We start from the raw sequence: 70,402 nt of genomic DNA on the forward strand, positions 1-70,402 counted from the left end.
TGTAAATTTAAATACTCCATATTCTCATAAAGGCATTAATTTTTACAAACTTAATGCACAAAATAAATATAAGATAACAATATTATAATAACAGAGACTATTTTAAAAATATTTGTTTTCAAGAATTTATTTGTGTGTAAAAAAACAAATAAATTAAAGCAGGTTTCATAGAAAGATTAAAATAATATTTAAACCCTTAACTAATTGTCCAGGCCATTTCAATTTAAAAATATAACTTATATACAAACAAATAGATGAGGCCCAATTAAGATAAAGGCCTAGTGGAATATCCCGTAAATGGACCAGCCCAAATGGGAAAAGGCTTTACCCGTGGCCCAAACAAAAGAAGAGAAGACTTATTAGGACTTGAGCTTATTCATTTTTCGCAGTGCGTATTATCACGGGTTTTACGTTTCGCTCGCAGCTGAAATGAACTCATTCTGCCACTCTCGATTTCTAAACATCGATTAGTCGCAGCTATTATTCCTTTGCATTCGTTTTTCGTTAGCATCCACGAAAATCTGGTTCCATTTTTTTTTTTGGCAAAATAAAAATGTATTACTATCAATATTATTATTTATCGTTCTGTCTTCTGATTCATTTGTGTTTTCAATTGTCTACTTTGGCTGTTTAGAGTCAGTTGGGAAGTTGAATTATCTCTATTATCATGATTCTGGTTTTAATGGTGAAATATATTTATTATTTAAAGTGAATTAGGAGTTTGGGTGGTTCAGTTTAGGTGGGTCTGTTAGCAAATGTAATTATGCCTGAATTGTTAAATTATAGATAAGAACAGTACTTTTTTACTGTTTATTAATAGGGGAAACTTTGCAAACATGTTCTTGTACTATGGTATACTTCATCTTTATGATTGTGCTGTGTTAATGGTTAACCAAACACTCTGTATTTAGATAAGCAGAAGTAAATGCATATTTTGTGTGGCAAACTTTGGCATTTTTATTTTGTTGTACGAGTATGTTGCTAGTGTTTCCATGTAATAGATACAGTGGTGTGGTGGTGTTGTTCCTCCAAGCTCCTCTTTTGATTGTGCGTAATTGTAAAGAAATTTCTATTGCAATACTTTACTAACTCATAGCTTAATATCATGTACTTCTGGTAGGCACTTCATCCTGAGAAATTTGGAATGAATGGAGATGAGGATCTCTGCAACAACCAATTCCGGCATGATTAGATTCAGCGGTGTTCTCCACACAGCATTTGTATCACCATCGCCCAGGAGGAGAAAGTATGCAAAAGGAATTCTAAGAGATCTTACCATATGTGCCTCACCATTGATTTCTTTGACTGATCCTATCATTGTTCGGTCCCCCTCATTTCAAGTACTTGCTTCCAACCTTTCGCTGGCTGATGTCCCACAACGGTCAGATGAGTGGTTTGCCCTTCGCAAGGACAAGCTAACTACAAGCACATTCAGCACTGCATTGGGCTTTTGGAAAGGGAGCCGTCGGCTTGAATTGTGGCATGAGAAAGTGTTTGCATCAGAGGCACAAATAGTGGAAGCTTCTAAAAAGAATGCCATGGCGTGGGGAGTACTCAATGAATCTGCAGCAATAGAACAGTACAAAAAGATCACAGGACATGAGGTGAACACAATGGGGTTTGCAGTTCATTCAAAGCAGTCTTATGATTGGCTTGGTGCTTCTCCTGATGGTGTTCTTGGGTGCTTCCCAGAAGTTGGGGTATTGGAAGTCAAGTGTCCTTATAATAGGGGCAAGCCTGAGGCGGGCTTGCCATGGTCGACCATGCCTTTCTATTACATGCCTCAGGTGCAGGGTCAAATGGAGATAATGAATTGTGAGTGGGTTGATTTGTATTGCTGGACTCCAAATGGAAGCACCATATTTCGTGTGCTCCGGGAACGTGGGTATTGGAATTTGATACATGAGATTCTGCGAGAGTTTTGGTGGGAAAATGTGGTTCCAGCTAGGGAAGCTCTGCTGTTGGGTTGTGAAGAACAGGTGAAGTCATATAAGCCTGCATCTACCCACAAAAAGACAGGATTAGCAATTGCTAAAAGCATTAAGTTGGCTAGTGAAACAAAGCTACTATGTAGAGAACTTGCAGGTCATGTTGAATTTTATAGCTGATTGAAGTTCACAAGTAGTAGGTTAGGCAACTGATTCATTTTTTATAACATTTTCTTGTCCAATTGTATGTGTTAGTTGCTTTTTAAGATGAGTTTGCTGCTTAAGCTGGAGAGAAATTCTAAGTACTGCCTTTGATGCCCTATTTATTTCTTCAAAGCAAACAGCATTTGTGTAACACTGCAGTGCTCTTTAAATGTGCTAGCATGAAATTTTCATGATGTTGTTGTTTTTCAGATATTTGTTTGTTTATTTATTGTTTTTATCTTTTCGGAAAAACAAACAGTTGGTTTTTAGATTTTTTTTTTTAATAAAATTTGTTTTTTTTTTTTTTTTTGGAAACGAAAAGGCACAAAGGGAGATCTCTTGAGACGCAAGGAAGGAACGAATCCCCATCATTCGTTCAACCAATATCTTGCAAAAAGACTTGGTCAAGTAGGTATTATTAGCCACACAAGACAAACGGGTTTGACCAGAAAAAAAGTCAGACAAACGAGGGAAAAGATTAATTTGCCTTGCATGTCTTCTACTAGAAAACGGAAACATAAGAAACAAATAATCCATCTACGAGGAAATGACTAAAAAAAATAAGGGCAAATCTATTCGAAGCATCATTTGGTTTAATTTTTAGCACCAAATGATACTGTCTTACTTGACTTACCATTTTAACCAAAACGCTCGTTGACTCAGGTGAAAGAAAAAGATCCGCACCCTACAAAATTAAAAGAACCAAAAATAAAGGTAATTGATAGGTAAGAAATAGTTATACAGGTCCAAATTTTCTCTGAAAGAAACTACGATATCCGGAGGGATAACCTAGGCTGGTCAATGGGATAGCAACCTTGATCTTGAGTATCAAAGACAAGGGAAGAATGAATCTTCCAAGAGCTAGTTAGGAAAGGTTGTTCTTAGCTTCAAATGAATACAAGACATCCACTAGAAAACCCATAACTGATGAGCATAATCTGTGTATTAACCATTTGACACATGCTGACCAAAATTCTAAGAATACTGGTTCAAGAATTAAAAATAAATAAATTTTTTATTAAAAAGAGTAACATATTCTTACCATAATTTCCAATGTACCTTTAGTGTGATTTCTATTAAAAAATTTATTTATTAATTTTTTAGCCAATATTCTTAGAATGCTTGGTTAACAAGGATCTAACTATTAAAAAATTGTCTGGGTCTTAGAGAATAAGAATGCAATGTCATTATAGCTCGTTGAATGACCTCAATCTCACCCTCACTTTCATTAGTTTGTTCCCAAGATTTACTACAACCCTATGTATTCCTTGATTTATAGATTTTTTACTCATTCAAGTATTAAACAAAGACTCATACCATTAATCAAAATTTCATAATAAGTTTTGTGAATTTCAGTCATTGTTTCTTTTAACAAGCTAAGGCAATGGATTTTACAAAATTGAGTTTGAACGAACTTGATTTTGGTTGAATATTTTTATCTCAAAGTGATTTTAGCAAAATAAACAGTCTTTCAATTATATAAATAAAAAATAGTGTTATATATCTTTTTGCAAATTTTATTATTTATTATTTATTTTATAAAATAATAAAATAAAAGTCAAAACTAGATTTGAGACTAAAATTGATCTTGCCAAAAGGTGTACCAAATATGATTGCATTAAGTTCGTGGTCATTTCTTAATGCAAAGGATAATTTAGATTATTTCATTGCGAAACCAAGCATCCTCTGGTAATCCTCCAAAAAGCTTAAAACCATTGAAGGCAAGGAAAACGTAACCTATAGTATTTGAATGACTTTGATCACACCTTTTCATTTCCCCGAGCAACAGAAAGCAATTGGCTCTCTAGAGCGTAATCTCGTGTTCTACAAGTTTACATATGCTTGAAGCATAGTAAAATTTTCCTATATTTAACCGAGCGGCGAAGAATAACTTTCTTAGGAGGCAAGTGTACGCTAAATGGCCAACATGGGTGGCCACCAAGACATCCATGTTTTGGTGTAACATAGACTGTGGTAGCAGAAATGTCTATGGAATAGCTGAAACCCTTCGTTGCGACAGTACACCAAACTCCACAATGCTCATTTTTTTAACAATTGTTGAATGCACTCGGCTTGTTGGCAGAGTAGAGACAAGCGGAGTCTTCTATAATTAGAAATGACCCATAATTGGATGAGGAGCCTCTGATATTACGAGGTAATCATGCTAAGATAAAGATAATGAAATTAAGGTATCCTACATAAGTAATAATAATGTAAAAGTGTTCTGTCTTTCTCTTCTATAAAGGATCAAAACTAACATGAACGGATCAAAATTCTATTTTAATTTGTCGTGGACGGAGTCTGTACTAGAGTTACTCGATTTTTGAATATGTCAAACACTGCCACACCCAAGATGCTAAACTTCTAATTCGTTTGATTTAAAAAATCGACCGACGAGATCGTTATCGGCCCATGGAACGTTTTGGACGACAGCGAAGAATTCTGTGTGTTGATCAAGCGAGTTCCACACTTGTACAGAAAAGAATGTAATCAAAATATAAAATCATTCAATGATTTTTCTTTGTGAGACAAGAGGCCCAACGTAACAAGGCACCTCTTTCAATGGGCAAGGGAAAAACAAATAAACGCAGATTTCCGCCAAAATACTCAAGCACATCATAAATAGTATTTCATTCTAAGCTCCAAGTCCACCATAAATTTCACTTGACACAAAAGTTAAAAGTGACACAAGCATGGATTTAAAGACATCGTAAACCGTAATACCCCACTTTTTTTTTTATTTTTCTCCTCCAAGTATGGCAAAAAATATAGACAGGGTACATATACCACAACCTGGCAAGAGTGAATACAAAACAGCTAATGATGAAGTAACTAGAAATCTAAGATCGGAAAGTTCAATCTGGTTATGAATCAGACCTATCGCAAATATTGTCTGAATGTCGCAAAGCATAACGCTCCAACTGCAGCCCTGATAATGCCACATAACTGAAAATCCATCGTAGCTATGCAGTAGGTGATCAATAACCATGGTAATCAATTTGGTTTCTGCATGTCACTCCAGCAGTTGCAGAAACACAAAAATGAAGTCGTGTTCCACTCGCTCTACAACGGGAAAAAATCCCAACTGAATGCATCCCACTTCCAAGACCAAATACGAAGACCAACACGCAACCGCAACAGCACCCAACATTTCATATGACTTCATACGGGACTTTATCCTCATAAAGATTTCTGCAGGATACTCTATGATGACACAAGCCCTAACTTTGTTCATGAAGAACAACTGACTTGGCTGGCCCAACCTTTCTATTGTCTGTCCTTTCTGAACATTTGACTAGCTGCTTAGAACAAGAAGAGCAAAGCAACTCCAGACAAAATGTTTCCTCATACTCACTGTCATTTATGCAGCGACCACACTGACTACACCGGGGTATGCATAGAGTGCATGCCCTGCAGGCCTGAGCAGCGTGCCCCACCCCTTGACAACCCTCAGCTGGACAATCATATACAAGCCTTAAATTCTGGCATCGTGGACAGACTTCAACATCTATGGCCCGATCATCATCGCAGGACAGATATAGGTTTCCCCTGCGATAATAGTGTGGCTTGTGAGAGTGCTTCAGCAGCTGGCTATCAGCACCCAACAAAAGCTTCAGCTCCTCAAAATGCTTTTGCGTAACACCATAAAGACCACCTATGTGTAAATGCTTCACCCCTTGGATACCCATAGAGTTGTAAGCTTTTAAAATACCCACAATGCCCTCAATACTGAGTCTTGTACATCCAGGAACACTTAACTGCATAATTTTACACACAAAAATTTACTTGGTTACTTGTGGATGGGGAAAAAAACTCTGAACCTTCGCCAAGCTCTAAAGTCTTCATTGCTTAGAGCAGTTAATATAATCAATCAGTCGACAAAGTCAGGGACTATCAGGAGGACCAACACTAAATCACATGAAATATGAAACTACCACAAACATCAATAAAACTTACTTTAAGGTGCCAAGATCTGTAAAATTCACAAAAAATTACTTAGCCTGAAACACATCCAAACAGTAAAAGAAGCTTGCACACATCAGAGTTGACAAAAATCAATCATTTCCTACACCTACATCCATATACACCTCCACCAATAACTGACAGTGTCCCAGCACCAGTTCTAGAATAACCCTAATGGACAAGGTAGTTAAAATCGGGATTTTACTTTAAATCGTAAAGGAGAGTGAAAATCGTAAATCGTAAAATCGTAAATTGAATCGTAAGATTTTATAAAATTCATATATATGATATAAATTCATATTATTCATATAAAATATCATAAATTAAGGGAAAAAAGCTTCAAATCAGTAAAAGTATTTAAACAACGTAGCACTCACAAATCATAATTTATTCCATAAGAATGTAATGCATTTACATGAATAAAAAATAGACCAGAATAGAAAAGATGCAAGAACAACAACAATAGATTTAGTTGCAGACTAGGTTGCACGCACTAGGAGAACTGTTGAATGTTGACAACAATGTTAGGGTTTAAAGCTGCTAGAAGCAAATTAGATTCCATAAAAAAGAGATATATGAAAGAGGCGTACGATAGGGTTCAACAAAATAGACTTTGCTAGAAATTTTCAAAATCGAAGTGAAATCGTAAAATCCCACAATTTGAGGGATTTTATGATTCAAATCGGGATTTTACAAGGATTTTACTCAATTAGGATTTTATCCACAATTTAAATCGATGAGACTTCCAAAATCGGAAAATTGTAAGATTTTAAGATTCAAATCGGGATTTTAACTACCTTGCTAATGGACTTCTGTGATGGAAGATATCTAACAAATCCCAGAAATAAACACCTAAGATCAGATGAAGCAAATGGCCAAGTGTTTTACATAGACTCGACAGACTAAATTATAAAAAAGAAAACTAGTTAAGGAATCAATATTTAGAAAGTTTTCATTGCAAATCACAGTGGGAGCATATAGGAAACCATGGTGGGATGCATTGTAATATTTTCCATTAAAAACTTTTCAACTTTGGTTCCTTAACACATCCAGTAAGGGCACCTGTTAGCATTCTCCTATAAAAAAAAGTCCGAACTCCAGATGTTTAAAATATACTGCATCCCCAATTCAGCATTTAATCAAATAACACAACAGCACCAGAATTATCTGAATTAATTACACATAAAACCACAAATACATGCTTCAGATGAATATAAATTCTAATTTGAAGTCTACAAATATAATTACCAATGCATGCTCACCTTGATTAACTTGGGATTGACTTCAAGAACGCGCTTCAGACCATCGTCAGTTATCCTCGTACACTCAACGAGGCTCAAGCACTGAAGATGACCTTGAGCCCTACTGGTCAATTGCAAAAGAACGTCATCAGTAATCCTCTCATTCAAAGGCTGATCAACACGGATACTCCTCCACAAAAGCGGATCACCCCAAACTGTCGAATGCAGAGACTTACACACTCTTTCAACAACTAGAAGATCAGACAGACCCAGATAACCAAGAGAAAAACTCAAAGCAGGGTGAGGAGCAAGCTCATCCCCTCCCCCTCCCCCTCCCCCTCCTCCTCCTTCTCCTCCACAGCAATTTACAAAATCACCTACAGTCATGCCATCCGACACGCTTGGAACCGCCAAACGCACCATATCATCATCACAAGCAGATCCATACCCAAAATTGCAAGATGCAGCAGCCCCACCTTCACTCACATAACAACACTCGGCAAACCCTCTCTTCTCCTCAACACACGCGTGGAACCTCATGGCATTGTTCCAAAAGAAATTCAACCCAGCAAAAAGCTGGTAATTCTCACCACCCGCACCAAGCTCATCCCTACGGTACCCACCATAATCAACCTCCAAATCCTCGAGCCACCCAGTGATGGCCGCCGTGAAGGTAGTGCTGATGTCCATGCCGAAGGGATCCGAAGGCAAAAGATCAACAATGTCATCGTGGGAAGTACCACCTCTATCGCACCTATCTATCCCATATTCAAAACAATTATCAACACCACTCTTCTCTGCAATCCCCATCCTCATCGGCGAAACCAAATTATCCTCAGAAAAAATCGGTCGATGCGAGAAATTCAACGCCATCGCACCTATCTATCTATGTACACAACCCTAACCTCAATCGACAAACCCTAATCCTTTTTTCGGGGTTCTTTTTCGATACAGAATTTTTTTTTCTTTTTTTCTTTTTGGTTCCTAGGAGGAGAATGACACGGGAACAAGATGAGCGAAAAAGAAATTACAAAAACAAAAATAATTAAAAAAAAAGGTGTGGTAAAGATCTACAAGAAAACCCTCGATTTTGGATGACAAACAAAAACAACGCACCAAAAACTTCACAGAGTTTCTTGCGAAGAACCCAACAATTATAATTTAACAAAAAAAAAAAAACAGCTAGAATGGAATCAGAGGACGAAAAATAGAATCGAATTTATCCACAGAATAAAAAATATATAAAACGAAATTTCTACCCTTTTCTCTTTTTTCTTTTCTTTTTCTCTTCAACCGATATGCCTAAGGATTCAAAGAGGGGGGAAAAGCAGAGAGAAGACAGAAAAGGAGGAAAAAAAAAACAGAATAAAAGAGCGTGGATGAAGATGAAACAACAAAAGAGGAATGAGAAAAACCCTAAAATTGGTATTGGGAAAGGATAAGAAGAAAGCTTCTGAGGATGGAATTGGAATCCTTAAGAAGTTGGTTGCGAAGGGAAAAGGGAATCGCGTTTCCCCCTCAGGTTCGTGCTGATGCCGATCGAATTCGCTGAAACGAGAAAGAAAGAGAAACGCAACAATGGAATATAAATATATATAATAAAAATAATAAATTAAAAATTAATAAAAATAAAAATAGAGAGAGAGAGAGAGTAACGGTGAATTGTCGAACGTAACAAAAGGAGATTGAGAAGCGTGTGGGGGATGGGACACGTGGCGCCTAAATCAAAGTGTTTTTACAGTTTCTTCGCATCCCTATGTGGCGGGAGACGGAATCTCCCTTCTTCTCGCCCTACCTTCACGCTTCTCCTATTCTCTTTCTTCTTTTTCATTTCCTATTTATCCCCATTCACTCATTTTTCCTTTTTTTATTTATTTATTTAGATCAAATCTTTTAGATTCATTTTATTGTTTGAATTCTCATACCAAATCTTTACTTGTTAATTCTTATTCAATGTTTTCTTCATATGCTTTGTTTTAATTAATAGTTGATAGATGCTTTAACTTTGTGTTAAACATTCGTTGAATCTTTTTATGTCAACAAATATTTTTAATTTTTTTATACCCTGTCATTAGTTTGGTTTTTTAATAAAAAAAATATGCTCATATAAATAGATATCTTTTGATATTAAATTGGTAATTTTGAAAGAGGATTTTTAATGAAAAAATATTTAATGTTAATTTTTAATATTAAATGTTCTTTAATGTGTGAAAACTGTATTAATTTTAAATTTCATGTCAAGATTAATACAGTATTATTTTATATTTTTATTGGAGTGAAATGAAAGAACAATATTTAGGTAGCTTGGATATTTAAAAAAAATTAAAATATAGAAATATTAAAAGAAAGGGTGCTTTAGAATTTAGATTGAGGGCTGTGTGGTTCTGGGTCCATCCATTTAGTTAGGAACATAATGGCAAAAGGTGTTAGGATGGGTTGATGGTTAAGAGACAAAGAGTGCCCAATGCAATGAATGGTAGGGCAAACACATTGGAGTTTATTAAGTTTGTCATCTACCCTCTCCTAGCTTAGTTTCAATTCCATTAATATATTTTTAAATATTAATTAAAAAATTAATAAATAATTTTTTGTTGAGAATACGCTGAGATGTGTTAAAAAATTTAAAATTAAATTTATTTCAAAATATTTTTATTTGTATTTCTTTAATAATGGTTCCTGTTTTTTATTTTTTAGTTAATTAAGAAAAATTCTACCATATCCTAAATAAATATGTAGAGCGGCACGTGCAATGTCAATTTTTACAAAAGACATCATAAGAAATATTAGAGTTAATAATTAAAGTTATTTATAGAGACTAAGACAATACTCAAATGCGTACGCGAACACTAAGGATCAACGTAGGTTTCACATTATTTTTACTTTGCAGTTAGAATATCAGTATTATTAAATATTAGCTATGGTTGGTTGATTAAGACAAATTAAACATCTTCTCAAAAGCGTTGGAAGTGGATAATGAACTGCAAACATGATAGATCATAATTTATTTTGATAATTTTTATTGGTATAAAATGACATTTTGTTGTTAAGAAAGTTTTGTTTTATTTTATGTTTGTCTTTTGCGTGACTGTTGGAAATTTATACACCATTTTTCTGATATCAACTTATTGATAAATTTTATACCGTAAGTGATATGTATTGAGATTTTGATACAAATAAATGACGGTGATCTCGTATAAAACAATTATATTCAACAAGACAATTTAATTCACTTTCCTTCTCAATTTTTCATTCTCATCCTTCTCCAATTCACTAACAAATATATTTAAAAAATATAATAAAATTTTGAAAATATATTAAATTTTTAATTTTACCTTTTTTAATCTTAGACTTAACTAAATTATGCAAACTCATAAAATAGTTTAAATTAGTTATTTTTTTGTAGATGCTTTAAAAAATATATCATAACTTAATAGTTTTATTTATTTAATATCATTAAACACAGTCTTACTATCAACAAAAAGTACCATTGTAAATTTTAATTTTAATTTCCTCTAATTTTATTTGTTACAGACAAACAAAATAAAAATAAATGCTTCATAAAAATCACAAATATCTTATAATAAATACCACTATAAAATTCTAAAAAGTACATTGTAAAAGGAACAAGAAAATTTATATTTAATGTTCTTAATAAATCTTCATTATAATTTTTAATAAAATCCTTGTATATATTAATCCTTTAATCAATATCCCTAAAATACTTTTGAGCATCCCTTATTAATATATAACTAATATTTTACCTATGCAATTCACAAAAATTTAATAAAAAGATAATAATTATTGATAGAAAGAAAATTTATTTGTATTATTTTACTCTATTAGACAATTAAGATAAATAAAAAATACAAATAGTTTGATTGAATATTAGATTAAATTATTTGTTGTTTTTGTTTGTACTATTTTATTAAATTTTAAATTTTATGATTTTTTTTTATTAAAATAATTTTATTTATATTTAAAACTCTCTTATAATTGGCATAATTAAGAAGTATATAATATAAAATATAATTTAATATTTAATTTAAATCATTTTTTATTTTTTATTTGAATTATTATATTGTATTTTTAATTCAAAGATTTTTTGATTATTAAATATTTTCAAAAAGAAATATTAACTCTTACTCCATAATTTTATAGATAATTATTTTTAAAATATTCATTAAAACCTTAACTACATTTTATTTAAGGTGAAAAGAAATTTTCAATTCTTTGTCAATTAGTAATTAGAGAAATTAATACAATTAAATTAATTTGTTCATTTATTATTAAAAAAATTAAAACTAAAGAATAATGTAAAATTTATTATTTTGAAAAGCTTTTAAAAAATTCTCCTTGTCCCACGTGGGCAGAAGTGAATTAAATTTAGTATATTATATAAATTATATGATAATGTAAATTTACACCGATAATATACTAGAGGTATAGAGCAATTGCAAAAGCGCATATCTAATTCAGAGGAAATGATCATAGGCATTTAGCTAAAAAGAGAGGTAATATTTCCATGAATCCCCAAAATCTCAAACAAACTACGCACGACAATCTTTCGATGGCAGCATCTAATAAATGTACTCATTTCTCCAACCAAAACTGACGGTTTTCAAATTGAACCCACATAATCTATGTATGGACCCTCAGCTAAGTCATTGAAAGCAGCATTAACAAATTGTCAGAGATAAAGAAAGTTTATAAAAAAACCATGTATATTTAATTTCTAGACTTCTTTCTTGATTTGGATGAAGGCTTGGTTTGCTCAGAAACGGCATTCTGCGTGGCTCCTTTGGAAGCAGTTCCCTGGTTTGATTTTGGATTTGAATTGTTGGACGAGGCACCTGTATCATGCTTTTCTCGGGCTACAGCACCCTGAGACCCTCTTACTTGAGCAGCTCTTTTGTCCTTCCTCTTGGGCCTATAAGTTGATCTCTCCCGCTTGGGAAGCCACCTTTCTGGATCTGGGGGAGGACCTGGATTTGCGGGGTCAAACCCTTTAGGATACCTTGGCTTTCTTTTTCTCTTTTTCTTAGCTTTTGTTTTATTCTTTCCTTCCTCATATGTTTCAGTGACACCACCATGTGAAGGACCCTCAACTTGCTTCACTCCAGAAGTCCGCTCCAAGTTCTCCACATCAATTCCCTTTAAACCAGGTAAGGTCTTCAGTTGCTTTTCATAAAGCTCTGCCTTTACAACATCCATGCGGGCAACTGTTGTGATTAGCCCAACTAGTGCTTCTATGCTTCCCTGGCTTTTAACGAGCTGCTCATAGAGTTGAGCAGCATCCTCTTCCCTGCCATGCCTGAGCTTGAAGGAGGCAGCCTCTTGCATTATAATATTAAGCTTATTGTCCTCAGTCATAGCATTAGACCACCATTTAGTAGCAGAGTCGAACACAGCAGCTGCACCATCAATGTCACCAGCTCGCTCTTTTAAAGACACAAGGGTGGCAACAGTAGCAGGCATGTGTTGGATATCTGATATCTTAGCCAGAGAATCAGCTGCAATATGGGGGTGGCCAGCAGCAGCAGCCACCTGAGCCCTGGCTAAGTAAAGAACCTTGGACTTCTCCGGGAACTTCCCGGCAAACTGTGCTAGTATTTCCTCAGCCCTTCCAGCTTTGTTCTCTCTAACCAAGAGGGCAGCTTGCAGCAATGCTGGTATCACACTTTCTGGGAACATGTCTGGCAATCCAGAAACAAGGTCTCGAGCCTACAAATTTTAATAGTACAGCAATCATCAACAGCATGCTTCCTTGCCAAGTTTTAAAACATTAATGAATGACACATAATTGATAATTCAATGAAGAGAACGACTGGAAGACAAGGAAAGATTAAAGACCTGGTCAATCTTATTGGCATGAAGAAGTAAAAGGACCCTATTTGCATATATTGCTTCCCTTTCTTTTGCTGAAAGTTTCAAGTCCAGTCCACGAGCAAGGCGAAAGCTTTGAGCTTCTTTATCTTTTAGTCGGTCAAGTTTCCTTAGGCTATCAGAAACATCTTTCGGACCCTTCAGTGAAACAAGATTGTTCACTGCCACCGCAATTGATGATTCATCAGCCATATCTCGTTTAATTATGTCGGTATAAGCTCCAATAGCATCTTGCTTACGCCCAAGAAGCTGTTCATCTATCATAGATTAATATTTCTGACTCATGAAAAATAATACTTGTTTGAAGGAGAAATAAAATTGTGAGAAACCAGAGCATTTACCTGCTGGACATAAGCTAATTGTACAGCTATAGGGGACAACTCAATTTCTATTTCATCGTCGGGGAAGTTATCTTCCATCAGGATCTCTTGACCAATTCTGATCCAAAATATGAGTAAACATAAGTACATGGCTTAACTTAGAAGGTTATAAATATTGAAGTAAAGAACACTAAGATACAAGTAAAACAGACAATAACATCAATGCAAAATTTAATTAAAACAATCTACCACGTTTACTATTTTATCTTCCCTATCATATAGCATTAGCACCACAGTTATCAATCTCAGCTAATGGTGCATAGCAAACTACCCTCAAAATGCTATAGCAAGATAGTGTATAGTAGGATACTGCTATTTTAATTTTTTTATATGAATATACAATATATACATATGCATAATTAGAAGACACAGCAGAGAACATACCAGATGCAGCAGTGCAGAACCGAAGAATAGAGAGAAGAAAGGAAGTGGATTTAACAAAGAAGCCATCAGAGATGGGTGGCTCCGCTGGACTGGAGATAGTTGCGAAGCAGAATAGAGACAGAGATGAGAATGAGGGGAGGGAGCGTGGAACAGATAAGGGGGAAGAAAAACATGGAGACAAAGTGGGGTTAGGTGTATTTGAAGTTGTGAAGCAAAACAGAGACAGCGACATGCCCCCTACGAATGCCAAATTTCCCTTCTACCCTCAAAACAGAGATGGAGATGGGGGAAGGGAGCATCGAACAGAGAAAGGGAGAAGAAAAACATGGCATTCGTAGTGGCATGTCTCTGTCTCTGGTTTTCCCCTTTTGCCCACCCAGTTTAAAGTTTTTCAAGGATAAAATAGTCCTTTCCCAAAGTGGTCAAAATTAGGATCCTACATAGAATCTGGAGGGGTGGGGTACGTGATTGTATATCATAGGATCATGAGATTCTACCAAACATACAAAATTATACATAATCATATACATATGTATAGAAAATAGCATAGATATTGAAATTAACCTCCGAACCACATACTTCAACTAAATATAAACTAAAAACTAATGAGCTTAAGATCCAATACAACTCAATTACCCAAAAAAGTTATAAGTTTTTCATAAGAAATGCAAACATAAGTCCAGAAAACAGAGTACCCATGAATAGCAGCCATAAACAAAAGCATTAGCAAAGAGCAGAAAACCAGAAACCAAAGGACCCACGAACAGTGCCACATACAAAAGTAGTGTCAGCGAGAAACGAAAAACTATGCAGTACGAGGTGGTTTTTAAACTAAGAAAGAACGAGCAAAAACATTCCAACCTAGGACTAGAAGACGTTAGTCACACAAGATGAAATGGTCCAGCACAAAAATATATGGGAAACAAGCTTTTTCCATTCGGGGTTGTAAAACCCAACACACTAACCCGCACACACAATCAAATCTTTGATCAAATCACTGATCGTACGATCCCTGGAAGAAAGATCACGATCCTAATGCGATCCTTTATGCAATTAAGATCAAAAAGACGGAAAAAGATTGTGCAATCTCACGATCTTGACAACACTGGGAGGGATATATCCCCAAATTACAGAGATAAGGACCACAGGTTCCTCACACTCATCAAACCAAAAATTTAAGATAGAAACACTACATCACTTTGAGGACCTGGTTCCTCCCTATCCTAAAAGACCATAATTCCTCACTAAATAACTCCATCCCCTTACTCTCTGCCCTCCTCACATTTATCCCCACCTACCCAAATTAAATTTTCCTTCTCACCCATTTCCCACAACCACGGCAGGCAGACTATTAGTTGCAGGTCATTAGCTTGAATATTTCCTATCCTCTCATTCTTGTACCCTTGGCCCAAATCATTGCCTGTGTTTCTAGCCTTCCTCACACACATCTCATTACCAAGGGTCTATCACAATTAACATAACCAATTTAAGTTGACCAGGGAATGAAAAACACACCAAGGATTCAAAGATACTTCAGATTCTCTCAAATCCTTTAGATTTCCTAGATCACCAACGATTAATAAAGATAACCATCAACAAAATTAACCCTAATCAAAATACATGAGCTGATTTATCAAAAAATCTCAATATTGGTGACAGTCTTGTCACCTTCAGCTCTAATACCACTCGTTATGGTCAAAGACATCCAGATTCCCAAAACACCAGGGAGATCTGAATCCAACAGGCTTACCAAGACCACACCAGCAGGCCCAACACCATATCTTAACCCAAAACCATGAAGCAATAGATTCATGAATCTTTTTATATGGACCTCAGTTTGTGCACACTTTCCAATGTGGGAGTTCTTTACTTACACCTGGCATTCTAATCATACTCAGTTGCCCAAAATAAAGATCCTATTACTATTGGTCAAAGATCAAATGATACAAATTTGTATCTTAACATGCAAGTACATAAAAACTTCTAAAAACAAAGATCTAGAATTCACCAGTATGTGATCATGAAGTGCTGTAGATATAGTATCTGGCAACTGAGTCGTACTGCACACACATCACAGCGATAAAACAAGAAGATTGTACCACTATAATATTATATTTACCCATGAAAATGCAGGTAAATTTGTTCGATATCATGGTTTCCGTAATCAAAATAGCATATCACCTTCGGCCTGACAACAAAAGCTGTTCAGCATCTGTGTACTTCTTCCTTTCAATTAAGGAACAAGCAGTATTGTATGCCAACTCAAAGCTGCTTGTTGCTTTAACCCGAAGTGAATCCAGCACTCCTTGAACTTCAGATGACCTGCCACCCATAACTAGGGCAGCAACAGAATTTATTTCCAAGCTATCAATCTTGGATTTTTGGAGCTTCTGGTAGATATCCAAGCAAGCATCCATTTTCCCGAGACGATACAATATCTGAGATTCCAGAAGCATCGTTTCATCATTTCTCTCTTGTCTTTTCAAAGACTCCAAAGCTTCATTCAACTTGTTTTGTCTGTATAAGCAGTATCCCTATTTAGACGGAACAAAGTAAAAAACTCCAATCAATGATAAGCAATTACGCATTCCAATAGATCATGTGCAGAGTAATTCTATGATGAACTTAAACAAAGTTTTCTCTGAAATAAGTACATTCTTGATAGTATGAACCTTTCAAAACAATGGAATCCATATGGTTTTCTTTTAAAAGCAGTGGAGCCTCTATATGGACTACGATTTATAAACAAACTACACTGGCACAGTCAATATTGAATCATATAATACAAGTATACAACCAATGGAAACCATACACCATAAACAAGAACATGCAAAAAATAACAAATCACGGAAAAATCAATCGACCTTTTGTTGAGTATCAAGTTCACTTATTAGTAATTTCAATCATCTAAGAAGTAAATAACAAACACAAGTTGGAAAAAGTGGTTATTCCCCCCACACAGCAGTCGAAAACATCAAGTTCACAACCAAAAAAGAAATTGCAAGATCAAATTTCTGAGATTCGATAATAACTTCATAACAATATGCATGTTCGATAATGATGTTTGACAGTCACAGTGTTTATACATTCTCTCAGACTAAAGGATAATCCCCCCCAAAAATTCCATGTTTCTTGCATCGCAACCAGCTTTCATTCAATCCCTAGCCCAACTACACGCGCGCGCACACACAATTAAAATCAGCAAAAATCAAAGCAGTAAGAGTGGAAACCGACGTACCTTAAAGAAATGCGAATCATCGAACGAAATCCGAGAAGATTGAATGGCGGAGAGCGCATCATCGACGCGGTCGCCTTTGATCAGCGCGACGACCTTGCATCGGAGCGCGTCCACGTCATCAGGGGCAATAGCGAGAACTGCGATGCGAACGAGTTAGGGATGAAAAAACAAAGGCACGTTCGGGATGAAAATGAAATGAAAGGCGTTTAAGAAGAGAAGAGAAATTAACGAACTCTGATCTGTGAGTTTGACGGCATTGTCGAATGCGGAAGCTTGGATGTGCCTGTTGAGCGTTGTGAACAGATCTTCGATTGGAGGAGGAGGAGGAGGAGCCTGCGACGACGCCGTTTTGGGCTTCGGATTGGGCTTTGGAGCCATTAGGTTTCAGGCGATGGATTACTCAGCACCAGCCACAGCAATTGACTTGCATTCCTGTTGTGTGGTTCAATCGGTAATCAAAACGTTCCGCATATTAGATTAGATAGATAACTTTTGGATAAAAAAATATTTAATTTAATTGCAAAAACATATTATAGTTCAATTTATATGCGTTTATGCTAACTTTAAAATTTATTTTAATTCTATCTAATTAAAAATTATTTAAATTAAATTAACATTTAAGATTCAATTTTATAATATTGTTTTTATTTAATTATAAAATATAAATGAAATATTTTTTCTTTTTAAATATTTTAATTAAAATTTACTTTATATATAAAATTTATATGAAAAGAATATAAAAAATTAAAATAATTGAAAATAAATATAAATAAAGATTAAATATAATCGTCAATGGCTTTTAAAAACCAGATAATTAAGTAATAAGTATAAACGATGTTAAATATCATTATTTAGATAGAAATTGTTTCTCAATTTTAAATTTTTTTAAAAAATAAAATAAAAAATGATTATGTTTCACATGTATTGATACATTTGAAGAAATTCTGTTTTGAAATGTCAGTAATATGGCATTTACATTATTGAATGACTTGAGTACATAAATATTCATTTAAATTATTAAAATGAATTATATTACTTAGCTTTAGAAAATATGGTTATAATAATGAAAACATTAATATGGTTATTTTTAAATAGTAAAATAATTTCTTTATCATACTTTCAAATAAATAAATAAAACATCAATATTAATATTTTTATTATAATATATATATTATACTTTTTATATTATTTTAAAAAATAATTTTTTATAAAAAATATTTATTATCTTTGCAATACGAAAATCCATATAAATTTTATTCAGAGATGTAAGAGAATGTTTTGTTTCATTCTTTATTTGATATCACATATATTTAAAAAGATTAAATTAATATAAACTAAATTTATATTAAAATAATAAAAAAATGTATACATGTATATTGTACGATTATAAATTTAAAAGAGGGTAATTAAAGTTATATTTGAAACTTTTGGAGATAATATTAATACCCACGTGTTTCACGGATGGATTGAGTAGAACTATAAAAAAGATAAAATAAGTAGGCAACATAAAAATCAAAGAAACCTATCAATAAAGTAACGCAATCCATATTTGAAAACAACGTACAATTTATTGCTTATTTGATATTTTTCCTGTCTAAGGCTCATTCCCTCCCAATTCGGCAACCTCGCATGTCTGTGCACGGATAATCCACGAAGCTACGTTATTATTTTTTAGTTTTATTATTTAAATTATTATAATTAATTTTATATGCGATTTTTTTTATTTATTTATCTACCTTAAAAGTACACTCAATGGATAAACCCCCTCATAAAATATCTTTTTCAGATATACACAAAATTATCGGTTAATCTTTAGTTTGTGAGAAAAAAACACGTCATCCTATTTAAATATCCCAACTATTTATTAATTGTGTCGAACTTTATCGGTCATCAATACCTATATAAACAAAATAAAATATATTAGTGAAAGTGTCAAAATTATTTTATAGTTTTTAATAATATTTTCATAAGATAACTATTTAATTAATTGTTCAATTGAATGTTAAAAAAAATTCATCACATGATTTAAATTAAAAACTAGCTTATTTTATTTTAAATAAAAATTTTAAAATATAATTAACAACCTTGAATTTACGTAATGTGAAGTTTAGGTCTCAATTTTCAAATGTTGTGTATTTTAAATTTGATGTTTTAAATATGTGAGATAATCATTTTATTAAATAAAACGAGTCATGGATCAAACACGTCATAAAAATGTCATTAAAAAATATTATACATTTTCAAAGTGTGAAAGATTAAAATAAAACTGTAAATAAACATAGATCACACGTAACACAATTTCCTCTTAACTTTTATTGAAATTTTTTATTACACAAATTTACGTATAAAAATCTACACCAATATAAAATTACTTAATATTTCATTAAAAGTATATAGTTTCAAAATAAATAAAAATTATCAAATTATACTTTTATTATTATTAATTTTTAGAATACATTCAATCAAGGTCATAAATTATTATAGTTGTATAGTTGAATGGTTGATGCAGATGAATGCTAAGAATTAAATAATTATAGTAATACAATCAGCGTATGTAACTATATTTTAAAATTAACAAATAATTAATTCTTAAAAAGTTAAATATAAAATATTATTTAATGTAAAATTTTTATAATTAAATATGTATTAATTAAAAATATTTAATTATTACTTTTAAATATTTTTAACATTTTATTTTCTATTAACTATTTTCTATTTTCATTTAACCATCTAATGATTTAACAGGGTAAAGAAAAAGAAAATAAAATCCCAGAGGCTGTTTCAATCAATCCCAGTTTATATTTAATATTTATTTTTGGATGATATTTTCTGGGATAGTGTTCCGCTTCTTCACCTTGTCTCCAAGTCCTTGTTTCATTACGAAATAATCAAAAGATTCCTCTTTCTCATTTTTTCGCCTGTGATTCATTCTCCTATCACACTACTGTCTAAGTTCTGAAGGTACTATAAAAACAAATTTTTTTCTCACACGGTTGTTTTGTGTCCCATACTAGTAGTGTACCACGTTAACGATCAAGTACAACGTTGGTGTTCTGGATCACAGGCAGACCACTTAACTGCCATTAACTTGAGGGTTCAGCTGCAACTTTGCAAAGAGGTTAGTATGGTTTTCAAAACTCTCTCTTGAGTTGATACTCTAACAATATTCAATTATAAGTTCTAACGATCCTGAACAAAAAATAAAAAGATATTTTTTGCACTTGTGAAGGTACAGCTTAGTTTTCTCTCCCTGAGTTGGGGTCAAAGGGTGTCAATTCAGGTGCCAAATTGCTCTTTAGGCTAAAGGGTCTTTCCCTAATCTGTGTGAGGAAGATATTTCAGAACAAATGGTTGCTTTGATGCTTGGTTAATGCTTCTGGGTATTGTTCATTATCTGGGAACGGCCAAGGGTACTTACTACCTGTTCTTGGTGTTTCAATTTGCACAGCTCCTTCATGTCTACTTATGTGTTGACTGCAAATGGATTTTAGTTATGCTTAGCTTCCCTCACTGTGAAAGCTCTGATATTGTGTTATTGTTGCATTGAGCACTTCTCTGAAGGCTGCAAAAATAGCTGACTTTGGTTGTAGGATCTTCTCCTATTAACTTAGATTTGAAAATATGATCAAACAAATACTAGGTAGGCTTCCTCGGAAGCCTTCTAAGTCGGCTGATAATCGTGAATTTGGGGCTTCATCAACCCCATCCCTCAATACAACTGGTACAAGAGCAGCTGATGTAGTCACAGGTGATCCGGTGATCTCAAACAGCACATCTAATCATGGCCCTGATGTTGCTTCCATCTCAGCTTACGGCCAAGGGAGTAGTGTTCCCGCAGTGGTGAACTCAAAAGAGAATGGTAATGTTAATGCAATGGCTACTCTGTATGAAGCATTGCCAAGTTTTAGGGATGTTCCCAACTCGGAGAAGCAAAACTTATTTATCAGAAAACTGAATTTGTGTTGTGGAGTGTTTGACTTCACTGACTCAACCAAGAATATGAAGGAAAAAGAAATCAAAAGACAGACATTGCTTGAGCTGGTGGAATATGTTACTGCTGTAAATGGGAAATTTACTGAAACTGTTATGCAAGAAGCTATCCAGATGGTATCTGCAAACTTATTCAGGTCACTTAATCCACAGCCTCGTGATAATAAGGTTCTGGAAGCCTTTGATCTGGAGGATGAGGAACCACTAGTGGACCCTGCATGGTCTCACTTGCAAATTGTGTATGAATTTCTTCTTAGGTTTGTTGCATCTCCTGAAACTGATACAAAGTTAGCAAAGAGATATATTGACCACTCTTTTATTCTCAGATTGTTAGATCTTTTTGATTCTGATGATCCAAGGGAGAGGGAATATCTGAAAACTATCCTACATCGGATTTATGGGAAGTTTATGGTACATCGCCCATTTATTAGGAAATATATTAATAATATATTCTTCTGCTTTATTTTTGAAACAGAAAAATTTAATGGGATTGCTGAGCTTCTTGAGGTACTGGGAAGTATAATTAATGGGTTTGCTTTGCCATTGAAAGAAGAGCATAAACTGTTTCTTGCTCATGCTTTAATCCCTCTTCATAAACCAAAATGCTTAGCTATGTACCATCAGCAGTTGTCATACTGCATTACACAGTTTGTGGAAAAAGACTGCAAGCTTGCAGATACTGTAATAAGGGGTTTGCTGAAATACTGGCCCATCACTAATAGTTCAAAGGAAGTCATGTTCCTCACTGAGCTAGAGGAAATTCTAGAAGCTACTCAGCCAGTAGAATTCCAAAGATGTATGGTGCCTCTATTCTATCGAATTGCTCATTGCTTGAACAGCTCACACTTTCAGGTACTGACCAATTTAGAACAATCCGCTAGTGCTTTTGTTCTTGTCATTGCCTGCCTTGCAACTATTTTGTTGCAAAATGTTTCTTACATTAAATGTAATTTCATTTTTACTAATATTTCTCAGGGGACACATATTTTTGGGTCAAAGATGGCCAATCACTAGCAGACTGTTGTTTGCAAAATTCAAGTTTTTCAGTTATCTTTGTTTTTAATAATGCTTTTGAGTTCTCCTTCATCTGTAAGTGATTGGGCATAAACTACCTTTTGAAAGATTATCAAAATCCTTGAAAATTGATTTTTAGGATCATAAATCATTTTTAACTCAACAATGACCAAGTTCTATTTTATGTTCTGATTTGTGACACTATAAATCAACCTTGCAATATAATATTGATTTTAGACTTGGAACAGTTTTCTATTTTAGCAATGCGTTAAGAGATTTTGATTTGGGAAGAATTGTAGATTAAGATATTGACCTAGGTTAGGTCTGAGTAGGCATTCAAAACAAACAAACAAAAAAATGATGACAATGTTAGTATGAATTCATTATGGCATAAAAAGTGTTCTTGCTTTGAAGATAATTTTGATCAGTTAGTATTGTCACAGTCGTTGGTAATATTCTTAATTACCTAGACATATGCATTTGGCAATGTCATGTAATACCTTTGTCTTGCACTTATTTTCAGTGTACTTGTATCAAGTCCTTTGATCATATGGTGTTTTGATATATTTCCATGATGTTTAATATAATGCAGTTGGTGGGTAAGAATTAGGGTTTCAATGATAGGGCCTGCAGGGGTTCCTCAAGCTATCTGTAACTTACAGTTGGGATTCCTGAATTTTCAATTTTCCAATTGCTACATTGCTAGTATTGTGGCTTGCAGGACAAGGAATTTATATTCAATTAATTTATAAAGAGTGGGCTTTATGATGATCCTATACTTTGCAAACATCTTTGATTATACTGATGTTACAAAACAAGTTTCTATTCTTGACTTATATTTATACTTATGCAGCATCTTAAAAGATATATCTATTCTGTTAACCTTTGAATTGTGCTGCTATCTTGGATATACGTCTCTTCTAATATGTGGTGGAAGTAGAGATGATGCTCAAAAGATGCATTAGATGTTGTGAAATGTCTTGGGTGGTTGATAATGTTGGAGTATGTATGGGTAAGGTCTTTGTGTGAGGGTTGTGATGGTGTGGCCAAATTATCATTGGTGGTCAAAGTGTAATTTGCCGCTTAACAGTATTGATCAAGTTTTTTCCTTATTGATTCTTGGTCAGAATTCAGTAACAAGTGACAGTTTTGTAATCTTGGACCTAATAATGATCTTGTTCTAAAACAGTATTCTCCGTATGATGAAGACTGTTGGATTTATGATGATCTTGTCCCTATTGAAATATACTTTCTTTTACAGGTGGCAGAGAGGGCTCTTTACTTGTGGAACAACGATCATATCGAGAGTTTAATCAGACAAAACCGCAAAGTAATACTTCCTATTATCTTCCCTGCATTGGAGAAAAGTGGCCGTGCCCACTGGAATCAGGTAGTCCAGAATTTGGCACGTAATGTTCATAAAATCTTCTCTGATGTTGACCCCGAGTTATTTGAGGAGTGCTTGCATAAGTTCCAGGAGGATGAAGTGAAATTAGAAGAGGGAAAACCAAAACATGAAGCCACATGGAAGACCATAGAAGAGATTGCTGCGTCAAATGCTGCAAGAAATGAGGCAATCGTTGTCTCCACCACTGCGGCTGCCCAAACAGCCTCTTGTTAATTTCACAGTTTCTTGTTCTTGGACTTCATTTTTTATTGCCGATGGTTCATGTGATTCAGGAGGTTAAATTCTTTTCCGTCGATGTCAATTTTCTTGCTGTTCATGCTTGTATTGGGATTCTCTCTTTTGGCAAAATGATCCTTTAACTTCTTTCAAGTGATGCAGGTTGTTTCTAAAATTTAAAAAAGATGCCGTGACTGGGTAAACTGCTGAGCTGATGGCCAATGTAAGGTGAAGTATGCAATGGAGGGTTCCTAGCTGTTTTGACCATCTCATTCTTGACGTTGAGCTGTTGTTCTGAGGTATTTGTACATGCTCAGACATCCTTTTCTCTCAATATCTGCATTATTCAATCTGATTATGTGTATGTATTACAACACATTATTCATTCATCACTGTAGAATGTGTTTTTATGTAATTTGCTGAACATATGGATATGTTGTGAAAAGAAGGGATGTCAGCAAGGTCAAAATATTCTCTCTGTATTAATTCAATTATTACTTGTTATTATGATAGTTGAAAGTGTGAGTTTCCCTAGATGATAGGACATTTGTTGAAAAGAAATGTCAAGTTATATTGTGGTTAAATCAGAATATTTTCTATGCCTAACTAGATATTTTAACAACATTGTGATTTTCTATTCTGACCCTCGAATTGCATTGAGAGCAAGTTGGCATTCAAATAAGCAATATTTCTCCCTGTTAATTGAGGATTATATTCTCTACAGTTTTGACACAGATTGCTCTTTTAAGCAAAAATACACCCAGTTGGCGTCAAAACTGCAAAAGATTAGTTTTCATTAATTGACTAGAGTATGCCAAAGGCTTTAGGAGAAAGGAATATTTAATGTTTATTGCTCATTTCAGCGATCATTTGACGCTTTCCTTGACTGGAATCTTATTGATTCGCCTGTGAGGAATAGCATAGTTTTGATGGACACGAGTGGGAATGGTATTTTTGGTTTGACAAGAAGTTTTGTAGAAGATATGCCTAAGGTTTTAGGCACATGAACTACTAATGAAGACCATTGTGAAAAACATAAACAAAATCTCATCAAAACAATCTTTACTGGCTACTTGATCCATTAGATTTAAGCTATCCACTACAAGGGTTGAAGATGTAAGTCGGTAAGGACATTGATCCATCAGATTTTCACTTGAAGGGAGATAAACTCACAGACATTAAATAAAAGAACTGTTTTAATGTATGTTTAAGGACACACAATAAAAAATATATATAATAATTTTTTCTGAAAATTGTAAGATTTAAAATACATTAAAAATCACGATCATATTAAATATTTATAATTTTTTAATAAAATATTATTTCAGCATATAATTGATCCCCCAAACTCAATGCTACAATCTCAATTAGCAATTCTCTTTAAGAAAAAATTGTGGCACCAAAAGGCTAATTGAGAAGTTTAGTCGAATAAAATAAATCTGTAAATAATTAAATATCTTGAAATAACTATATAGTTGGACATGGTACTAATAGTTTGATTTGATGCAGAATGTTAGTATTATATTTTTTAACATTTTTTAATTATTAATTAAATTTTTTTGGAAATTACAAAAGTAAATGAATAAAATGTTAAATTAGGAGTAAAAAATAGTAAGACTCGCATTATTTTTATAATTTTTAACTAATTTACTAATATTCCTCACCTAACAATTAATATCCTGTCCAATTATTGTGTCAAGTTAGCTTTCCTTTAAACGAGGGAAGATAAAATAAAAAATTATTAAGATTTTTTTTATTATATTGTATGGATATCATTGCATTAATATTAAAATTTTAAATAAATTTAAATATTATTGAAAATGACTTAAAAATATTCTTATTTAACAATTAAGATTTACTAATTATATATAAAAATAGGTTACAATTTTACAAATAATTGAGTCATACATTTTTGTTTTAAAAAAACAAAAAGAAAAAGGAGAGATTTACTTGAGAATGCTTCAAAATCAGGAATAGTATTTTAAAAATTGATCTAAAAGCAAAGTTATCTTTAAAATTTATTTTATTTTATTTTTATAAAGCAAGAAGTTGATTCGAAAACAGAAAAGAAAGTCTTCAAAGCAAATCTTCTGGCCATTGGATTTTTTTTCAGAAGGCCTCAAATTGAACCTTTGTATTTTATTGTTAATAAGATAGCTAAGTGGAAACTACTCCAAATTTCTAACCATCAGCAAGCAAGTTCTAACTTTTGTTCAATATCAATTCATGATGTGGTCCATAGATTTAAAAATAATTATTGAGTAGCGTGTTAGTGTAATAATTCATAAACATCACCAACATTTTCCTTTTATAATTTATGGAGCTATCACTGAACCATTTTTTTTCCCAAATGGATTTAAGTTAAAAGTTTAAAGCAAGAAGTTGATTCGAAAACAAAAGCCAAAGTCTTCCGTTCCAACCATAGAATTTACCAAAACCACAAATCTTATGGACGTGGAAACATTTTTTAGAACTCCTCAATTTGAACTTTTTATTTTTACTTTTTGTTTTATTGCTAATATGGAGCTAAGTGACAACTACTATCAATTTCCAATCAGAAAGTTCTATTTTTCCCCTCAAATTTCAATTCATTAATAATTCATAAACTTCATCGAAATTTTCTCCTTATTATGGAACTATCACTAATATTTTGTCTTATTCAGTCAATATTAAAAAAAAATTGGTCAAGAGAAAGGCATTGGGAACATGAGCACACCAAAGAGATAAAGAGGATTATCACAATCATTTCTTTCGAGGATGTATTTTCATTTTGTTTACTGATCATTCACCCTTCAAGCAACTGACGACTTGGATTCCATTGAACTACACTTCATATGTTTACGAACATAGATCATGAAATCATTCAAAACACCCATTTTTCCAACTGCAGTTAAAGCTAGGGATGCTATTGAGAATGGAAGGTATAATTATATTATGTTAGTGTATATACTTCTATTAAATTGTTAAATTTATCCTCTAATGTTAAAATATTGTAATTGATTTTTTGCAATTATAACTTTTTAAAATGTATTGTTGACTCAGTGAATTGTGGGTGTGTATCAAGTTGTCTAGCTAAATTGGGCAAACAAAATTTACATTATTTCTGGCCTATTTTTATTTTATTTTATTTTTGGTCAATATATTCACTTTGTTGCAGACCAAAATAGCCAATTGAGCTGTTTAAACATACCCACACTCCTTATCAAAGACCCAATAACTGTCTTGTGCATATTGGGCTATTGGATCCATTGCTATCAACTTTTCCCTGCAAATAGAAAATGTCTCAAGTGATAAGTGATTGGATCAAAGAGTTCCAATAAGAACAAAAGAACCAACCCAACTACACACTAAACACATGACAAGTTTTGGCACAATGGTAGGGTTAAAAATATGAAAAAGCAAGTGGCTCAAATGATTAGGATTTAGGAGAGAGTTTATTCCCCCAATGGAAGTCGCTCATTGCATTATTCAGCATATTCTTAGTAACAGGAAGAAGAGTGATAAATTTCACAATGAAAAGTAAATAAAATCCAAAAGAAAAAGAAAGAGAAAGAATATACAGGTAAAGAGCAACTGAAAAAGCATAACAAGGGAGAATAAGGCAAAACCATTTTCTTAACTTTGCATTAAACAAATGAAAAGCTATGCTCCACTTAGTAGAAGTTGCATGGAGTTGATCCACTTTCTATTTTGTGAGTTGCCAATCATTCGCCGCCTCACCATCCTCTCTTTATATAAATTAATTCTCTCCTTATCATAAAGAATTTCTTAGTGGGAATTTCCTTTTTGGGGTCTTTCAATTTTTGCTTACTACACTTCTTTTCCTAAAACCTCTTCCGTACCCCCATCCCACTCAACAAAAGTAAACCTTTAGCCCCAAACCTGAAAGTGAAACCTCCAAAACAAACTTTTTCCCCGACAAAAATCAAAAGTATGAGTGAATAAGAGTTAGCTTATCTTATAAGATTGAAGATTTTCAATAGGTAAATTTTCTCTGTAGACTTTAATGCATATATAGCATACATTGGCCTTGAAATGAGATGACTCACAAGCATTCATCTCTTTATACTTTTAATGCTGTACTAGAAAACTGAAAGAGAATAAATAGAAAAATAAAATAAAATACAAGTGCGCATTGCTCTTGTTGCTGTTGGTCACTGAACTTAATTAAGTGGTCATTGGTTCAAATAAACCATTGTTTAAAAAAGGTTTAAAGAAGATGCCACCTTTTAAGACTCTTGTGCGCTGCAAATGGAGCTATCACGGCCTTCAAATGTTATATTGGTAGGGAGATCGTGGCCTCTATCAATGAACGTGATTAGCTACCTGTCAATCCCTACATTGGTACACAACAGTTGTAAGTTGTAACATTGTTTCTTTCGTTTTCTTTTCTTTTCAATTCTTTTAGTAAGCATAAAATATATAATGTGGGTTATAATTTGCTTTGATTGGGTAATCATATGTCATTATGGGGCACGTAATAGCTCTATTGATTATCATCCCATGGGATAATTGGATTCCTGCTGATGATTTTGATTTTGGTTTGTTTCAGTGCATCCTCCATTAATATTTAGTAATTATCTATGCTGTGTTCCAAATTCAATCCTTTTTTCACCTACCTTTGTTTATTATTTGCATTGAGCCTGCTCAGTGGTCACATTTATTTTTCATTGTGGTGATTAAGTTTCCACTACAATATTTACTTTTACTTTTACTTTTACAAATGAATTTTATTATTTTAACCATTAAAAATCAATATCATGTGTCATATTATATATTAGTATTTTTAGTTTAATTTATTTTTTTTACACTATTGGAGGAAGAATAAAAGCAGCAATATTGTTTTATGAGTATTTAACACAATTGTATTTATTGATATTTGAATTCAAGATCACATTTTAAGCTGAAATAACTTTTTTATAATTGGTCCACATATTTAATATATTCTACTCATAAAAAACACCTTTAAATTTTTGTTTGGAGATTAAAAAAATTATTTTACATGATTACATTAGAAGGATTATTGTTTATTAACAAAGCGGAAAAAACACGCACCAATGGACCATAGACAACAACTCACTTGGGGTATTAGGGAGTCTCGACTCTTGACCTGACACTGATGTTTTGTCCATCTGCGTTTGGATGTGCTTTGTCTTGGTTAGAATTAGAATGCTCTGTTTTTTTTGGGGTCCATCATTTAAGTGTTGACAACATGGGTTTCTAAACAAGAAAATGTTGGATGTCAAGACATATATGTCGTATAAAATTGCACCATTAACCATAAAATAAAGTTCCAAGTACGTAAAGTTGCTTTGAGATCATAAGGGCTTCTGGGCATCAGACAATAAAAAAAGGTTTTCATGCACTTACTTCTTTATTTTAAAGTTTTTGGACCAAAATCATTGAGTTACTGAAATCAGGGGACTCAATTATTCTATTCTCTTTCTATCTCCTTAATTATGTTTCTTCAATACTAAACACTGAAACAAAATGAGTAACTTTTAATAGATTAATTTATTAGAAGAACATTGGCATGGCATAAGCACATTGGCTAAGCAGAGTATTTGTCCAATCACCGGTTTATTTGTTTGAAAGTTACAAAATTATTAATACTACCAGTATTTATTTAAATAGGTTGATCTATTAAGTTTCAAAAACTTTTATAATAGCTTAGAACTTAGTAATTTTATATGTTATTTTTAATCATTTAACACAATCAATTACTTACACAATTATAAATTTTTAACAAATAATTTTATTCAATCAATTACTTATACAAGTATAATTTTTTAACTACAAATTATAACTTTAGTGGTGAGATGAGGAAGCCTTTCTGCTGTTCACCTTTCATCGATTTATAAATTACTTTTAAAATTAAATTTTGAAAGAAAATTATAAATTAAATTTTCAGAAAAAAACAGAGAGGGTGTAAATAGAAATTCCCACCGTACTCTTGTTGGAGCCCAACAAGACTTGGACTTCCAAAATTTTGAAACCTAGCTGGCTACAGTGGAAATAAATTGGAAAATTTAAGCGCACAGCTTCAGTAATTCTTTTTCCATTTATGACATAGGCTTACATCAATTTCAGTTTGTAATATACGAAAAAAACAAAACTAAAATAGCCCATACATCTTTTGAACATTGTTTTGATACCCTTTCCTGAATAATTATAAAATACTTTTGTAAGTGTACATAGAAAATAAAGAAACATAAATAAACTGATCTTGTTAATTTGGGTTCCAATTGTCTTAGATTGTCTAATTAACCATAATCTCTTGTCTCTGGAATGCATTCCACGTGCCTTTCCACAAACGGTTTATTTTCTTATTTTTCCTTTTTCATGAACAAAGATACTACCTTAGGAGACAACATAGAGGTGATGTCCTCTCTATGTATATTTCTTGTCCCCTTTGCTGATAAATTTCTATCTCATACATCTTTTTCCGTAAAGAATACGGTTTGATTCTTGGTTTGTTCTTGCTCAAGCTGTATAAACCGTAGATCTCCCACTTCAATCCCATCAACAATATATAAAGAAACTCAAACCAACCACCTAGCTATTATGATGTATAAACTCACCTCTTGAAAATTAGAATAGACCTAATATACATGCAGCTTCAAGCTTGCTGAACAACCAAAATAGCTAATACAAACACACTTTATTTTCACACCAATTTGTAGAAATGAACTTTTTGGTTGCATTTTTAAGAGTATGAAGATAAATGACTTTTTCATTTGAACAATCTTTCCACTCAGTTTTTTTTTTTTTTTCAAATCTGAACATGTTAAAGCAAAACCAACCCACTATTTTTCTTCTAACTCCTAATATCTTTGTTCATTAACGTTACCATATTTTCATCAAATTTAATCTCATTCTCATTGTGCATTTATCTGTCTTTTACTCAAACAGGTTCCATGTTCCTAGTATAGTATTCTCTTCAGCACAGAAATTGGAGGACCATAACCTAAAAGGGTGCAAGTACAAGTGTAAAACATATAATACTAACGTGTGCCACTGGGACCGTTAATATTCGTTAGTGCTTTCTCTCTCTCTCTCTCTCTCTCTCTCATATGTATTTTTTTCTCTTCACCTTAAATTTTAAAACTCAAACAAGCCAACCCCATTTTTTTTTGTTGAACTCACAAGCAGTGATCCATAGGCTCTTTCTCCCTAACAAGATGGATAATGGTTGCTTCCCTTCTCAACGCCACGATGCTTTTCCAGCTGGTCTGCGAGTTCTTGTTGTTGATGATGATCCAACGTGGTTGAGGATCCTTGAAAAGATGCTCAAGAAGTGCTTTTATGAAGGTTGGTTGTTAGTTTTGCTCATCATCAATTTTTACAATCTGTTACTTCTGTTAAGTGGTGTTAATTAATTACTTTGAAATTTATACTATGATTGTTGCTCTACTGTATGTTTACTTTAATGGGTTTCTGATTATTTATTTATTTATTTTTCTGAATTTTGAGTGTGTGATGGGATGTGCTCATGTTGATTTATGTTCCGATGCTTTCATGTTTCTGATGAATGTGACATTTTTTTCTCTCAAAAAAATATAAAAGAAAAAAAAAATCATTGAGAGCATCAGAGCATGTAAGATGTTGAAAGCAGATTTTATTTTTTGGTCAGTTCAGCCTTTGTTTCTTGTCTTTAAATGGTAGGTAGAGAAATTAAGCCTTTGTTTATAGTGCACCTTTACACTTCGGGTTCAATTATTTGCACTGATAAGCTGAGATAAGCCTCAACTTTTAGCCTCAACTTTTAGCCTCCTTAAATTGAGAGAGGGAATCAAGTCAAGAATAACGTTTCTTTTCAATTGATGCATTTATGTAATTTCTGAGATGATATATTAGTGAACCCAAGTTACCAATAGGAAGCAAATGGTTTAATTTGGCAGTAAAAAGTTAAGCCATAGCAACTAATTAAGATGAAAATTTATAGTGTATATGACGACACACATAAGAACACTATGCCACCTGAAATATAACCCAACCAGTGATATCACTCCACAGAGAATGAACGATTTAGAAGGAATCTGAGTAATAATCTGAATAGCACTGCTATCACTTAGAGCTTTTATAACACGGACAGTGGTATTTACAATTACATTATGTTAACCAAGCTAAATCATGAAGTTAGATTGGACTAACGAAGCCTACAAGTAATATAATAAGTTGAAGGCCTTTCATGCCCCTTGTTCAGTCAACATCCTTAGTGACTTCCAAATTAAAATTCCCCTTTTGTCTGTTTTTTACTTCAATTTCTTGTTGTTCTGTTCATATAAGCTAATTTCCCCGAATATAGCAAATTTTGGAATCAACCAAATCCTGTGCCTCTTTCTCTATGTATGCTCATTATGACAACAATTATTTGGGTTCTTCTAACTTTTATCTATATGTTTCAGTGACAACATGTTGTTTAGCAACAGAGGCTCTAAAAAAGCTTCGCGAAAGGAAAGATGCATATGACATAGTCATAAGCGATGTAAACATGCCGGACATGGATGGTTTCAAACTTCTTGAGCAAGTTGGACTTGAGATGGATCTTCCTGTCATTAGTCAGTTCTCTTTTAACAATATACTCAGTTTTTTCTTCAAATGATATCGTTGTAATCTTTTGATCACGTAGCCACACTTGGTGATGTTGTATCATACAGTGATGTCTGTTGATGGGGAAACAAGTAGGGTGATGAAAGGTGTTCAACATGGGGCATGTGATTATCTGCTCAAGCCAATAAGGATGAAAGAACTACGAAATATATGGCAGCATGTGTTTAGAAAGAGGATACATGAGGCAAGAGAATTTGAAAGTCATGAGGGTTTTGAGGGCATTCAATTAATGAGAAATGGATCAGATCAGTCTGATGATGGTAACCTGTTTTCTGTTGAAGAAATGACCTCAATGAAGAAAAGGAAAGATGTAGAGAACCAACATGATGACAGAGAATTGGCAGATCATTCTACCACAAAGAAAGCTAGAGTAGTTTGGTCTGTGGATCTTCATCAGAAGTTTGTTAAAGCAGTGGATCAAATTGGATTTGATAGTAAGTTTCTTCTCATCCCTCCATGTGAAGTGTAATTTTGAATTGTGACTTCTACTAAATTATATTTCGTAAGCATAATTTAGCATTACATCAATAAATGAAAGTGTAATTGTTGAGCATACTCTTTTTGTTAATATTATATGGAACCATTCTATCTTTTATGTACAAGAATATAACACAATGATTTTTGTATGGCAGAAGTTGGTCCCAAGAAAATTCTAGATTTGATGAATGTTCCATGGCTAACTAGAGAAAATGTTGCTAGTCACTTGCAGGTATATGACTTGCTCGTATGTTTTGCTTAGGTGAAACTATATTAATAGTCCTTAACTATTGTCATTAAGGTTGTCTAGTAGCAAACTTGTATTATATTTTTTATTTCAATAAACATGTTATATTTGTAGAAGGGTTATTGTATTTCCTTAAAAAAAATAGGTACAACAGAGGCTATAAATACACATATTAGGAGTAATAAAAACAGGAAACTAATAAATAGAATCCTAGATTTCCTACCAACTATTATATACATGATTCTATTCTAGGAAAGAAATAATTTGTCATAAAACAGAATTATTACATTAATAATGGTAGTAGATGCAATCCTAAAATAAAACGGATTACCAACATTCCCCCTCAAGCTAGGTGGTGAATATCAATCATCCCCAACTTGGATCTTAAGTTCTCATAATTAATCCGTGATACTCCTTTAGTCAGAATGTCTGTTGTTTGCTGGTTTGAAGGAGTATATTCGAGTATAACACTACCATCATCTATCTTCTCCTTGATGAAGTGGCAGTCTATTTTTACATGTTTGGTTCTGTCATGATGAACCAGATTTCTTGCAATACTGATGGCTGCTTTATTATCACACATGATTTCCATGGCATATTCTGATAACACTCACAGCTCCTTGAGCATCCGATGAAGCCATATTCCCTCACAGATACCATGAGCCATGGCTCTAAACTCTACTTCAACACTACTTCTTACAACTACAGATTGCTTTTTGCTCTTCCAAGACTGAGTAGTCATGGGACTGATCAGAATGAGTGTTACCTGTGTGGGACTCTGAGGCTTCTGGATTTTAGTTGGAAGACTGACCTTGCTTTGGAGAGGTGCAGGTCTCTAACTCCCTATTTGTCTTTCTCTGTCTCAAATACACCTGCAATTCTTTACCCTATTGCAGATCTGATGATGCTGCATCCTGAGCTCCTTCTACCACAGGAATTCCTGCAGCTGCTGGTTCAACAGCTTGCTGGGTCATTTGAGTTCCTATGGGTTCAGGCAGCGTTGGAACAGCATGCTCTAAGAGTTGCTCAGGCTCCAGCAGTTGAAATTCTTTATCCAGTATTTTTTCCTGAATCCCACCGGTGGAGTAAAAGGCCTGATTTTCAAAGGAAGTAACGTCCATGTTGGTGTAGAAGCAGTTTGTAGTGAGGGAATAGCATCTGTATCCTTTCTTGTTTGGAGAGTATCCAAGGAAGATGCATTTTACTAATTTAGGTTCCAGTTTACTGAGATTTGGTTGGTGATTGTGGACAAAGGCTGTACAACCAAAAATTCTAGGTGTTAGGTTGGTAAAGAGATGAGGATGAGGACAATGTGGTAGGAGGGTTTGGAGAGGTGTTTTATGGCTGAGAACTTTGGAAGGCATGCAATTAATGAGGTATGCAGAGGATAAAACAGCATCACCCCAGTACTAAGTTGGTACATTTGTTGACAGCATGAGGGATCTAGTTACTTCTAGTAAGTGTCTGTTTTTCTGCTCTGCAAGACCATTTTGTTGAGGTGTATTTGGACAAGATGCTTGGTGGATGATCCTATGCTTTTGAAGATAGAATCCTAGGTTTGTATTATAATATTCTCGTCCATTGTCAGTTTGCAAAATCTAAATCTGTGTTTGGAATTGATTCTGAACCATTTGATGAAAAGACTCAAATATTTTTGTGACCTCACATTTTTCTTTCATGAGAAAGACCCAAGTGGTCCTTGTGTGGTCATCTATGAAGGTAACAAACCATCTAGCCCCAGTAATAGCTTTGGTTCTAGTGGGTCCCCAAACATCGCTATGAACAAGGGAAAAAGGTTTAGAAGGTTTGTAAGGTTGTGTAGGGTAATTATTTCTTGCATGCTTGGCTAGTTGACAAATTTCACACTGTAAAGGTTGTGAAATTTTTATTGAAAATTGAAGGTAACATTTTCTTTAGGTACAGAAAATTAGGGTGGTCTAGGCGATAGTGCCATAGCATTACATTATTTTTTCTTTTTCCAACACTCGCAACATAACTATTTCTTTTTGACTGTTCTATGTTATCAGTTTGAAGAAAGTAGAGACCTGCAAATTCCTCAACATTGCCAATCCTCCTCCCCGAATCCATTGCTTGAAATTCACACATGTTTGGGAGGAACTTAGTAACACAATTAAGGTCTCAAGTAAGTTTACTAATGGATAAGAGGTTATAGTCTAATTTAGAAACATAGAGAACAGAATTCAATGTGATATCTTTTGATATCACAAGTGATCCTTTACCAGTCACTTTAAATGTTGAACCATCAGCAATTCTTATTGAAGAACCTTCTTCACATGGATCAAAATGATCAAAGAGATTAATGTCACCTATCATGTGATTTGAGGCTCCAGAGTCTACAATCCAGGACTTGTGTTTGTGATGTCTAACTGATAAAGCATCTAGTATATTACCTTTATGTGCCAATAGACCTGTTGTGGAGGAAGGTGTGTTCCCATTTCGAAGGATTTGCTGGAGAAGTTTCTGTAGAACCTCCATCTGATCCTTGCTGAAAGGTCCTGGTTCAGCTACACCTCCCAATTTGTCTTCATCTAACCCACTGGTAGTGGTGGAAGCCACATTGGCCTGGTTATCTTTGCCACGAGACACCTTCATGTCTGCTGGTTTGCCATGAATGAACCAGCAGGTGTCTCGAGTATGTTCAGATTTCTTGCAGTGATCGCACCAGTTACGGGTCTTCTTATGGTGATTCAGCTGGTATCCTTTGGTTGCAAGGGTTGAGCCTTCAATATTCTGATTCTGGTTTGGGTCATCCAACATAATTTTCTTTCTGCTTTCTTCCCTTCTCACTTCTGAGAATGCCTCATGAATACTTGGAAGAGGCTTAGTTTCCAAAATTCTGCCTCGTACTTCATCCAAGTTCGTGTTTAAACCTGGAAGGAACTAGTAGATGCGATCCTTTTCCACTAGTTGTCGATATTGCTTCTGGTCAACCTGACAACTCCATTCAATATTCTCATAGGCATCTAGTTGCTGCCAGAATCTGGTGAGGGTATGATAGTACCTTGTGACTGTAGAGTCTCCTTAACGCAAATCATGGAGGAGGCTCTTGATCTCAAATATTGCTGATGTGTTATCAGCATTAGAGTAAGTCTCTTCGGCAGCATCCTAGATTTCATGGGCTGTATTGTAATACATGAAGTTTTCTCCAGTTTCATTGGTCATCGAGTTAAGCAGCCATGACATGACAAGGCTGTTCTCGAGTTTCCACTTCTGGTAGCTAGCATCTGCCTTTGCTGGTTCTTCTGACTCATCAGTAATATATTCTTCCTTTCCCTTTCTTTGAAGGTAAATTCGAACAGAACTAGCCCATTGGATGTAGTTCTGGCCATTTAACTTATAGCCAATAATAGGTAGGATGGTTGGTTCGGTCAGGTTTGGAACATGAGTGTGTTCCTCCCCTGCCTTAAGTTTTGAGTGAATGACTTCATCAGCCATGGATGATCTCGAAGGAACCTATGTCTGGATCAGATCATGCTCTGATACCATGTAGAAGGGTATTGTATTTTCTTTAAAAAAATAGGTACAACAGAGGCTATAAATACACACATTAGGAGTAATAAAAATAGGAAACTAATAAACAGAATCCTAGATTTCCTACCTGCTATTATATACATGATTCTATTCTAGGAAAGAAATAATCTGTCATAAAACAGAATTATTACATTAATAATGGCAGTAGATGCAATCCTAAAATAAAACAGATTACCAACAATATTAATACTCCATATTGTATGAATAATTATGTTTGATATGTTATTTCTGTAACTCTATTCAACTTTGAATCATATCAGATGTTCACTTAAAAAATTCTAAATCGATCTATTGATCTTTATATTTGTCAGAAATATTACAACATTGATGCAGAAACCTCTCAAAAAAATTAAATGCGAAGAAGGGAAAGCACGAGTGTAAAAAGTTGTTTATGGTCTCTCGATTTTAAGTGTGAAAATCGGGTTCTTAATATGAAAATTTTTTTCCTGCAGAAATACAGGCTTTACTTGAGTAGGTTGCTGAAGGAAAATGAGCAGAAATGTTCCTCAAATGAAATAAAAAATTCAGATTCACCTTCGAAAGATCCAGGAAGTTTTAGTTTTCTGAACACAGCAAACAAGCAACAAAGTGATGTTGCAATTGAGAGCTTCAAATATTCAGAAGGAACTTTACTACTTCAAATGGATGCTACAAGTCATGAAAGTGATTTCAAGGAAATTGTCTCTGAGACAACAACAGAAAAAAGGAGAGTTTTAAGTAGTGACATTCCTGACCCAAAGATACAAAAAGGTTCACAGATGGTTCTTAACCAACCTTTTGCATCTTTGGAGTCATCAGAAGCAAACCATGCAATATTTGATTGCATCATACCAACACAGTACTCTGGCAAAGAAGTTGCAAAAGCGCCACCCAAAGAAGAACAAAAGACACTAGTTCAATTGGAGGATAGCTTCAGTCAATTACCATTACACGATGCACAGCATCACATTCAGGTTGATCAATCACAATCATTTGCTTCAATTAATTCCAATCCTTCTTTAACTATAACAGAAGAAAAGGTTGCTACCAACTTAGAGACCAAACCTTTATATAGTGGTTACACAAGTGATTATGTCAGTCCTGTGAGTTCAATAGGATCTGCAGTTGATGCCTTTTCTAATCATTCCAAAGGCCTTAGGCTGAATGATCAATCTTCAGAATCTATTTTAGCTTCAAATTTGGGCCTGAAGACACAGGGATTTAATCTAGATTGCAATACTGATCTAGAGTTTTATCAAAGAAACCTACTATTAGGTGGTGAGGCAGCTTCTGCACCTTTGGAGGAGGACTTGAATTTCTTTTTGCTACAAGGTGAATGCTATAATATGAACTTTGGTGGCCGTCAGAACATAGAGATGTCAGAGTATTATGATCCAAGGCTTATCGCTGAAGTTCCTACCCCTTTTTTATGATTCAACAGAATATTCAGTGATAGATCAAAGTCTATTCATAGCCTGATCAGTCCTGCACTGCCCCTTTCTACCTCTTCAACTAAAGATCCAACTAAACCTCATATTTTCCTTTCCAAGAATATCAACTTTAGGGGGGGATAGGTTTTTTTTTTGCCAATCTACAAGGATTTTGATATTGAAGCATAGATAAAAGTGGTTGATGTATGATGATAAACATTAAGCTTGTTTCCTTATTTAATATTAATAACTAAACATTTGGAGAAGCATTTTCTTGTGTTTGTAAGCCTATATTGGTTCGCAGCAAAGAGTTGTGAATATAATTTTATCCATGCAAATGCAAAATAATGCTGATAAAAATTATTTGTATATGTTCCTATCACCCTCATATAGATTGATGAACCCAATTTGGTTGCAAATTTTGCTCAAATTTTGAAATACTCCTTTCCAAAGACAACTTATTGAAGTCTAGATGTATATTTTTCTTAGAAAATAAGACTATAATTTGCATTTTACTTTGAGGAAACATGCATTGCTAAATGTGCCAATAAACTTGGCATTGCATGAAGCTCATTATAGCCTTTTTTTAAAACAACTACTTAAAATATTTAGGCCATACAAAATCGACTGTTCTTCGTTCCATTTTGAAAGAAACAAAAATGTTGCTAATTTTGTAATTCAGTCTTGTGCTCTTTATCAACTAAGACTCAGTTTGAAATAACTTTTCAATAATTACTTACACAAGTAAAAGATTAAGTATTAATCAAATTTCCCATATAAGTTAAAATTAGTTTTTATTTTTTTTAAAAATTATTTCATTCAACTTCTCTAAATTTTGAAGAATATAAACTACTTGCAACTTATAGAAGAAATTCTATTATTTTTTCCTATAAAAAATTATTTAAACTTGGCTTAAGTAATGGGTTTTCTCTTTTGCTGAAGTGAATAGTTAATGGTTCAATGTAATGGAATTGGAATAGAGCTTCTCATTTTTCACTTGCCTCACTTGTTGCGTTGGAGGGCTATTTATAGGCGAGTCCATCATCCAAATGTGGGTGAAAATGTTTTTGTAAGATTTTCTAATCTTCATTAATATTTCTAGATTCGTCCATATCCACAAATTTCTAGATACATCTAACTACAGTGAGTTGATTATTAATTTAGATAAAAAAAACTGTATTTGAAAATATGCATATTTTTTGTTTTCACAAAATCTTATTTACTCTAATCTTTTTTATAATATTTTTATTCATGTTTAGAACTAATTTAAAATATATTTGTGAAATAAAAAATTAAAGTAAAAATTTGATAAAATCAAGTATTAAAATAACAAATGCTTATGTAATACTATAAAATGTAGTTGTCTAACCTCATTTTTAGTTTGAGGGTAAGCTTAGATAACATTAGCACGAAATCCCAAATTTTCGAACAATCACGTGATGGTGCAAATCGGGTTTTTTTTATATATTTTAAAAAACTATTTATTAAAGTATAAAATTTTCAAAACAATTTTTTGTCTATATTTATTTTACCATATCATTTACATGTCTCGTCATTTTTAATGACAATATTTTTTTAAAATATAATAATTTAAATGTGGACGATTGAAAAGTTGACAGGTAATATAGGTAACGGTTATCCCTTCTTCCCTCCTGTTTTTCTTCAGTTGTTCATTTTTATTCTTGGTTCTTTGTTCTTTCTCTTCCTCATTCTCTATTAAAATTTCTTTATTTTTCCTTTGTTCCTAGTTTTTTGAGGTCAATAAGTGTTTTACATTTATATTTTGTATTTTATTTTTTTAATAATTTTAAATAAGGAAATTAATTGTAATTTGGTTTATAATATTTTTCAGGTGATTGAAATCTGAAGTGAATGCCTCGAAGATCTTGGATAAAAGTTAGAAAAATGAATTTTAGAAAAATTATATAAATTTTTTGTGTTATAGTTTATGATATAAATATATAAAATTTGTGAAAATAATATGTTTATGATTTGTTGGTAAAAATTGAAGAATAAAGTTAAAAAGGTCATATAATAAAAATTAAATAATTTAAAATTATTTGTTTTGACTTAGAAAAGGATACTTTTTTTAAAATATATAATTATTATTACTTTTGCCTTATTTTTGTTTAAATATTGTAATTAATTTTATACTTTATTAAGTAATTGACAATGATTATTATGATATTAATAATTATTGTAATTATAATTAGATTAATTATTATTATTATTGTTGTTGTTATTGTTTTCTTGAATAAAATTACAGGAATATATAATTGTAAGTAGTAATATTATTATTAGTAATAATAAAATCATGATTATTATTACAATTACTATATTATATAAAATTATTATGATAAAAAGTATAGAATATTATTACTTAATTATTAATGACTATGTTATTTATAATTACAAATTAGGAATTTATTAGATAGTTGATAATTATTTTAATACAAATAAATAACTTTTTTTGTATTTATAGAATATTTAGTTATACGGATTGTATATATTATTAATATTGTATATATAAAATTTAAAATTAAGATGAAAGTATTATGTTACTTATCTAATGAAATAAGAAAATTATAATAAATAGTTAAATGATGGTAATTTATAAATAGATATTATATACGAGCTTTCATATATTTTGAAATATATTTTAGAGTTAAAAATTAAATTAAAATAATTTTTTTCCAAATTTACATATCCAAATCGATTTTTCACCTAATTTTTACATAACTTCTTAATTTTTCTCAAATGTTTTTATATTGTTCGGTTCGATGACATGATCGATTAAACAAAAGTATAATTTTTTTAATCTTTGAGAGATTGATCTGCTAATCTGCCGGCTAAGGCAATGGAGAATCTGTTTGAGTTGCTTTGAAAAATATAACAAAGACACAGTGAGTCAACTCACCAACTTTCATTTATATTTGTTTCTCATGTAATTTTATAGAATAATTATAGTAATGAGTCACCTCATCTCTCTTGGTCAAACTTAGTAGTACAACTCAGCAATCAATAACAATAGCATAAATCATATTATTTCTCTAACTCAATAGACCAAATTATTCTTAATTATTGTTTTACATTGTATTGCACAATTTAATAATTATAAATATAATAATAACAATATTAATAATATATAAATCCTTATAACTAACTATTCTATAAATACAAAAAAAATTATTTATATGTATTAAATTAATTATCAACTATCTAATAAATTCCTAATTTGTAATTATAAATAACATAGTCATTAATAATTAAGTAATAATATTCTATACTTTTTTATCATAATAATTTTATATAATATATTAATTGTAATAATAATAATAATAATTTTATTACTACTAAGTTTAAAATTTTTTGTTTAAGTTAAAAAAATCCATTTAAACTAATTTTACATAAAAAAATTATTATTTTTATTTTTATTTAAACAAGTCTATTTTCACTACTCGCTTGTTGAAATTAAAAATCATATTCGCAGTTGTTAAAAATCATGAAAGTGAATATAGTGTAATGTTTTACATTTATTTAACCAATACCCTTAATATTTAATTAAAAAATAATTTTCCAACCATTATAAATACATTCGCCGCCGGCTAATTAATTTTAAAAAAAATTTATTTGATCAATCAAACTCCAAATATAATAAAATATTAAAATAGACACTTCAGCAATGTGGACACGTATTTATCATCCTGTATTTCTCAATCTTCCTATTTGTCTCAACCATTGTCTATTTTTCTTGTCAAAATAAAAAACACGTCAATTTTGGTGCAAAATATTCTAATACTACTCTATCCACCTTTTTTTCTTTTTTGTTTTAAAATTTCTAGTGAAACTCCAAGGACAATATATGAGTAGCTGCTACCTTGTTGCAAGCAATGCATTCAACATCACAAGCCATGGAAATGGATTTGATATCAAGAGAAACCATCAAACCCTCTTCATCCACTCCTTCTCACCTTAAAATCTACAAACTCTCATTCATAGACCACATCGTTTTCCGCAACTACATCCCTGTCCTTTTCTTTTACCCCCCAAACAATGCCCATCAATCTGACCAAACATCATTGCTCAAAAAGTCATTATCTCGAGTTCTATCCAGATACTACCCTTTCGCAGGTACATTCAGAGACCAACTTTCCATTGATTGCAACGACCAAGGCGTGCTATTACTCGTCACGAGGTTCACACAAAACCTATCAGAGATTCTCCACAACCCCAATGAAGCATCGTTGAACCCTTTGTTCCCCGATGAATTGCACTGGAAGGCTATGGACACAACTTCAACCATCGTAGCCATTCAAATAAACCACTTTGCTTGCGGAGGAATGGCAATCGGCGTGTGCATGTGTCACAAAGTTGCAGACGCTGCCACTCTTTTCAACTTCGTCAATGATTGGGCCACGTTGAACCGCGAAGAAGGAACAGAGTTACCCTTCCCTGTTCTCGATGGAGGGGATTCCTTACTCCCGCATGGGGACCTGCCTCTTTTCCCAGAAGTTATGTTCGGGACAGACGATACCGTTTGTAGAAGGTTCGTGTTCGATGCTTCCAAGGTTGAGTCACTCAAGGCCATGGTGTCCTCTCGGAATGTCAAGAATCCCACGCGAGTGGAAGTTGTGACTGCATTTATTTACCAGCGTGCGGTTTCGGCGTTGGGGATGAGTTTCAAAACGACGTTGTTGCGCACTGCTGTGAATCTTCGGAACAGAATGGTTCCTCCACTGCCCGATAAGTGCGTGGGGAACATGGTTTGGGTGATGTTCGTGGAGAAGGGCGAAACGGAACTTGATGGGTTGGTGAGAAAAATGAAAGAAGGGTTGCGTGAGTTTTGTGACACGTGTGGAAAGAAGTTTGGAGGGAAGGAGAAGGATTTGAAGTTCATCAACGAGTGCTTGAAGCTAGCTACTACTACTACTGCGGAGAGTGAAAGTCAAAGTATGGTTTACTATGCGAGTTGGTGTAGGTTTCCGATGTACGAAGCTGATTTTGGGTGGGGGAAACCGGTGTGGGTGGGGACGAGTGGGTGTCCGACGAAGAATGGGATAGTTTTGATGGATACGAGTGATGGGGTTGGCATTGAAGCGATTGTGAATATGGAAAAGGAAGATATGGCCAAGTTTGAGTGTGATGCTCAGCTTCTTCAATATGCTTCTCTCAATCCCCCAGTTCCACATGCTAATAGTTTTCCGTAATTATATTTTTATTTTTAATAAAAACTATTATTTATTAATTTGCTATTATGTGCTTTTTAATATGTGTTAAAAAATCAAATTTTCATATTTATTTTTAGAAAAATATTAAAATTGAGGTTAGGCAACAAAAAAAAAACAAACAAAAGGTATATATTAATCACATAAAGATATAATTGCAAGTATTATTTTTGAAATAAAAATTTCATATAATAATTAATAAAAATATAGCAAGGAGATGAGATACAAATTCTCTTTAGTTTGAATGTAATTAGAAGTTTAATTTTTTAAGAAAATAAATTTTAAAATAATTGCTTAATAAAGAGTGATTTTAGCTTTAGTAAGTAATGTATATCTTAAACTTGCTTAATAAATTTTGATGGTTTTTTTTTTATAGTTTTACTCAACTTCTAAATTGTTTATACTTATTTCTCTTTATGTTTTATCATTGTTGAAATTCTTAGATTGATAACTATTATTGATCACCAATATAATGACATCATCATAGCAACTCTAAATATTTTATTCTTATAATTGAAGATGTGCAATATAACGATAAATAATATTTATATTTTCATTACTAAGTGAGAATATTCTTTAGAAATAGATACTTCAAATGCGAATATAACTAAATATTATCATGTTGTAGCAAATTTAGTATCCTTCTCAATTTTTAGTTTCCTAATATTGTGTATAATACTAAAATGATTTTTTCTTATCTATTTCTTAATGATGTATTTTTTAGAATAATCTTAACATCACTTGCTTCAAAATCCTTTAAAGCATTGAAATAAAGTATGTTAAATGTTTTAAATTTTTTACAACCTAATGACATAGAGTTTGAAAGACATAATCAAAAGTTACTTTCTATAATCTTTCTTAGTTGATTGTAGTAATTATATATTCAAGTAAAAGAGAATATTTAATTTTTTTATATACAACAGACTAAAAATAAATCAAAGTTAAAATAAGTTAAATATAATATATATGTAAATTTTATCTATTTATATTAATATAAAAAATATCTCATATCTCAATATTATTAATTTATAACAAGACTCATATCCATAAACTAGTTCATTATAATAATTTATCTTCAACAACATATTTAAAGTGTTCAAAAAATTATTTTATGATACCATACAAATAGCTCAATTATATTATAACCTCTAAACATTTTAAAATTACAATTTACCCTTACACTTTTATAAATAATTCTTGTAATAAAAATTGAATTACTTTCAATAATTTAAAGTCTTCTATAAAGATTAAAATTAATTTTATTAAATCTCAACTTTTGAATCAAATTTAAACATCAATAAAAATAAACTTATAAATACATTGAGAAGATGCACTGTAGCATGACTTAAAAAAGGACAGACCACGAAAAAGAATTTTACCAAGTTTATCTCCGAAGGTTCAATACTTTAAACTTCTGCAAAATAATTCACTGAGATTATTTTATAATTATATAAGTTTTATAAGGATATTTGTAAATAAAAAATAAAACAATATCTGAAGAGTGGAGTGGATAACGATATACACATGTTAATATTTAATTGGTTTATTAACCATCAAAGCATCTTTGATTTATTAAGGCACAGCAGAATTTGTCCATGTATTTAATAAAAACTTATCACTTCTAATAATAATAATAATAGTTAGTATTTTTTTTCAAAATTTTAATTTTGTTACGTTAACTTTTAACTTTTAAAATTGAATTTAAACATTTAAAAAAATATTTATTGTACTTTATAATTTAAATATAATAGTTTTGTAAAATTTAAAATTATCAAATTTATATAAAAATAATATCTTCGTGTTTAGTCTTAAAAAAATTGACCAGCTTGTTTCTGAATGATGGGTTAAAACAAAAAACTTGTAGTTCTTAGGTTTCTATCAATCAAAAGCAGATAGCACCACTGTCATGCTCCTATCGTCCGTTTCCCAGGCAATAGGTAAACAAGTTGACACAATTAATATTGACATTAACTCATTAATGATTATTTACTGATAATTAGTAAATATGCAAGTGGATAATTATTGACAATAATTTTAGATTCTTGTACAGTACCTAGATTAGAAAACTGACCAGACAAGTTGGAATGATCATGAGTATTTTTTTTCTGTAAATATATGGATTGAATAATTTATGATTTTGAGATAATAGTTATTTTATTTTTAAAAAAAATTATCAATTTTACTTCTTAAAAGCACACATTAAAATAACTATAAATTCTTTCATATATTATATCAATCATTTTACTTATTCATTTTTCTCTACTCAACAAACATTAATTATCAAAGAAAAAATTATAAAATATGTTAATTATTTATAATTTAATGAAATGACAACGAAAAATTAACGAAATAAAATTGTTAAAGCGTAAAAGAAAAAATAAAAATCATATTGACAGTTGTTAAAAATCATGAAAGTGAATACACTGTTATATTTTACATTTTTTTAACCAATACCCTTAATATTTAATTAAAAAACCATTTTCCAGCCATTAAAAATACATTCGCCGCCGGCTAATTAATTTTAAAAAAGTGTTATTTGATCAATCAAACTCCAAATGATAGTACCTAATAAAATATTAAAATAGACACTTCAGCAATGTGAACCCTTGTATCAACTATTGTCTATTTCCTTGTCAAAATAAAATTAAAAATAAAAAGTCAATTTTGGTGTAAAATATTCTAATACTACTACTCTATCTACCCTTTTTTCTAATTTCTAGTGAAACTCCAAGGACAATATACGAGTAGCTGCTACTTTGTTGCAAGCAATGCATTCAACATCGCAAGCCATGGAAATGGAATTGATATCAAGAGAAACCATCAAACCCTCTTCACCCACTCCTTCTCACCTTAAAATCTACAAACTCTCATTCTTAGACCACATCATTTTCCGCAACTACATCCCTGTCCTTTTCTTTTACCCCCCAAACAATGCCCATCAATGTGACCAAACATCATTGCTCAAAAAGTCATTATCTCGAGTTCTATCCAGATACTACCCTTTCGCAGGTACATTCAGAGACCAACTTTCCATTGATTGCAACGACCAAGGCGTGTTATTACTCGTCACGAGGTTCCCACAAAACCTATCAGAGATTCTCCACAACCCCAATGAAGCATCGTTGAACCCTTTGTTCCCCGATGAATTGCACTGGAAGGCTATGGACACAACTTCAACCATCGTAGCCATTCAAATAAACCACTTTGCTTGCGGAGGAATGGCAATCGGCGTGTGCATGTGTCACAAAGTTGCGGATGCTGCCACTCTTTTCAACTTCGTCAATGATTGGGCCACGTTGAACCGCGAAGAAGGAACAGAGTTACCCTTCCCTGTTCTCGATGCAGGGGATTCCTTACTCCCACATGGGGACCTGCCTATTTTCCCAGAAGTTATGTTCGCGAAAGACGACACAGTTTGTAAAAGGTTCGTGTTCGATGCTTCCAAGGTTGAGTCACTCAAGGCCACGGTGTCCTCTCGCAACGTCAAGAATCCCACGCGCGTGGAAGTTGTGACTGCATTTATTTACCAGCGTGCGGTTTCGGCGTTGGGGTTGAGTCGTAAATCGACGTCGTTGCGCGCTGCTGTGAATCTTCGGAATAGAATGGTTCCTCCACTGCCTGAGAAGTGCGTGGGGAACATGGTTTGGGCCATGTTCATGGAGAAGGGCGAAACGGAACTTGATGAGTTGGTGAGAAAAATGAAAGAAAGGTTGCGTGAGTTTTGTGACACGTATGGAAAGAAGTTTGGAGGGAAGGAGAAGGATTTGAAGTTCATCAACGAGTGCTTGAAGCGAGTTACTACTACTACTACTACTGGGGAGAGTGAAAGGGAAAGTAAAAATCAAAGTATGGTTCATTATTCGAGTTGGTGTAGGTTTCCGATGTATGAAGCTGATTTTGGGTGGGGGAAACCGACGTGGGTGGGGACGAGTGGGTGTCCAAAGAAGAATACGATAGTTTTGATGGATACGAGTGATGGGGTTGGCATTGAAGCGATTGTGAATATGGAAAAGGAAGATATGGCCATGTTTGAATGTGATTCTCAGCTTCTTAAATATGCTTCTCTCAATCCCCCAGTTCCACATGCTAATAGTTTTCCGTAATTATTGTCTTTTTTACTCTGTATTAGCAACATGTAATTAAAACCTATGTATAATTAATTTTTATAAGTATTATATGCTATTATTTATTAATTTGCTATTATGTGCTTTTTAATGTGTTAAAAAAATTTCAGTTTTTTATATTTATTTTTAGAAAAATATTAAAATTGAGGTTAAGAAACTAAACATAAGAAGTATATATTAATCACATTACAAATACAATTGCAAGTGTTATTTTTAAAATAAAAATTTTATATAATAATTAATAAAAATATAGCAAAGAGATGCTATACAAATTCTCTGTAGTCTATAAGTAAATTAGATGTCTACTTTTTTTTAAGTGAATTTTGAAACAATTTCTTAACAAAGAGTAATTTTAGTTTTAGCAAGTGATGAATACTTTCAACTCACTTAATGAATTTTGGTAGTTTTCTTTTTCCTATCTAACTTTTGAATTATTTATATTTATTTCTCTTTATAACTGGTCATTACTTGAAATCATTAGATTATGTACTATCATAGTACTAATGTAAGAGTATTATCATAACAACTTTTTATATTTTGTGCTTGTAATAAAAAATTGTGTAATTTAATGATAAATAATATTTTTATTTTTATTTATATTTATTAAGTAAGAGTATTCTTTAGAAATAGATATGTCAAATAAGAGTTTAATAATTTTAGAAGTTAATTGTCAATATTGTCATGTGTAGCAAGTTTAGGATCTCCTCATCTTTATTTCCTTGATATGGTGGATATAAAAACAATCATTCTCTTATTTATCTCTTAAAGATGTATTTTTCAGGATAACCCCTACATCATTTGCTTCAAAATCCTTCAATTCATTAAAAAAAAATATGTCAAATATCTCATCTTTGTGTCTCGAATTACATGCCAAAACTTGCAATCCGAGGGACACTGCCTTCCTGGGAAATAGAAAAAGAACAATAGAAAGGTATAAAGTCATTTCTGATCGCAAAACTTGAACACGTCAATGTGAAATATGTGATTCGAGATCAGAATACTCGCAGTAAAGGGAAAAATTATTTTCGGGATATTAGCTTAAGCAAGAATCGCGTGAAAAGTTGTCGTAATGTTTAATGCTGTGGTGGGTCTTACCCTGCTAATAATTGGTGCTATGAGAATTAGAGAAGCTTTCGAAGTCCCTGCTCCATGCGCTGCCTTAGAAAGAGGTGAATGTGACATCAAAACATATGAATCACTTGAGAATCCAAAAGTGGGAAAGAAGATTGTTTGCTACTTTCGGCACAGGGATAGTTCATGGACTGCAACCAGATGCATTGATGATGGTGTTGCCTGCCCTTGCTTTGCCTTCTCGTTTGGCTGGTGCTGCATTTCTCATCATGCTTTTAATTGGAACTGTAATTGCGTGGAAGCTCTACCTTGTTTATTGGTTCATGTAGCCTGGAACTAAAGGATCGTACCTAGGATAACTGAGAAACTCACCTGGGCCTCTTCCCTTATTGCAATGAGCCTTGGATTTGCTATCATTATTAGCCAGTTTTTGGATTTAGTCTGTACTAAAACATCTTTATCAGCAAGGAACTATTTTGTCATAAAAAGAGGGACTTGGAGTGTTCAAAGTTGTCATAGAATATTGGATAAAAGGGAAGCCGAAGGGGCCATAAGTGACAGAAGAGGAGTAGGTGAATTTGGAAGTAGAGATGTGCTTTGTATCAAATATGCATGTATTCTCCATCAGCAAAATTAGAACACGACTTTTCACTCAGCTTAAGTCAATATCTACTTACTTAAGTGAAAATTGTGAAATTAGATTCATTTAAGTAAAAATAAAATTGAACCTCTTGGTCATGCGCAAATTGAAGATAGATTCAGATCTCTGTGATATGGACCATTGAATTGATACATTAAGAATCAAGATGAATCACTCTTTTGGACATAGTCTTGTTGCCCTAGCCACACATCATCTGCATACTTTTTCAAATGTTGAAGCCTATGTTTAGTAATTTTGAAGAGGATAGAGTAGAGTGGTTTGAAAGCAAAATATTTTTTATCTATTATTTGAAAATTTTGGTTGAAAGCCCCTTTTCCATTCTTTGGGACTCAGTGTAGGTTAATAGTTTTTTTTAAGTTTCTATTACTATCCTTTATTATAACTATCAAATAACTCCATGATAGCTAACATTCATAGCCATGGTTGTGTTTATCTTTATGCTACCTAATTCTGGACACGTATATTATAGTAACAATAACACCAACTGAATTTGGTACTCTCTTTTCGGGTTGATCAATTGCATTATAATTTCAACCAAAGAATTCATATCTTGATCTATCCAAGTTTGTGCCATACTTTCTTTAATGAGAAGAGGAGGAAAAATTCAGAAGAGATCACGAAGCTTTTGTTCGGAAGGGTTGAGAGAAATAGAGAGAAAAAGGATTGAGTGTTCAAGGTAAAAACTGGCAAAGACTACCCAAAATGAAAAATGAATCCACCATTACTAATTCCCAAATTAGAAGGTAAGAAGATTAATAATTTTGGGTATTATGGAGTGATTTGGCTTCTCCTTAACCATTTTACTTCATTAATATCCAAATAATATATGGTTGAGGTTTTTATAACATACTATTAGAAAGCCCTTATTCTATCCATCCTATTGTCAAAATATAAAAAGGTACATGACAACATGGTCTAAAGTTAAACAGTTGACAAGATTTTCCGGTCTGAAAAAGCACAAATTGAAGTACATAATTTAAGGCCCTCCATTATAATCAGTTAATCACGTACCTCCTTTTTCAATCATTTGGCTTTGGCCATCCTTTTAGCACAATTTAAGCCCTTGTCAATTCATAATATATTACCTCCTAATTTCATTAACATTTTTTTATATCATCAACGAATAGGGTGGTTTCAAAATTCAAATTCAGTGTAAAATATTGCCAAATATGTGGATCATACCATGAATGTGGCGCATGGTAGGATAAAAGATACAACCTATTTTCAACACGGCATCATATGTCTTCATGTTGTCCCGTAGCCCCAAGACAAATTGTTAATTGTTTTTGGGAGCTTCTTACAATAAAAACAAGTGAATGGGTCATGCTTTTCTAGTCACTTCTTTTTAGGAGGAAAATAAAAAGAAAGAAAAAGAAAAGGTCAGCCTAAAATTTTCTTTCGTTGGAAAAAAAAGATTCCAACATCATATCAGATAAAGACACAAACGTGAATGAACAAGTGACAAAGTCATCAATCGAAAAAGTTAAAGGTGGTTAGTCGGAGAAAGCTGGTTCTAGTTGAGATGCTCAAATGACTCAAAACAGTTAATTTAATCACTCACTTAGAATTCTTGAAGCAATATTATTATTTTGTCTTCCTTACATCTATGGGTTTTTTTTCTCTCTTTCTTCTTATACTTTCTCTGTTGACATCACTTGCTGTTTGCCAACTCGAAGGTGAGTTTCATAATCATACAGTTTTCAATTCAATTTCATCATGCTATGTCATGATACAAAGCAGAAAACAAGGCTATGATGGGGTTTTAACTGTGAGAAAACTGACTTCACATGCAGAATTTGTTAGCATAGATTGTGGAGGGAAAAGTAATTACACCGATAGCAAAACGGGGTTGGCATGGAATTCGGACTTTGGAATCATGCAACATGGCATTTCAGTGGAAGTAGAGAGTCCAAATGGAGGCATGGTGCAGTATCAAAGACGTAGAGACTTTCCCATTGACAACAAAAAGTACTGTTACACACTAAGCACTGAGGAGAGAAGAAGATATCTCGTAAGAGCAACTTTTCAGTATGGAAGCTTGGACAATGGAGACACATACCCTCAATTTCAGCTTTACTTGGATGCAACCAAATGGGCCACAGTGTCAATATATGATGCCTCTAGAATATATACTAAGGAAATGATCGTCAGGGCACCCTCAAATTCTGTTGAAGTCTGCATGTGCTGTGCTACAACCGGTTCTCCTTTCATATCTACTCTTGAGATGAGGCCCTTGAATCTTTCAATGTATGCCACAGATTATGAAGACAATTTCTTCTTAGAAGTAGCTGCAAGAATTAACTTTGGTGCTCCAACTGAAGATGCTGTCAGGTCTGGAAGCTCACCTCATAATTACTTTTTCATCTGCTGTTGTTTTTGGCGCACATATGAATGACGAGTTTCCAAAATCTTACCGTAGAGAATAAGCATAAGTGGAAGTATAAAAACTTACTACCTAAGTTAACAAATTTTGCAGCATGGTTAGTTTTATTGGGAAGAAAAATCCACATATGTGATGACATGAGTTTGATTTAATCTCTTTAAACAAATATATTTCTCAGGTACCCCGATGATCCATATGATAGAATTTGGGATTCTGATCTTATTAGGAGGCAAAATTATCTTGTTGGAGTGGCCCCAGGCACAGAAAGAATTAGCACAACAAAGAACATAGATATAGATACAAGAGAATACCCGCCAGTTAAAGTTATGCAAAGTGCAGTTGTGGGCACTAAAGGAATACTCAGCTACAGATTAAACCTGGAAGATTTCCCTGCCAATGCTCGAGCTTATGCATATTTTGCTGAGATTGAAGATCTAGGCAAGAATGAGACTCGAAAATTCAAATTACAGCAACCTTATATACCTGACTATAGCAATGCAGTGGTTAACATTGCTGAGAATGCAAATGGGAGCTACACTCTATATGAACCAAGTTACATGAACGTGACTCTGGAATTTGTTCTGTCATTCTCCTTTGTCAAGACCCCAGATTCTACTCTAGGACCTCTTCTAAATGCATTGGAAATAAGCAAGTATGTGCAGATTAAGTCAAAGACAAACAGGCAAGATTGTAAGTTCTTAATGTTAGTTTTGTGAAAATAGATCTTTTGGTGCATGCATAAGCATTACATGTCTGATGCTGAACCATATGAACTTATTCTAACCTTATTTTCATTTTGCAGCAATTGTTGTGAATGCATTTCGATTACTGTCAGCTGAGAGTTTCCAGACAAACGAAGGTGATCCATGTGTCCCAACTCCGTGGGAATGGGTAAATTGTAGTACTACCTCACCGCCAAGAATTACAAAAATGTAACATCTCCAATCACTTTTGTTGACAATTTTGCTTCTTAGCAACATCTAGTCAAGTGAATTGCCTTTCTTTGACTGATTTTTATCTCTGAGCAGTTTTTGAAATTTGAATACATAAGAATGTTGAATTCCAAAATGCATAAAAAAGAGTTGGAATAATAGAATGGGAAATGCTATATATTGTTTATATTTGGGATAACATAGGGAGCAGCATGATGAAAATCATGATCAAACATTTCAAAAGTTCACAGAACATTTTGCTATGTTAAACATTTACTGGAAGTTGAATAAATTTTTACTATTTGCAATTACTTGTATTTAGAATGCTTTCAAGAAGGAATGTGAAGGGTGAAATCCCTGCTGAACTCAACAACATGGAAGCATTGACAGAACTGTATGTACATTCATCATTCTTCAGAATTTTAAGTGCGTTAATTTTTTTTTTAAAGTGATTGCTTTTATAAATTCTGGTTTAATCTTAGGTGGTTAGATGGCAACTTGCTTACTGGACCTTTACCTGACATGAGCAATCTTATAAATTTGAAGATTGTGTAAGTTTTTATTCCAAATTTTTAGAAGTTTTCAACCCAAAAACATTCTTTTTCCATTTTCTCTTTTTTATTATTTTCATTTCTTAAAATTGATGTCAAGCAGGCATTTAGAGAACAATAAGCTGACTGGTCGACTACCATCTTACCTGGGTAGTTTGCCAAGCCTACAAGCACTGTATGTAGCACTTATTCACAAATGTTTCTCATGACAAATTTTAGTACAGCGTGAAGAACTTTTCCTAATTGAGCATAATTCCTATTTGCTATCCTCACATGTTCATTAATCACACATCTTTGAATTTGCGACAGGTTCATACAGAATAACTCATTTAGTGGGGAAATACCAGCCAGATTAGTATCTCAAAAAATTATTTTCAGGTAACCATTGATAAGAACAAGGATCAATTCACAAAGTCTTGTATCCAGATTGAAGTAACAGCCACATTTACTTTCTGTTCCAGCTATGATGGTAATCCTGGACTATATAGAGGAAACACGAAGCATTTTAAGTTGATACTGGGAATTTCAATTGGAGTATTAGTGATTCTATTAATATTATTCTTGGGAAGTTTGGTGCTATTGCTTAATTCGCAGAGAAGGAGAAAGTATCAGAAACGTAAGGAAAAAGGTTTGCCAGCCAATTTAACTCTGATGCTTTTGTTTTAACTTGACTGTAATCATACTTCTTCAACCAAGCATTCTTGTCCACAGCAGGCACTAACAGTAAACCTTTAACTGCATACTCACTTGTTCGGGGTGGAAATTTAATGGATGAAGGTACTACTTGCTCTGTTACACTCTTAGAGTTGAAAGAAGCTACTAACAATTTTTCAAAGAAAATTGGCAAAGGAAGCTTTGGATCTGTCTATTATGGGAAAATGAGAGATGGAAAAGAAGTGGCAGTCAAGAGTATGACTGATTCATGCACCCATGGGAACCAACAATTTGTGAATGAGGTATAGTTCAAATTCATCCCTTTGGCTATTTCAAACTTTAATTGACAGACAAGTTCAGTTATGAATAGTTTTTACCTTCAGTAGTGCATATCAAACAAAAAAAACTGTATTACATGAATTCCATGAGTATGGAATTCTCCAAAAAATAAATGTAAACACCTCACTATCTTGATTCCAGCTCATGCCTAACTGCGTAATACCTGCTTTATAAAATGAATTTTGTATATATCTAAAAGGAAAAACAATACTCGAAAATCTTAATTTTCAGATATTTTATTATAGAATCACAACTGCAGGTATCCCTCCTATCCAGAATTCATCACAGAAACTTGGTACCTTTGATTGGATACTGTGAAGAGGAATCTCAACATATTCTGGTTTATGAGTACATGCACAATGGCACTTTAAGGGATCACATTCACGGTCTAATGCCTAATCTCACCCTCTAAGATTTTATTCACTCTGTAATAAAAATTGTGTCATGACATATATGTTCGAATGTTATGACAGAATGTTCCAAGAAGAAGAACTTAGACTGGTTATCTCGTCTTCGTATTGCAGAAGATGCAGCTAAAGGTTGATCACTGACTACCTTCATGTTCCATGAGTAATCTTATTATTTTACTTCCAACGTAGCAGTTGAAGAACAATTTTTTCCTTCGTACAGGTCTTGAATACTTACACACAGGATGCAATCCTAGTATCATTCACCGTGATGTAAAGACAAGCAACATTCTCCTAGACATCAACATGAGAGCAAAAGTGTCAGACTTTGGACTCTCTAGATTAGCTGAAGAAGATTTGACTCATATATCAAGCATTGCACGAGGAACTGTTGGTTACTTGGATCCTGAGTAAGCCGAGGGTCTTTTGTGGCTGTGATCAACATAATTTCTCGTTAATGTGTTAAATTTAGTTTTTGTTTTTGCTGTACAGGTACTATGCAAGTCAGCAATTGACAGAAAAGAGTGATGTGTACAGTTTTGGAGTTGTTCTGCTGGAACTGATATCTGGAAAAAAGCCCGTGTCATCAGAAGAGTACAGTGCCGAAATGAACATTGTTCTTTGGGTATGTTTCCCTTTCATTTACCTGAAGATGAAACATTGGCATTAGCCTTTGCCAAACTAGAAATTTAACAAGAACATGGTACAATATTGTGGAATGCAATTAATTCTAGCAGAGTATATTCCAAAAGCATATTAAATAAAAAATAAAGGAAAAAAAACTTACTTTTTGAAATGAAATAGAAAGTAAATGTAAATCATGCTTCAGCTAAAACCTACTTGTTAATGTAAATCCATATTGATTATTTGTGTCTTCTAGTATTTTTTAACACTATGGACTATACAAATAAATCCAATTTCCTTTTAAATTATGTTGCAGACTTAGTGCTAAATCAGCATTAAAATTTTACTAGTTTCATTTATTTTTGGTCAATCATGATATGACTAAAGCCCAAAAGGGCAGCCAAACGACACTTTCAAAAGAAAACTAGATCATAATAGAGCGATTCCACAATGCTCTTAACATAAAAAACATTACAAAACACGATGGCAACTAAAGAACGGCAAAATAAAAATAATCAAATGACTCATAAGCTGCATCACGAGCAATCTTGTCTCCAAAACTAGAGATCTTTGACTCAAGCACTGTTTTGCAGGCAAGATCCTTAACTCGAAAAGGGGATGTGATGAGCATCGTTGACCCTTCTCTAGCTGGGAATGCCAAAACTGAGTCCATTTGGAGGGTGGTTGAAATTGCCATCCAATGTGTAGAACAACATGGTGCCTCCAGGCCAAGGATGCAAGAAATAATTTTGACTATACAAGATGCTATCAAGATTGAAAAAGGTACAGAAAATAAGCTAAAATCATCATCTTCAGGTCCTAGTAGTTCAAAGCCACATTCTTCCCGGAAAACATTACTCACAAGCTTTCTTGAAATTGAGAGTCCTGACTTGTCAAATGGTTGTCTCCCATCAGCAAGATAAATTGGACATACCTTACATTCCAAGGTTTATTTTGTTTGTATACTTACTTTTTTTAACCATTATCATTCTACTAATATGTTTAAACCAGTGACAGTGAGACACTGACTTGTGACAACATACCAAACATTGGAACCAATGAAATTGTAATCTTCTTCCTCTCCATATTTGATTACTTGCAAAAATAAAAGATAGTTTTGCTTTCTTGTTTTTCATTATTGTACAGATAAGCATATATTATTTGTCTTTGGTAGGGTTTATGATCCAAAAGAAGCAACAGTCATGCTTAGTCAAATGCTCATACCCATTAAAATTTGAAATTGAAACAAATTAATTCTGACATAGAGCCTAATAGAAGATTTGTAGATTTACCAGATTTGGAAAGCCTGACCTGAAACAACTTGATGGCCTAATCTGACCCATGTTTGTATCTCTTGGCTTGGGGTGGATCACAGTTTGTGTTTGGCTTAAAACTTAGATTTTGGTTTGAAAAAGCCATGAATGCTATAGAGTAATCACCTTTATTATCCAAAGTCTTCGTAGGTGGATTAGATCATATTTTGATGGATTGTGCATTCTCCGCACACCTAATCCTGATAAAAGTATAAATCTAATAATAATGTAATAATAATTAATGTTAGCTTTTCCAAAATATTCATTAATTTGCTTCAAACAGGTGATGACATATCGTTTTCTATTGAGAGCCACCCATGTGTGAAACACAGAAGGGAATCAGGATAAGATACGTGATTTGTAAAAAAAAAAAACTCGTTGAACTTTGAAAAATATTTAATTAACTTTTATAATACTTTAGAGTTTAAATCTTCACCTAATTTGTTACGTGTGCAATATCTTAATGATAGGTTTGACTACCATTAATTTCCTCTTATGTTGACAAAATACCATAACTCAAAGACCTTAAAAAAAGGGTTTAATTAATTTGTTAGTTTTTAAATTATTTGAAAAATTATTAAATGTGTTCTCATACTTTAAAGCTTATGAGGGTTCTTGAGCTTGTAAATTATTTTAGATGAATTCCTAAATTAGGTTTTCATCGAAGTTATACAGAATATTCTTAATACCTGTAAATTCTTGTATAGTTTAGAAATTGACACATTAATCTAACCAAAAAAAAAATCAATTGACATATGAATAGATTTCCTATGAGTTAACTTAGGAATGAGTTGAAAATACAAGCTTTATTTAGTAAGAATCGCTTCTACAATTTTATTTGATGAATATCCTATCTATAATGATTGTAATGGATGCATGCTCTTAAGTTATAAAGCTTTCTAAGAATTTTTAAGAAAATAAATTTACACTCTTCATATGCTAAATATTTTAACATAGTAGTAAGAGTTTGATTAAGCAAAAACTAAAACAAAATAAGTGATTGAATTCAATGAAAGTAAACATCTATTTTAATCCTTAAAAAGTAAGTTGAGATCATTTTAATTCTTAAAGGATATGTACCATCAATTTTAATCCTTCAAACATAAATTTGATAGGCTTGCTATACAGTACATGAAATGGATATAGTTCCAAAACCATGAGTTTGAGTGACTAAATTAATATGAACTTTTATGATTAAAGAATTAGACTGATATTTTTATTTTATTATGCAGATTAAATTAATAACATTTTTTGGTATGATTAAAATGTGTCAATCTTTGTGTTTTAAAGACTATTAATGTTATTGCTCTTTCAAAATTCAGATTAAAGTCAACCTAACGTTTCAAGTCCAAATAATAATTCACTTATCCAATTATGATAAAGATTAAAATATTCGAATGATTATGTAATATGGGATGCCCCGTTATTTCTAAGTCCTTAGGTAGTAATTAATCGGAGTAAAGCAACTGGACTAAAATATATAAAAAGTGTTACATAATGATAAAATTATGTATCCCAATAAAAATATATACATAACATAGTAAAAAGTATCATTCACGAATAAAAAAGTAAAGTTTATAATATACGAATGGGTAAGGTTTTTTTTTTTTTTGCATAATACAAATATTCTTAAATTTAAATAAAAATTATATATTGAATTAAAAGAATAGTTTTAATGTTGATAATGAATATTTATTATGTTAAATAATATAAATCAAATATATAATATTTTAAAAATTTAAAAAAAATATATGAAAATCATGATAATCATCTTTATACATAGTCAAAATTTTAAAATTATAATAATTTCAAATTTTAGTTTATATTAACGAGAAATATATTTTCAATTTAATACAGCATATTAATATTGAATTTTATATAAAATTGAATTTTTTAAAATAAAAAATAGAAATAAACTTACCCTTTTATTAATGCGTGTCTTGGGATATATAATAATAAATAATGATAATTTGTAATATTTTATTATATTTAATATTAGTTGAGAAATTCAAATATTAAATAATAAAATTAAAAATTTATCTGACTTAATATTTTAATTTAAATTAATGATTAGATTTAATAAACATTTTTTTACTCTCATGTTAAAATATTCTCTCGATTAATACATTATATATATATATATATAGATATATATATATATATATATATATATATAATGTATATCTGTGTGAGTAAAATTATAATAATATTTAAAAAAAAACATGTGTACGGGAAATATATCTAATGAGAACATTTCTCATTTTAATATTATAAGAACTATAAATCTAAATTATACAATTATATATAAATGATAAAAAAAAATTAAAATTAATATTCGTATGTTTACTTAAAAGAGTTATTATGTTTTCTTGTGTGTGCAGAGCAAACATATCAACTAATAATATTTTTTAACGTGATAAATCAATAAAATATTTTAATAATTAAATCTTATTATAAACAGTCATAATTAAAATATGAAAATTCTGAGATAATTTCAGCATATTATATGAATTGTTAAGTGATCAAGTAACTTTAAAAATATCTTAATTTTGGTAATTTATATACAATTATATAATTTTAATTTATTATTTAATTCTCATAGAAAAAAAATATATTTTTACTAAATACATGTATAGTTATATGATATGAATATAAATATATAATAATGATCAAATTAATCTTGGAATGATAGAAATTATAGTTGAAATTCTTAAATAATATTTAATGAGTTAAGTTAATCTTTGAATGAGACTTTAGAAGTTAACTAGACCAATAAATGCACATAAACTATCTCTAAACTGACTTTAATTATTTAAAAATATCAATTAAAAATATTTAATATATTTTATTAAATATTTTTAATTATTAAAATAAACGTGTTAAATATTTTTCCTATTATTACATAAATAATTAATTTTTATAATTTTTAATTTTTTAGCTAATAGTACCGATAACATTTATCTCTTACCTTTGGATCACAATTAAGAGGGGAATGAATTAGCTCATATTAAATTTTGTATGATAAGTTTTTTGGTTATCCTAAATCGTGAATAAAGGTTTGTTTAACATAGGAGTCAATTTTCATGTACTTAAACGAACTAAACTATTTCTTATATTTATAATTAACAACACTCGTAATATTTTTTAAAATTAAAATAATTTTATATTTTATATTTCTAATTTAAAAAAACATAAATAGATTTTTATTGAAAAAAAAGTTCATTGAAAATTCGATTTTGGGAGAATCGAATTCTTAATGTGATTAAAAAAAGTTCAAGATGGTAGGAAGTTGACAACCGCAAAATTCACTTCCTCCAAACATTTTAAAGAAAATTACAATGCAAAGTCAATATAGGTATGTATAAACGAATTTTTTTAAAAATAATTTTTAAAATGTATTAATTTAGTTTAAAAACTATAGCGATATTGCATTTATTTTAATGTACGTTACAAAAATTAATAAAAACAAACATAAAATTTACACATATTAATATTTGTATAAGGGTGATGAACATGTGAAGCATAGCATAAATTATAAACATTTATGTTAACATTCTTAATTATAATTTATGCGTGTAAAATTTCATTTATTAAAATTGTCATATATATATATATATATATATATATATCTTAAAAATACTTTAATTTATTGCTTCCACTAAATTATATTTTTTTATAACATAAAAAGTTTATGAATTAAAAAATTATATGTAATAGATTAAAAAATAATAAAATTTCCAAACAAGTAACAAAATTTCAAAGGATTAGAAGCATAAAAAATTCAAAAAATATATACATGAAATAAATTAACAATGAAATAAACAAAAATCAATTAAAATAAATATTTCAAAAATAAAAAAGTAAAAAAAAAATCATGTAACAATTTATTAAAATTCTTTAAACATATAAAATTAGAAATTTGAAAAAATATATATAAGATAATTAAATTTAAAATAGGGTCATATAATAACCTTAATAAAATAACTTAGTATCATACAGAGAAATTATGGAGTTTAATACATTAGGATGCCATTTGATTCCTTCCCCACATATAATTGCGTGAGCACAGTAAATATTAATATTTTATGTATTTGATGAGGGGTCAGGTGTGGGTTGCATCATCTCATATGATATGACTCAGCATTCCAATTTCCACATAATCAACACAACACAACACAATTCTGTTTCCTACCACTTCATTCTTCCTGCCCTCAATCCAAAACCAAACCGAACCCTTTAATTTCCTTTATTTTTCTCATCCTCATCTGTTACTATTCGATTATGATTAAGCCTTCTCAACCTTGAAATCCATCAACACCCCACAAACATGGAAGTCATGCCATACCAGTTTTCCCGTTTACCTTACCATGATTCTCTCAAACTGCTCGAGGCTGATATTCACCATGCTAATGCTTTGTCAGTTTCTTACTTCTTCTTCTTTTTTATCATCTTTTCTTCTTTTTATGTTTACTTTTTTGGTTTATGAAATTTGAAAATGAGATTAAAAAAGGGTTCTTTGTAGAGAATCAGGTTTGACTTGAAATGGGTAGTCATCAATCATCACTTGACAAGTACATGTCTGTTACTGATTCTGATTTATCATCTTTAAATGTTTTCTAGTGGCAGATGAAGTGGGAAATTTTATGCTTTTTTCATTAAGGCTCAAACTGGATTTTGGTGATTGAATTGATTGTGAAATTCTTTGTTTTGGACTATAATTACTTTTTTTTTTTTAATTACTTGATTTTGTGGTTTGCCTCTCTGAATTTCAATACTGGGTCTGTGCTCTCTAGGGCTGCTGCAATTCCCAGAGCCAAGGGTGGGGCTCTTCTCCAAATGAAATTGGTTTACAACCACTTGGCTCCTCTCTTTCTGTTGTTGCTACAGTGGATGGATTGTTCTTGTGCATGCTTTCTACATAGATATCTTGACCTCTTTCACATACTTATATACAAGGTGAGTCAGTTCCTGGCATGGATATTTATAATTCTTGTAATAATATGTTGATGAATTCACAACACAAATGGTTTTGTCCAATTCTTTTTTCTGTTTTGGTATGATTTCCCAGTACTTGTAATTGACCCTTGTTTTTCCTTTGTTGTTATTGTTGTTGTTACTAAAGGTACCCAATGATGGTAGATCGAACATTACTTCTCATGGAAGGAAAGCAACCATCCGGGACTTTTATGGTGCGTGAGTCTTTGACTCTGAAAAAGCACCTTTTATTTTAGTTATTTCACAACCCACATAAAAAGTGAACATTTTTGTGGCTGCCTTTAATTTTAATTAATGCTCACTTTTTTTGTGGATAAAAATTGGACTTCAGCTGTTATACTGCCATCTCTCCAGAAGCTTCATGGTAGTGTGGAGAAGTTGGACGTTTGTAAGAAGGGGCACTCTAGCATAGATGGTTCAAGTTATGGCAAGAAGATGATTGAAGGAGATGGAAAACTAGTCAATGTTGATTTGGAAAGGGAAGATGAATGTGGGATATGCTTGGAGCCATGCACCAAAATGGTTTTGCCTAATTGCTGTCATGCCATGTGTATCAAATGCTACCGCAAGTGGTATATTTACATTACATATGCATTACACATTACTACCTTACTATTATATGTTCAAAATCAAATTGGTTTCATCATATGTAACACCCTTATGTTGTTCTGCAGGAACACACGGTCAGAGTCTTGTCCTTTTTGCCGTGGTAGCTTGAGGAGAGTTAATTCTGAGGATCTATGGGTGCTCACTTGTAATGAAGATGTTGTTGATGCAGAAACAGTTTCCAAGGAGGACTTGTTGCGTTTCAACCTTTATATCAATAGCCTACCTAAAGATCTCCCAGATGCACTTTTCTTAATGTATTATGAATACCTTATTTGATTTTTTAAACTAAATAAGGAGGAAAAAAATGTACAGATAGGGAAATCCGGACTGCAAATGTCAATAGAGTCTGGTAAGAAATATCTCTGATCATGTTCATGTAAAACACAGCTCTGCTAAGATAAATTTATGGAATTCTAGCCGAGGATAACACTCTTGGCTTCTGATATATCTCCGATATTAATGTTAACTTATATATAACTTGTTGTATGAGTTGCAGTAACCAAGTTTTCTAAGAAGTTAATTATATATATAATGATCCGCTATTCTATTAAGTCTACATGTACGTTACTTGTTGAAAAAGAATGATACTGACAATGTGAGTTAATGGGAAACAGTTGTTATTTTTAGACCAAAAGGTTTATGTCAAAATGTACCGGTTAAAGATAACCAAATTATTAGTTATCAAGGGGTACACATTGATTGGCAGACAAATAACTTAATCCATTTATATATTTGGTTAAAGAATCATTATTCATTTATGTAAATTATGTGGACCGTTTGGTGTGCAAGTAACATTTTTGGAAATGATATAATATGCAAGATTGTAAATAATGATAACGAATATGCATAATTGTTGAAGTAAATTATATGACATGGTATGATATGCGGGGTATATCTAAGATGCACAGATTCAAGGACAATTTTAATTTGTGTGGTTAATGTACCCCAAAAAATGTGTGGACTGATTCACGACTTTTCCTTTTTTAATACAGTCAAGTGTTTGACATCATCACCAGTTGTGACCTAATTTGGCTTCTTTGGAGAGTAAAAATTGACAATGAATCTAGACTTACATTTGTTCAAACACATCCCAATCATTTTCAATTTCTTTCACCTACCCCCTTTTTTTTAAGGATACACAATCACCTATTATTTGTATTCCTTTTACTTAACCCTTTTTAATTACTTTCATGTAAGGACGAAGGGCTGCATCTATTTTACCAATTGATATTGACATCTATAGGAACTTGCTCCCTAATTTTATGGCTTCAACATAAACTATTTCTCTAAATTGGCGTTATAGCCGAATGGTGCGTTACAAGTTTATTTTATTATTCTGATATTTGAGTAAAATTTTAAATAAGTACTTATAAACTCCAGTTTGGGACGTGTGCATCAGAAAAACAAACAAAACCTTAGTGGAAGAAGAGTCAAATTTCTTTCGTCAGATATATCCTCTCTTTTTTTTTTCTAATTTCATTCACAAAGTATTCAAATGACTAAAATTCATGTTTTTTTTTTTTTTTTCATAATGAAATTGGACATATAGAACCAAGGCTCATCTTATTACATCTTCACCCAAACACATAAAAGAAATACAAAAATTGCATCTCCGAAAAAAGGAAAATGTCTTGATAGGTCTCGTATCGTATTATACTTCTCTTTTCCCTCACATGAAGACAAAATAGGCAATGGACCTATTTTTCTACAGCTTGTTTTTCATCCACCCTTATACATTTCCCTCATTTTCAACTAAAACGAACAAACATAACCCATGAAAACATTTTTACTTGGATTGATACATGTATTAATGACTAATTGATCAATAAATTGTTTTTATAAAATAAATAATTTTCTAAAAAATCCGTTAATGACTGATATATTGCCAATTCTTACAATAAAACATCATTAATCAAAACAATTGTCCACAAATTTTAAAATGCAAACAACAAAATTATTTCAAACAAGACTATTATTTATCATATACTGTATTTCTCATTTTTATCAAAACAAGCTAAAATAAAAGTTCTCCACCCAATTCAATTGAGTTTAATCAGAATCTAATAAGGTTTCTATACAAGTCTGAAACTTTAGAAAAAAAAATAGGCAACAGGCAATTAATGCAAAGTTTGCAAATAATTACATTCAACAGGGCATCAATTTTTTCCTTTCTTTTTAGGGACACGGTTTTTCACTCCTCTCACTGGCTTTTGTGCTAAGAGAATCAAAGATTCCGCTGCCTCGATGTCACCAATACTATCCCTCACACTTGATCTAAGCCATTGAAGTGAATCAATTCTTTGTTGAAGCTCAAAGTGTTGGGTCCCCAAAACTTGATTTATGGCCTCAAAATGCGATGCCCCCTTCTTTTCAACCATATGCAATTGCTCCTTCCAATAAGCAAGTTCTTGATTCAGCTTCTCCATGTTATTGTGGGCCCCACTTTGGGCCTCATTGGATCTGGGCTCTATTTGAAGATACTGGGCCGCAACAGCATCAACCCCAGGGTGCCCAAAGGAGTAAGGCTTATTCCCAGGGGAGAACACAACAATAGCAATGTCTACGCCACACAAGATCGATATCTCATTACCTTTCTTGAACAAACCGGTTCGACGCTTTGAGAAGGTGACTTGTCTTGTGTTTGTGTCTTTTATCTTCGCAATCTCAATCTTTCTACGACCCATCTCTTGCACCTGCTTCTTGCTGCCAATTGCTAAATAACGAAAAGAAAATTTTAAATAAGAAAACAAGAGATTGAAAAAAGTGGAGTTATTGGAAATTTGGGTTTTTTTTTTTTCTACCCCACACCCATGCCGTGTTTTTCATATGCACTCTCGAACGAAGGTTAATTGTTTTTAATATTGAATTTATGATTTGTGATATGGAAAGTATGTAATTATTCTTCCAATTTAATGAATTAATATTAAATGCTTTGAATTTTTCCTTTTTTTTAAATTTAGAGAAGTAGGATATTTGTAAGAAAGGTCACTTTAGCATAGATGGTTCAAGTTATGTCAAGATGATGATGAAGGAGATGGGAAGCTAATCAAGGTTGATTTGGAAAAAGAAGATGAGTGTGGGGTATGCTTAGAGACATGCAACAAAATGGCTTTGCCTAATTGATGTAGTGTCATGTGTATCAAATGCTATCGCAAGTGGTATTTAAAATATCATATTATTGATGCAGTGCACATTTAGTAACCCTTACTATTAATATATGTTCAAAATAAAATTGGTTTATCGTATGTAACACCCTTATGTTATTCTTCAGGAACACACGGTCAGAGTCCTGTCCTTTTTGCCTAGGTAGCTTGAGGAGGGTTAATTCTGAGGATCTATGGGTACTCACTTGTAATGAAAATGCTGTTGGTGCAGAAACAGTTCCAAAGAGGGGCCATTGGTGTGCAGGTAACATTTTTGGATATTGTAAAATGTTTGATAACATCTTATATTTTGTTCACACAATTTCTTTCACCTATGATACAAAATCACTTATGAAAAGGAGAAAACAAATTTTATATTTTAAATATATATTAATAATAAATAATAAATTTAAAAATAGGTGTTATTCTCTAAAACATCATTTGGAACATACTGGAAGAAGAGTACATGTATTTCAACAAGTGATTTTGACATCAATGGGGACTTGCTCCTAAATTTTACATCTACACTGCATATGAGACATGAGGCATCATTAATTAATTCCAACACCCATCACTCATAGCCTCCAACCATTTTGCATCACTGACTCATATCTGACTGATGAATCCATGCAGTTAGAGAAGTGGAAGGGGTGGGACCATGGTCTTTTCCACAGACATCAACAAGGGATGGTGATGGTGATGAAATTAATGATGTCTAGTGAGGACTTCAACGACAACTTCAAGGAATCTCGTTATCCATATGCTACAAATCTAAGGCCTTAATTCAGCTTCTTCCCCTTGCAACCACCACCTCTCCCTAGCTTCATACCAAGTAAATTCATCTCCACAAGTCCAGAAAAATACAATATTCCGTAATATTTGCAAAGTTGAGAGCTCCATTTGCCGTAAATTGCCTTTCCAAGTCACCTTTAAATCTCTTAATATACAATTTTTTTCATTAAATAATAAAAATGATATTATAGTTTGAATATATTATTTTATTGAAATTTATTTTTAATAATATATTTTTCAAAAAATTAAAATTAATAATAATACAGCGATGTTAAAAAAATCACTATAAAAAAATTTAGTTTATTTAATATATTTTACTATACTTTAAAAAAAAAATCATGTTTTTATATTTATCGTATCCTACTCGATAGTGTCCATGCAACATAAGGGTGCATGACTCCCAAACAGGATGAACATCTTGTAGTTGTGACTTCTCATCATCAACTCTGCATTAGGGTTAAGAGCATTCATCATCAACACTGTATCCATTTTATTTATCCCCTACACTCAGTTTTCGTATTTGTTTGGTACACACACTCATCTTCTTCTTCTTTTATCTCGAGCGTTTAAATTCAGCATTTTATATTTTCATTTTAAATATTAATTATTTCCAATTTTGTTTTCTGTCTATTTTTTCACTTATATATCAAGTTAATCCTTTGTTACAATGGTAGTGAATATATCTCCTTAAAATATCACTAAAAACTACAACTTTTTATAAACTTATGAATTGGGCTATCTTAACCCATCTAATTACTTATATATAACAATTTTTTGGCATGTTACGAGTTAACAATGAAGAAAAGAAAGTTTAAAAGTTTGTTATCAAAATATAAAAATTTCATATTTAAAGGCAAACAAAACAAGTAGAATAATTAAATGATTAGAGTAAAAGAAAGTATTTAAAATTAAAAAATTTTATAAAAATGATTCTTAATGTTCATACTGCAATCTATCATTTTAATAGTTGAAATCAGGCAAATTTTTATATGTTAGATTATAGCCTAGTTTTTTGAGAAACATTTCAGTCAATTTTAATAGTTTTTAAAAGAAAATTTAAATTTGTGGTGTGATTCTAGGAAAATTTAACGTCATTATAACCAACAAAATTTCTTAAACAAAAATAAAACTTATAAAATAAAAAAAGTTTAAAAACAAAAACTTACATTAAAATAAAGATAAAATAATTTTGTATTTTTCTTAAAATAATTTATACACATACTTATTAATATTTTTATTTATTTATTTATTTATTTACTTACTTGCTAATAAACAGAGTTAAAGATCCAACAAAACAAAACAAACCTACCTTAAGATGCCAAGCACTGCCAGCATCTAACCTTAAAAAGGGAAGAAGGAGAATAAGAACAAAGGTGAATTCAGTATAAGAATAATTTCTCATGGCTTAACTTATACGTACAACGATCAGTATATAAAAATAAGATGTACACATAATACTTTTATTGATTTAATCATAAAAAAAATAATTAAATATTTGAATCAGGTTAACATTAAAATACGTATAACGATCGGTATATAATACAGATTTAAAATAATTAAATATAAAATGTTAATTAGATTTAGTATCTAATGTACATATTTATAATATATTTAATATGTTTATATTTTATTATTAATTATTATAATATTAAACACTTTTTATTTATGTTTAATTATACATTTTATAAAAATATTAAATTTACATAAAGAAATAAACTTTTGTTTTGCATTAATTTAATTATTAAAAGAAATATAGAATATTAAATGATGAAATAATTTAAAAGGTTAGATATATATATATATATATATATATATATATATATATAAAGATGAAACAAAGACGTTAATAAAATTAAATAACCTTAATTACATTTTTATTCTTATACTTTATGTGCAATTTTGATTTTTTTTACTTTTAATTATTCATATTTAGTTTATTTAATTTTTTAAATACTCAAATTATATCTTTTACTTTAAAATTTTATTTAATAATTAATAAAAATATAATGAAGATGTGATATTAAATAATATGTAACATTAAATAATAATAAATAAAATATATATAATATAATAAAAATTATAATTTTGGAATAAAAAATTTAATTAAATATTCAAAAAATTAAATAAACTAAGTATAGACAATTAAAATTGAAAGTATCAAAATCATATATATATATATATATATATATATATATATATATATATATATATAAAAGAACTAAAAGTATAACTAAGCCAATTAAATAAAAAAATAAATTAAATTTTCAGTGAAATAATTTAAAAAATAAAAAATGCCTAATAATATTTCTAGTGAAATAATTTAATAATATATAAAATTTTCAGTGTCATTAATTTTAAATGTAATTAATACGAGGTTTTACATATATTACAAATATTAGTTGGCAGTAAGTTATTTATTTCTTTATTTGTTTAGATAAAAATATTATTCTTGCTAGTTACATTAAAGTGTCTATTTTTGTTTGAAATAATGGAATTAGCTTTATAACTAAAAAATTAACAAAAAAAATCATAATTCATCGAAAATTCATCTTAATTTTGAAAGTATTATGAATAGATATAGTTGTGAAATAAAAGGTTACTTTAAAAAATATCTACCTGCATATACAATGTTGAAGCAAAGATTTCAAATCTAAGCATATGAATTTGGTATAGATACACAAATCACTCAACAAATACATCTGGAAATTGGTTTATATATATGAAATTTTAGTGATATGCAAGTGGTTTCAATGTACCCTGTTTTTATTATATACTAGCAACTTCCAGCATCAATATTTTACTAAACTAAACATACTTATTTAAGCATATTTATTTAGCTAGTTACGCCTTTCTAACCGTTTTTTATTTTGAATTTACCAAAAATAACTTTAAAAAACTTGAAAAACAAATATTTTTTTAAAATATAATACAATTTTATATTATATTTATTTTTTAAAAAATAAAAAATTATTTTTTAAAATGTAATCAAACATGCTTTAATATTTTATTTAAAAAAAATGTTTGATGATAATATAATAAATAATTAAATTCATAATAATATATAAATTTAAAGCACAGAGTTAAGATGGTCTTTAAATAATAATATGACTCCATGGTTATCCATAATTTATTAAGGGTAATATTTTTAATTGTAATTTTTTAAAACAATTTATAAAATTGGCCAAAGTGCTAGACCAAGGCTTATTTATTTTCCCATGTTGTCTATAAATTATTAAATAACTCCCCATATGTTTAAGAGGTTTCTTGACAAAAATAAGGTGAATAAGATCATAAAGAGGTTCAACAAGTTGTGGTTGGTGCTTACTTAATAGGTGCTGAATAGAAACACTCATCCATGGAATTACAAAGATTTTCAGTTGTAGCTCCTTTGCCTTCTCCAGAAAACCAGCCATAATTAAGACGGTCATAATTTAGATGCATTTAATATTAAATTTTTAATATTTTAAAATTATTGTTATTTTCTTAATATTAAAATTAAAAATATATAATTAATATATTTTGAACGCATATAAAGAATAATAAAAAGTTTATATATAATTAAAATATAAAATTTAATGTATAAAGAATGTGAAATAATTTAACTTTAATAAAATTATTATTTATTATTTTTTAAATTTTTATTATATGATATTAAATAGAAGTTAAAAGCATTAGTAATATTTAAAAAAAAAAAACATGACAATAGTTAGTCAAATTTGTTATCTCTGTGTCTCATCTATCACATGCTCCAATAGGGGGAAAATCATGAAGCTCTAGAAACTCTACTACGGAAGAAAGAATATTAAGTTTTTTCTTTCTATTTATTCATTTTGTAATTTTTTTTCAAATTTTTTATTTTTTTTTAAGAAAAATAAAAGTCAACTTTTAACTTTTATCCAGCTAAAAAATCTCTGTTTATTCACTAATTAAAAATAAGTTTCATCAATCCTAATATGCTAAAGGTTAAGTGACTGTGGGTTTTTTTTTTTTTTTTCAACTTGAATGAACTTCATTCGATCTCTGTTTATTCAAAAAAAGAAAACAAAGCCTTATAGATTGTGAGAAATTTCTTTTGTAAAACCTACCCATTTTTTTCCTAATTTCATTTAGGAAACTATCCAATTGCCTAAAAAACATGCTGTATTTGATTAATCACTTCTTTTAATTTTTTTCAACCTTTACCAAAACACTAGATCCAAACAAAGTAGTAGACATTATATATCAACATAAGACATTTTTTTAACATCCTGTCATTAGATTATTATTTTAATTTTTAATTTTTAGCATGTAACATGACTATTTAATGATTTTTTCATGCATATGGTAAGATGTCTTGGGTATAGCCTTCTTTTTACCCCTTTTTCCCTTGTTGCACATATATTGCACTCATAATAAAATCGGATATCAAAGCCTTTCATTATATCTTCCTCAC

General features: G+C 31.6%; 10 protein-coding genes across 17 annotated transcripts; 7 read left to right on the forward strand and 3 right to left on the reverse strand.

The window, feature by feature from the left end:
* Positions 1-385: 385 nt before the first annotated feature.
* LOC113855130 lies at positions 386-2,375 on the forward strand. Of its 3 annotated transcripts, none has more exons than XM_027486624.1 (2): positions 386-524; positions 1,121-2,375. In XM_027486624.1, exon 2 carries the CDS (start codon positions 1,149-1,151, stop codon positions 2,106-2,108), a length of 960 nt encoding a protein of 319 aa, XP_027342425.1. In that variant the 5' UTR covers positions 386-524; positions 1,121-1,148; the 3' UTR covers positions 2,109-2,375. The 3 variants fall into 3 exon arrangements, with proteins under 3 accessions (XP_027342425.1, XP_027342427.1, XP_027342426.1); XM_027486626.1 differs by having other exon boundaries at positions 386-555; positions 1,121-2,279; XM_027486625.1 differs by having other exon boundaries at positions 425-466; positions 1,121-2,241.
* Positions 2,376-4,729: 2,354 nt separating this feature from the next.
* Positions 4,730-8,903, reverse strand: LOC113854204 (F-box protein SKIP14). The gene is made up of 2 exons (XM_027485090.1): positions 7,358-8,903; positions 4,730-5,890 (listed from the first exon to the last, which is right to left on the reverse strand). Exons 1-2 carry the CDS (start codon positions 8,207-8,209, stop codon positions 5,354-5,356), a joined length of 1,389 nt encoding a protein of 462 aa, XP_027340891.1. The 5' UTR covers positions 8,210-8,903; the 3' UTR covers positions 4,730-5,353.
* Positions 8,904-11,810: 2,907 nt separating this feature from the next.
* On the reverse strand, positions 11,811-17,736 carry LOC113854553 (signal recognition particle subunit SRP72-like). 2 transcript variants are annotated; one of them, XM_027485597.1, is made up of 6 exons: positions 17,455-17,736; positions 17,222-17,358; positions 16,165-16,517; positions 13,561-13,657; positions 13,187-13,468; positions 11,811-13,057 (listed from the first exon to the last, which is right to left on the reverse strand). In XM_027485597.1, exons 1-6 carry the CDS (start codon positions 17,597-17,599, stop codon positions 12,062-12,064), a joined length of 2,010 nt encoding a protein of 669 aa, XP_027341398.1. In that variant the 5' UTR covers positions 17,600-17,736; the 3' UTR covers positions 11,811-12,061. The 2 variants fall into 2 exon arrangements, with proteins under 2 accessions (XP_027341398.1, XP_027341399.1); XM_027485598.1 differs by having other exon boundaries at positions 16,165-16,500; positions 17,455-17,608.
* Positions 17,737-20,015: 2,279 nt separating this feature from the next.
* On the forward strand, positions 20,016-24,496 carry LOC113854229 (serine/threonine protein phosphatase 2A 57 kDa regulatory subunit B' theta isoform-like). 2 transcript variants are annotated; one of them, XR_003502742.1, is made up of 4 exons: positions 20,016-20,339; positions 20,451-22,063; positions 23,487-23,908; positions 24,012-24,465. XR_003502742.1 is itself a non-coding variant. In XM_027485129.1 (3 exons), exons 2-3 carry the CDS (start codon positions 20,843-20,845, stop codon positions 23,844-23,846), a joined length of 1,581 nt encoding a protein of 526 aa, XP_027340930.1. In that variant the 5' UTR covers positions 20,016-20,339; positions 20,451-20,842; the 3' UTR covers positions 23,847-24,496. The 2 variants fall into 2 exon arrangements, 1 of the variants encoding a protein (XP_027340930.1); XM_027485129.1 differs by having other exon boundaries at positions 23,487-24,496.
* Positions 24,497-31,030: 6,534 nt separating this feature from the next.
* Positions 31,031-38,150, forward strand: LOC113856469 (two-component response regulator ARR11-like). Its single transcript, XM_027488288.1, has 5 exons — positions 31,031-31,160; positions 32,258-32,410; positions 32,510-32,896; positions 33,095-33,171; positions 37,191-38,150. Exons 1-5 carry the CDS (start codon positions 31,031-31,033, stop codon positions 38,148-38,150), a joined length of 1,707 nt encoding a protein of 568 aa, XP_027344089.1.
* A 3,908-nt stretch (positions 38,151-42,058) lies between these two features.
* LOC113855843 (vinorine synthase-like) lies at positions 42,059-43,354 on the forward strand. Its single transcript, XM_027487471.1, has one exon. It carries the CDS (start codon positions 42,059-42,061, stop codon positions 43,352-43,354), a length of 1,296 nt encoding a protein of 431 aa, XP_027343272.1.
* A 2,807-nt stretch (positions 43,355-46,161) lies between these two features.
* LOC113855844 (vinorine synthase-like) lies at positions 46,162-47,475 on the forward strand. Its single transcript, XM_027487472.1, has one exon. The coding sequence runs from the start codon at positions 46,162-46,164 to the stop codon at positions 47,473-47,475; it is 1,314 nt and encodes a 437-aa protein (XP_027343273.1).
* A 3,213-nt stretch (positions 47,476-50,688) lies between these two features.
* LOC113854105 (probable LRR receptor-like serine/threonine-protein kinase At1g67720) lies at positions 50,689-56,217 on the forward strand. Of its 3 annotated transcripts, none has more exons than XM_027484961.1 (15): positions 50,689-50,904; positions 51,022-51,559; positions 51,790-52,301; positions 52,414-52,543; positions 52,866-52,937; positions 53,026-53,094; positions 53,198-53,269; positions 53,404-53,472; positions 53,556-53,722; positions 53,806-54,050; positions 54,347-54,473; positions 54,561-54,626; positions 54,718-54,904; positions 54,987-55,119; positions 55,712-56,217. In XM_027484961.1, the coding sequence occupies exons 1-15, from the start codon at positions 50,835-50,837 to the stop codon at positions 56,039-56,041; spliced, it is 2,787 nt and encodes a 928-aa protein (XP_027340762.1). In that variant the 5' UTR covers positions 50,689-50,834; the 3' UTR covers positions 56,042-56,217. The 3 variants fall into 3 exon arrangements, with proteins under 3 accessions (XP_027340762.1, XP_027340763.1, XP_027340764.1); XM_027484962.1 differs by having other exon boundaries at positions 50,790-50,904; positions 53,556-53,710; positions 55,712-56,196; XM_027484963.1 differs by having other exon boundaries at positions 50,867-50,904; positions 53,809-54,050; positions 55,712-56,136.
* A 4,363-nt stretch (positions 56,218-60,580) lies between these two features.
* LOC113854978 (E3 ubiquitin-protein ligase AIRP2-like) lies at positions 60,581-62,516 on the forward strand. 2 transcript variants are annotated; one of them, XM_027486361.1, is made up of 5 exons: positions 60,581-60,847; positions 61,225-61,387; positions 61,554-61,620; positions 61,758-61,998; positions 62,101-62,516. In XM_027486361.1, exons 1-5 carry the CDS (start codon positions 60,759-60,761, stop codon positions 62,309-62,311), a joined length of 771 nt encoding a protein of 256 aa, XP_027342162.1. In that variant the 5' UTR covers positions 60,581-60,758; the 3' UTR covers positions 62,312-62,516. The 2 variants fall into 2 exon arrangements, with proteins under 2 accessions (XP_027342162.1, XP_027342161.1); XM_027486360.1 differs by having other exon boundaries at positions 61,758-62,516.
* Positions 62,517-64,191: 1,675 nt separating this feature from the next.
* On the reverse strand, positions 64,192-64,847 carry LOC113855845 (agamous-like MADS-box protein AGL29). The gene is made up of 2 exons (XM_027487474.1): positions 64,844-64,847; positions 64,192-64,748 (listed from the first exon to the last, which is right to left on the reverse strand). The coding sequence occupies exons 1-2, from the start codon at positions 64,845-64,847 to the stop codon at positions 64,192-64,194; spliced, it is 561 nt and encodes a 186-aa protein (XP_027343275.1).
* Between the last annotated feature and the right edge of the window lie 5,555 nt (positions 64,848-70,402).

The sequence above is a fragment of the Abrus precatorius genome, unplaced genomic scaffold (assembly GCF_003935025.1).
Source record: "Abrus precatorius isolate BTA unplaced genomic scaffold, Abrus_2018 Scaffold11, whole genome shotgun sequence".
NCBI classification, from domain to species: Eukaryota; Viridiplantae; Streptophyta; class Magnoliopsida; order Fabales; family Fabaceae; genus Abrus; species Abrus precatorius.

What these genes read in the sequence shown, in the direction of transcription:
- LOC113855130 (XM_027486624.1), top strand. Translation starts at nt 1,149, where the DNA reads ATGGAGATGAGGATCTCTGCAACAACCAATTCCGGCATGATTAGATTC.
- LOC113854204 (XM_027485090.1), bottom strand. Translation starts at nt 8,209, where the DNA reads ATGGCGTTGAATTTCTCGCATCGACCGATTTTTTCTGAGGATAATTTG. An exon ending in TCAATCCCAAGTTAATCAAG is followed by an intron (nt 5,891 to 7,357) that starts GTGAGCATGCAT and finishes AAAATTATGCAG; the next exon opens with TTAAGTGTTCCTGGATGTAC.
- LOC113854553 (XM_027485597.1), bottom strand. Translation starts at nt 17,599, where the DNA reads ATGGCTCCAAAGCCCAATCCGAAGCCCAAAACGGCGTCGTCGCAGGCT. An exon ending in CGTCAAACTCACAGATCAGA is followed by an intron (nt 17,359 to 17,454) that starts GTTCGTTAATTT and finishes TTCGCATCGCAG; the next exon opens with TTCTCGCTATTGCCCCTGAT. An exon ending in CTTTTGTTGTCAGGCCGAAG is followed by an intron (nt 13,658 to 16,164) that starts GTGATATGCTAT and finishes ATTTTGGATCAG; the next exon opens with AATTGGTCAAGAGATCCTGA.
- LOC113854229 (XM_027485129.1), top strand. Translation starts at nt 20,843, where the DNA reads ATGATCAAACAAATACTAGGTAGGCTTCCTCGGAAGCCTTCTAAGTCG. An exon ending in TGAACAGCTCACACTTTCAG is followed by an intron (nt 22,064 to 23,486) that starts GTACTGACCAAT and finishes TTTCTTTTACAG; the next exon opens with GTGGCAGAGAGGGCTCTTTA.
- LOC113856469 (XM_027488288.1), top strand. Translation starts at nt 31,031, where the DNA reads ATGGATAATGGTTGCTTCCCTTCTCAACGCCACGATGCTTTTCCAGCT. An exon ending in CAAGAAGTGCTTTTATGAAG is followed by an intron (nt 31,161 to 32,257) that starts GTTGGTTGTTAG and finishes TATATGTTTCAG; the next exon opens with TGACAACATGTTGTTTAGCA. An exon ending in GATGGATCTTCCTGTCATTA is followed by an intron (nt 32,411 to 32,509) that starts GTCAGTTCTCTT and finishes TGTATCATACAG; the next exon opens with TGATGTCTGTTGATGGGGAA.
- LOC113855843 (XM_027487471.1), top strand. Translation starts at nt 42,059, where the DNA reads ATGGAAATGGATTTGATATCAAGAGAAACCATCAAACCCTCTTCATCC.
- LOC113855844 (XM_027487472.1), top strand. Translation starts at nt 46,162, where the DNA reads ATGGAAATGGAATTGATATCAAGAGAAACCATCAAACCCTCTTCACCC.
- LOC113854105 (XM_027484961.1), top strand. Translation starts at nt 50,835, where the DNA reads ATGGGTTTTTTTTCTCTCTTTCTTCTTATACTTTCTCTGTTGACATCA. An exon ending in CCGCCAAGAATTACAAAAAT is followed by an intron (nt 52,544 to 52,865) that starts GTAACATCTCCA and finishes ACTTGTATTTAG; the next exon opens with AATGCTTTCAAGAAGGAATG. An exon ending in ATGGAAGCATTGACAGAACT is followed by an intron (nt 52,938 to 53,025) that starts GTATGTACATTC and finishes GTTTAATCTTAG; the next exon opens with GTGGTTAGATGGCAACTTGC.
- LOC113854978 (XM_027486360.1), top strand. Translation starts at nt 60,759, where the DNA reads ATGGAAGTCATGCCATACCAGTTTTCCCGTTTACCTTACCATGATTCT. An exon ending in TTCACATACTTATATACAAG is followed by an intron (nt 61,388 to 61,553) that starts GTGAGTCAGTTC and finishes TTGTTACTAAAG; the next exon opens with GTACCCAATGATGGTAGATC. An exon ending in AACCATCCGGGACTTTTATG is followed by an intron (nt 61,621 to 61,757) that starts GTGCGTGAGTCT and finishes ATTGGACTTCAG; the next exon opens with CTGTTATACTGCCATCTCTC.